Here is a 72,089-nt window from a genome sequence, read left to right on the forward strand (position 1 = left end):
GAGACAAACGCTGGAGTCCAAAGGGTTCAGGTTGAGTAGGACCAAAACGTAATATTTGGGGTGCAAATTCAGTGATGCGTTGGATGAGGCAGATGGGGAAGTGAGACTTGACACACAGATCATTCCTAAGAAAGAAAGTTTTAAGTATCTTGGGGCTGTAATCCAAGGAAGTGGTGACATTGACAATGATGTCACACATCGCATTAGGGCTGCTTGGATGAAATGTAGGCTTGCCTCTGGAGTCTTGTGTGATAAGAAAGCTCCACCTAAACTTAAAGGTAAGTTCTACAGAGTGGTAGTTAGACCGGCCTTGTTGTATGGAGCGGAGTGTTGGCCAGTCAAGAACTCACATGTTCAAAAAAATGCATGTTGCGGAGATGAGGATGTTGAGATGGATGTGTGGGCACACTAGGAGCGATAAGATTAGGAATGAGGTTATCCGGGAGAAGGTGGGAGTGGCCCCTGTGGTGGACAAGCTGAGGGAAGCGAGACTGAGATGGTTTGGGCATGTGAAGAGACGGTGCGCAGATGCCCCAGTGAGGAGGTGCGAGGGGCTGGTTGTAGAGGGTACGCGGAGGGGTAGAGGTAGGCCTAGGAAGTATTGAGGAGAGGTGATTAGACAGGACTTGGCTCAGCTTCACATTACCGAGGACATGACTCTAGATAGAAAGGAGTGGAGGTCGCGTATTAAGGTTGAAGGTTAGTAGGGTTAGCGTGTTGTCTTTCCTTGCGAGGGTATGGGTTGGTAGCGTTTGTAGTAGTCCTAGCCTGACACTTGTAGTTTTTGTCTGTGATCCTATAGCCATATGTTGTTCACTGCGTTTCACCTCTCACAGTATTTTCTTGATGTTATTGTTTCCGTTGTTGATTATGCACTATTTTTCTTATTGGATGTTATGTTTTATATACTGTTTCCTCTTCTTTTACTTGGTTTGGATGTACTTGAGCCGAGGGTCCCTCGGAAACAGCCTCTCTACCTCCTCGAGGTAGTGGTAAGGTCTGCGTACACTTTACCCTCCCCAGACCCCACTTTGTTGGATTTCACTGGGTATGTTGTTGTATAACTATCTCGAGAGAAGCCATCAGCTTGGGATGATGGCGTTGGTTCTTCTCTTCTATTTCCCTCTCGGGAGCTTCCTTTCAGAGTCTACATGCTTCCTTATTCGAGAGAATTTCCTCCCTTCGGTGTTGTCTCTTCACTAAGCACTCTTCTTGTCGTTTCAACCAATTGAATTTAGATGGTTGAAAAGAAACACATACTTATTGAGTAGAAATTCATTGTCAATAGGTTTTATAAATTATAAACATCAACAGAATGCATAAGCTTTGAAGAACAAACCGAACTTACCCTAAGCAGAAGGGCAAAGAAAAACACAAGCTTGAGATATTTACATCCAAGAACTCAAACATGTGCAGCAGAACTATACAACAACAACAACAACATACCCTCAGCTCAAAAAGTGAAGTTATTCATGAAAAAATTGCAGCAAACCAAGAAACGTGAAGCAGAACTGTAATAACAGAAAAGAGATTTCCACATAATACAAACAGAGCTGTAAAGATTTTCAATGGCTCTAGTAATATCAGAGAAAAAAAAAGCATCAACTTCTCAACCTTATCCTGGTCTACCGACTGAATGTCAACTGAAACATGTTGAGCCGCAGGGTAATTTTGGAAACCAGGAGGAGCAGCAGGGTAATTCGGGAAACCAGGAGGAACATCAGGGTAATTCGGGAAACCAGGAAGAGCAGCAGGGTAATTCGGGAAACCAGGAGGAACAGTAGGGTAATTTGGGAAACCAGGAGGAAAATCAGGGTAAGTCGGAAAACCAGGAGTATCATCAGGACTTACCCTGATTTTCCTCCTGGTTTCCCGAATTACCCTACTGTTCCTCCTGGTTTCCCGAATTACCCTGCTGCTCTTCCTGGTTTCCCGAATTACCCTGATGTTCCTCCTGGTTTCCCGAATTACCCTGCTGGTCCTCCTGGTTTCCAAAATTACCCTGCTGCTCCACATGTTTCAGTTGACATTCAATCGGTAGACTAGGAAATTCAATGGTTCTAGCAAAGTCGTGGGCTCTGTTATCAATTTAGATGTTTTTTATAACAACACATTCTTTGAAACTGATTTGCGCAGTTGGAAAATGAGATAAGAGACATTAAAGTGTACAAAGAGATTACCTGGTCAATGCATACTTGCTAAACTGTCATTCACAAAGAATTGATTCAAATATCACTTGAATTTAGATGGTTTGAAAGGCACCACAAACTTACTGAATAGCCATTGACAGACGACAATGCCCTCAGGTGAGATGCGTTATAAGGAGATATGAGGAAGATGCCACGGAGGAGGTACAAAGCTGATATCAAAGATCCCGTCCAGAGGAGAAGTGTCTGGCTCAATACTTTTGATGCATCAGAAAAAGCTGCTAGGGCTTACGATACAGCGGCGAGGAGATATCACAGCCACAAAGCTGTAACTAAATTTCCGCAGGATAGCCTCAGAGATTTTCACGAGAAGTCTAGTTGTTAGAATGCCAGTGATGATAATAATGATAATTCCAATCATATGCTCCCAATTCAGACCAATGCTTTCAGGTCATCTTTCGAACAAAGCTACGGTGGCGCTAACAACGGTTGCAGTATTGTGCCTCTCAATCTTGAGATCACCCTTGCACTGTCAAAGAGCATGTGAAATCATCATCGATATTGAATGTACGACATTTCGTCAGTCCCTTTCCTCTTAATTTCCTTTGAAATTAAAAAAAATATAAAAGGAAAAAAAAACAATAAGAGAGAACCGGCTTCGTTTATTTCAAGAAATCTATGGATCAATTTTGATTCTTTCTTTTTCTCTTGATTCTTTCCAATCTTAATTCTCTTTTGATCGAGATGTATAGATCCTTGATTCTTTTCAGATCAAGATGTATAGACCCTCAATTATTTTCCAATTGAGATGTATAGATCCTTGATTCTTTTCCGATTGAGATGTATACCTTGATAGCGATGTATAGATTCTATTCATAGATCAACACGAAAATGTGAGTTGATGTTTGGTTGCGCTGAATCATCATTTTAATCCTCTGAATATCCATAAGAATGTTGGAGCTCTCTTCTTTTGTTGTTTGTTGTTTGCAAATAAGCTTCTCAAGAAATCTCTGGTGTTTTGGAGGTTATCTCGAGGAATGTGACCACGGTACCTCCTCGCCGCCAATTGTAAGCCCTAGCAACTTCTTTGGGTATATCAAAAGCTCCAAGTGTAACACTTCTCCTTTGGCCAGGATCTCTTATCTCAGTTGTGTACCTCCCCCATGGCATCTTCCTCACATACCCTAAAATGCATCTCACCGATTGGTTCTCCTTAATAGTTTTCCTCCTGCGTCATTTGAAAAAAATAGAAGAAATTTTTTATATGATGAGAAGAACAAGTGAGCTAAAAAAGACGAGGGAGAGCAGTTGATATAGACGTCTCTCAAGGGGATTTTCTTGATGAAATCGCCACCTGTTATTTATCCTCTGCGTTATCTGAAAAACAAAAGTAACTTTTTCTATGAAGAAAAGAATGAGTGAGCAAAAAAAGAAAAGGGAGAGTGGTTTCTATAGACAGCTTTCAAGGGGGGTTTGTGAATGTTACACGATATTTGAGTTGCTTATGAAAATATCTACTAAATTATTTTAAAATTAGAAAAATGACTTCTCTAAGGAAAATAAATTTCATTAATACATTCCAAATTCAATATTTATTGGATTATATATTTTGCTATATTAGAAGAGTGAGTGAGGATCTAGAATCAACATGATTGTTTATTGAAACTAAATTCAATATTGAGGAATTTTGGACTCTCAACAACATTAGGTAAAAGACATGTCATTTAGGCCTCATTTGTTTCATTAAGATTTAATCGTCTGAATCTGAATGCACATTAAAATGATTAAAGATAACATGACTTGAAATCACAAGGAAACAAAGAGAAATAAAGAATTTCAATACCATTATACACCAACTAGGGACATTCATAGCCCTATCTACACGTTTGCACTCACAACAAGCAAGGACACTATAATGGAATCCTACCTGTTGTTCAAGTTGAGCAAACCTTACTATGCTAAGTGCATCGAAGTCCAAAGAAGATATCTTCTTGCAACTCTAATCCCTCTAGTCCAAGTTTCTCAAGACTTAATGAACCTCCAGTCATCCTTGCAATAACACATTGAAGTTGTACAATATTATCCCAATAAGAGGATTGTGCTATGGGAGAATGGTCAAGAGGTTGAATAATTTTAAAAGGCAAATGCAGCATCGATCCAACCCAACAATGCCTTGCATCAGAAATAATTGTTGGGGCACATGCATCATGACTAGGTATTAGGAAAATAATCTTCCATGTTTCAGTGGGAAGGAAACCCTTGCCCATCCAAACTGAAAAATAGAAAAAGCCTTGTGCATCATTCCGACCTCTCCTCAAACACCTCTTTTTAAGATCATAGCTTATTAATCATGTATCAATGAACAAGTTATAATAATTATTAAAGCTTCTCGGCCACATAACAGGATAATTCAATAGAATCATAATGAAGCAAGCTTGGTAGGAGATAAGCAAATACCAAAGGGACAGAAGTGACTCAATGTCCTATAAGTAAACATGATACAAATTGGCTGCAATCGACATATTAGAATTTTTATGATTCTGTCAGCATATATTATTTCTACACATTAATAGAACACAAAACTCTAATCAGCTTGTGTGGTGAAATCTTTACAGGTTTCTGTCCTCACTTAATCAAATTGTCTGTCATGAGACAAGTGCAAAACCATACCGAAACTAGATCAACCAGAGCCAAAGAGTAAATTAACAAGCTTGATATCCAAGTAGAAACAGAAAGTGGTGTTGAAACTACTCATAGACAATTGCAGATTGTGATCACAGAGTTTAAAATCACCAAGATAGAGCTCAAATAAAACTTTAAAAGTTCCGATATTCCATGTTTACAGGGTTGAGTTTGTCAACTTACCAACAAGGAAAAGCTTTACTGTGTACGTCAAGCTGCAGGATTAGAGCAACCACTAATAGTCGAGCTCCAGCTGGTGTACCAGTCATACCAGTTCAACCAGAACTCTTTAGGAGAACCACCAAGTTAAACTCAAGTCTAAAATCCTCAAAAGAGCACCCTAACAGGAAAGTTGTTCACAAGGAAAACTTGGATTAAATTTCAAAAACAACAAATCCACGTAAAATTCCAAGGCCTTATAATTTCCAAATCAAAACACAGAATAATACAGCTACAACTGTAGATAGAAGAACTTTGTAGCATTCCACGAGAAAAAAGTATGTCAATGAGAGAGAAAAAGATGTTTTGCACAATCACTCAGATGTTCAGCTAAAGTAAACTGAATTTCAACTAGATCAAATTGAAGTTTAATCAACAAAAAAACTGAACAAGAACTCTAACTTGCACAATTACATCAACTGACATTAAGGGTAACAGCGATAAATTACCTCGAATAAATCAAAGGAGAGTAGCAAGTAACTGAACAAAAACATAGTGTGAATATCCCAAGCTGCAAGACTAGCGAGAGTTTAAGCAATTATTTGACTGCAATTATATTTATGCATAATGTTGGGAACAAAAAAGGACAAATCAAAAGGTGCAATTTACAATTATTTCTTTATTTCATATGAAATAAACCAATAAATCTGATCTCATATTAAGTTTTAATCAATAAGAAGACAGGCAAGGAAAAACAAAAGCTTGAGATATTTACCTTTAAGAACTCAAACATGTGCAGCAGTACTATACAACAACATACACTAGGAGGTAGAGAACCTATTTCGGATAGACCTTCGGCTCAAAAAATGAGGTTAGCTGAGCCTGTTATAGATACACTTATCAACAAGATCTCTAAGTTGCACAACTCTACATCAACTGGCATTAGGGATAACAAAAATAAATTCCTTGAACGCATCAAAGCAAACAGCAAGTAACTGAACAATAAAGACAGTGTGAATATCCGAGTTGCAAGACTAATGACAATTTAATCAATTATCTGACTGCAATTTCATTAACTAAAAAGACTGAAACAAGAGGTGCAAATTGCAATAATTTCTTCTCATATGAAATACACCAACGAATTAAATCTTAGGTTTCAAACCAATAAACAGACAGACAAAGAAAAAAACAAACTTGAGATATTTACCTCTCAGAAATCATAAATATATTCACCTCTCAGAAATCAGGAATGTGCAGTAAAACTAAAATTTCAGAAAAGTAAGAAACGGAGTTGTAGATAAGCTGGTTCTGTTATCAACTAAACTTGAAAGCTTTCAAGAGCAATGCATACTTCCTGAAATGTTTTCAATCAAAAAGAAATGATCAAATCATCAATTGAATTTAGATGGTTTCAAAAGCAACACAATACTTATACAGTAGTCATTATAAAAATCAACGGAATGTACAAACCAAACTTACTTCTACGCAGACAGGCAATGAAAAACACAAGCTTTGAGATAATTACCTCCTAGAACTCAAATATGTGCAGCAGAACAATATACCTCAGCTCAAAAAGTGAGTTATTCAGGAAAATATTGCACAGCAAAACAAGATGCAAACTGTAATTACAGAAAAGAGATCCCCACACAACAAAATCAAAGAAAGAAAAAGCATAACTTTTTTAAAGGCAACACATACTAAATTTAGATGGTTTGAAAAGCAACACATATTTAAGAACAAACCAAACCTGACAAAATGAGGGCATCCAACAATAAAAGTGTAATATAAATCAAGAAGAGAACAAATGCAATTATTACTCGAAATACAATCTCCTTCCATTAATTGTTTGTGTAACAAGGAATTACAATATCGAGATCATATAAACAAACAAAAAAAGTAACCCAACTTCACTAAAAACCAAATCTACAACCACTAACCAACACCCTAACCTCCAAATCCGTAAAGGGTCCTTCCCTGCCTCTTAAGAGCATAAACAACATCCATAGCCGTCACAGTCTTTCTCCTAGCATGCTCAGTATATGTAACAGCATCACGAATCACATTTTCAAGAAAGATCTTCAGAACTCCACGAGTTTCCTCATAAATCAATCCAGAAATACGCTTCACACCACCTCTACGAGCAAGCCTACGAATAGCTGGCTTGGTAATACCCTGAATGTTATCTCTTAACACCTTCCTGTGCCTCTTAGCTCCTCCTTTGCCTAATCCCTTACCTCCCTTACCACGGCCCGACATTTTTCAGGGTTTTGAAATTGAATTTTGGAAGATTGAAAGAGATTATAAGCTGTGAATTTAATGAAGATGATCAGTTTGCGGTATTTATAGCTGCTGATTTTGTGGATCGGCGTTTGTGTTAAATCGTGATCGTTGGTTTTGGGGGCTTTGGATTGAAGATCGACGGATATGAGTATCGGTCCGCGTGGGAGGACGACATTAAATGTGAATCGTTGATTAGAAAGAGATCAACGGTTGATAATGTTTTATTATGTATTGACGCAGATTGTGCTTTTTAAGTTACTTTTAGCGGAAAATGAAAATGTGATTTGTGAAAGTTCCAAATTATTAGGCGCCTAAAAAATTGGGAATTAGTTATTACTGTACTATATAGCAAGAAATTTTGTGGATTGATTTAAAATACTTAAAATCTCTTTTAATTAATATTTTCTTAAGAGGCATGTTCTAGAGAAATACATAATTTGAGTTGGAAAGAATAATTAGCTATTAGTGCTCCATAAACGTAATTGTCATAAATATGGACTTAGCATGTTGGGTTGGCTCATCCTAACCTGTGATTTTGATACAATTGAGCTAAGATTTTTTTTAGTTCATTGAAGATTAGGGCTTTTTAGCCCCGCCCAGATAAGCTTGATATCTTGTACATTGTGAGCAATTTAGATTAGACCGGTTTGTGGGCCAAATAAAAAAAATTAAAAATATAATTCTAAAAATAAGTAAATAATAAGAGAAATATAAACGCAAAGAATATATATATCAAGTTAATATTTATATTTATTGATAATATTTATATTTAACTAATTGTATTGTTACTCATTAACTGATTAATTTGCTTATTAATATCTTCAGAAAAGTATTGAAAACACTTATGAACTCGGCGTATTCATCCCCAAACTATTGACAATCTTAAAACACACTCTTTTTACTTTACTAATTGAACTTAAAATACACCCTCGATTTGCCACATGACATAGCAAGTGGTCTCAAACTCTTTTAAGATCGTGAAACTCTTAATAAAAAGTTGAGAGAAGTTTGAAGCACCCCTAACATGACGAGAATTTAGAGATGTGTTTCACTCATGTGGTAAGATCAGGGGTGTATTTAAGTTCAGTTAATCAAGTAGAGGATTGTTTTTAAGACTATCAATAGTTTAGAGATGAAATTAATAATTTGCGCAAAATGTAGGGGTGTTTTTTATACTTCTCTCTAATATCTCTTTGGTTTGAGAGGTATCATGCTAAAAATTATTTTTAGTTGAGAAAAGACATAAATTACCCCCTAAACTGGTGCCGAAAAGTCAGTTACATGCTCAAACTATTGTGACTACCTATTACACACCTAATTTTGTTCAAAATGATATTAATACCCCCTTCCGAAGACAAACTCAATTGTGTGTAAAAAAAAGTGTTGTACACGCGTTTTCATACATAAATAATATTTATTTTAAATTTTAAAAACATTTATCTCTTGATATTTTCTTAAACTTTTGCAAAAGAACAAAGATTTGGGCATCTTCCTCCATTTCACCATACATTTCTCTTTTAAAATCTTTCTTGAAAATGCGCCCGTTTGCCCCTCGGGACGAATTGGGTCCATTGCTAAGGTCTTAACGGACGTCCATAAAAAAATTCGGTAATTTTTTTTCAAAAATTATCACAAAAAATTCATGGACTATAGCACACAAAAATTGACAAACTTTGCGTTTACCTGCTTTGGGGCTCGTTTGAACTTGAAAATGCGCTCGTTTTCCCCTCGGTATGAATTGGATCTATTGCTAAGATCCTAACAGACCATGAAAAATTGCGGCCATTGTCTCGGGAATTTCGGATCACAAAAAATTCATAGATTATAGCACACGAAAATTGATAAAATTTGGATTTACCTGCTTAGGGGCTCGTTTGAACTTGAAAATGTGCATGTTTGCCCCTCCGGACGAACTGGGTCCATTGCAAAGGTCTTAACAGACGTCCATGAAAAATTTCGGCCATTTTGTTTTGGAAATTCTGGATCACAAAAATTCATTGACTATAGCACTCGAAAATCGGTAAAATCTGGGTTTACCTACTTTAGGGATCGTTTGAACTTGAAAATGCACCCGTTTGCCCCTTGGGACTAACTGGGTCCATTGCTAAGGTTTTAACGGACGCCCATGAAAAATTTCGGTCATTTTATTTCGGGAATATCACCAAAAAGCCATGGACTATAGCACATAAAAATTGGTAAAATTTGGGTTTACCTGCTTTGGAGCTTTTTTGAACTTGAAAATGCACCAGTATGCCTTTCGGGACAAACTGGATCCATTGTTAAGGTCTTAACAGACGTCGATAAAAATTTTAGGCCATTTTGTTTCGAAATTCTGGATCACAAAAAATTCATGGACTATATAACACGTGAAAATTGATAAAATCTGGGTTTACCTGCTTTGGGGGTCATTTGAACTTGAAAATGCGTTTGTTTACCTCTCAGGACGAACTGGTCCATTGTAAAGGTCTTAACGGACATCCATGAAAAAATTTGGCCATTTTGTTTCTGGAATTTCGAATCACAAAAAATCCATGGACTATAGCATACAAAAATCGATAAATTTTGGGTTTACCTGCTTTGGAGCTCGTTTGAACTTGAAAATGCGCAAGTTTTCCCCTTGGGTTGAACTGGGTCCATTGCTAAGGTCTTAACGGACGTCCAATAAAAATTTCAGTCATTTTGTTTCGGGAATTCCAGATCACAAAAAATCCATGGACAGCATACAAAAATCGGTAAAATTTGGGTTTACCTGCTTTGGGGCTCGTTTGAACTTGAAAATGCCCCCGTTTACCCCTCGGGACGAATTGGATCCATTGCTAAGGTTTTAACGGACATCCATGGAAATTTTTAGCCATTTTATTTCAGAAATTCCGAATCACAAAAAATATATGGACTAGCACACGAAAATTGGCAAAATATGGATTTACCTGCTTTGGGATCGTTTGAACTTGAAATGCGCATGTTTTCCCCTCAGGACAAACTGGTCCATTGCTAAGGTCTTGACGGACATCCATGAAATTTTTTGGCCATTTTGTTTTGGGAATTCCGGTTCACAAAAAATTCATGGTCTATAGCACACGAAAATCGACAAAATCTGGGTTTACCTGCTTTGGGGCTCATTTGAACTTTAAAATGCGCTTATTTGCCCCTCGGGACGAACTAGGTCAATTGCTAAGGTCTTAATTGACATCCATGTAAAATTTTGGCCATTTTGTTTTGGGAATTTCGGATCACAAAAAATCCATAGACTATAACACACGAAAATCGGCAAAATCTGGATTTATCTACTTTGGGGTTCGTTTGCACTTGAAAATTCCTCCGTTTTCCCCTTGGGACGAACTGGTCCATTATTAAGGTCTTAACGGACGTCCATGATAAATTTTGATCTTTTTTTTTTGGGAATTCCGGATCACAAAAATCCATGGACTATAGCATATGAAAATTGGCAATCTGGGTTTACCTGCTTTGGGGCTCATTTGAACTTGAAAAATCGTCCTTTTTCCCCTCGGGATGAACTAGGTCCATTGCTAAGGTCTTAACGGATGTCCATGAAAATTTTCGGTCATTTTATTTTGGGAATTCTAGATCACAAAAAAATCCATGGACTATAACACACGAAAATCGGTAAAATCTGGGTTTGCCTGCTTTGGGGCTCGTTTGAACTTGAAAATACGCTCGTTTACCCCTCGAGACGAACTGGGTCCATTGCTAAGGTCTTAACGGATGTCCATAAAAAAATTCGATCATTTTATTTCGGGAATTCTGGATCACAAAAAATTCATGGACTATAGCACACGAAAATCGGCAATCATTCTCTTTCTTGGATTATTTTTCGATAATCTTCTCCGGTGAATCCTCCGGCGATTTCGAACGGAAAAATCATGAATTTAAGTTGAAAATTATTAACAGTGTTGGATGTGCTTCCATCAAACAATCAATGGTGACAAATGTTGTGATTTCTTAAGAATAAGAACTCAAAATTAAGAAAAATGTAAATGCTTTAAAGAAATTGGGGCCACCAATAAAAAGATTAAAAAAGAAATTTTTTTGAAATAATTAATATATTTATAAAAAAATTATAATACATAATTATTTAATGACCAATAAAATAGTGCCATGTGTTCAAAGTTTCTAACATATGAAGGTGAAGACACTTTCTTTGTCATGCCACATTTTGAGGGGGTATTAATATCACTTTGAACAAGATTAGGTGTGTAATAGATCACCGTAATAATTTAAGTGTGTAACTGACTTTTCGTTACAAGTTTAGGGGGGGATTTATGCCTTTTCTCTTTTTAGTTTCACATTAACTTTATGTCATCCAAGATATTTGTACAGTAATATCATGTAATGTTGTATGTATAACCAATGTACCGATGGATTGAGCTTGATGTTTTTTGGCTCACCGAAATAATGGGTCAACTTAATCTGTCTCGTCAAATTTCAGAACACGTATGGGGAAGCAAGGATGAACTAGCCGAACCATATTGAGGTAGGCCGAATGGACTGGCCAGCCCGTATTGACAGCTCTCACTACTGAAAATTGTGTTGATTTTAGTTGTACGAAAATGGTACTATGACTTTTGATTGTAACAAAAACTTAGTGTGTGTTTAATCGCATTAACTTAAAAATTACTTTTTTCCCCTATTTTTGTGTGTGTTTAGTAAATATTAAAGGTTCTTAAAAGTTAAAAGAGTGGGCATAAATATAGAAAAACTAAAAAATCATACCGAAATAAACTAATTCGATTATTCATTTTTTTTGTTTGATCGCAATGTTTTTTTTAATTAAAAAACCGATTCTTTGATTTGATGTTCGATAGAAGGATCTCGATAATTTGGTACACCAAAGAACCGAACTTTTATAAAATAATTTTTTAAAAAGAACCAATCTTTTGGTTCCCATCCCAACAATTCCTCAACCAAAAACCAAAAGTCAACTAGCAGAATAGCCATCCAGCAACAAATCAAAGCAATAGATTTGCAATTCAGTTAATTAACTTCAAATATTAATACATATTTTTGTCGATGTACATCATGTAAAGGAATCGTCTTCGTCCTTGTTTTTCCTCGAGCAGTAGTTAGAGACACAATGTTCTTAATAAAGATAACTATGGAATTTTCAGCACAATAGGTGTTCCAAGATGAGACATACCACTAGTTATGGTTTTAAATTTTTAAGTGTCTTATTCTTTAATTTGGTCTTCCTTTTATTTTTCCTTCACACCTAAAAAATCGTATTAAAAACATCGAGTCAAATCGAATCAAAGTTGAAAAAATTGAACCGATTTGATGTACACTTTTTCAAAATCGAAGAATCGAGTCGAAATTAATAAAACCGAACAAAAACCAAATGCCCACCCTAGTTAAAAGTATTACATGAATGACCATTTATAGAAGATTAGCAATAATGGACAGACTTGAAAATTGGGGCGTTCAAGTCTATAACATCAACCTTTCTGCAAAATGGTTGAAATTGTAAGTTTTACCAATTTTTATAACCTACTAGTTTCAAGTTGTGATAAATTTATGAAAAAACTTGTACTACCAAAGGCAATAGTGAGTTAATAAGTACTTCTGTATCCTCAATCAATCAGGTTTCTAAATGAATTCCGATCAATCAAACTCAAAGCAGATACCGAACACAAGTGACAAATCCAGAAAGAGAAATTGAACCACCAAATAGCATAAAAAATCCATCAGACAAAACTAATGGTGTAAGACCATATGATTATAAAAAGCAGTAAGCACACTTGACTGTCAACAAAAGAAACAGTTGGAATATAGCAGGAAATATCACATATTTTGGTTAAAAAACATAAAATAGTTTGCCAAAAAATGTATCAATGTTTATAAACTGTATGTATGATGTATTATATCTTCTTAGAGACCCCAAGCCTGAGTCTGAAATCTTCTTCCATTAGTGGAAGGCCATCGCGCAACTTGACTTTTGGTTCCCATCCTAACAATTCTTTCGCTTTTGTGATATCTGGTTTCCTTTGTCTTGGATCATCTGGTGTATTTTCCACCATTTTTATCTCAACTTTCGGACTGATAAGCTGCAAACACACAAAAGAATATATCAACTTATATGTGGATTAAACAGAGTGATTTTCCAGCAGGGGAAATACAAGTCGTGGCAAAATCTAAGTACACAAAGAGCAGCTACTTGAGAATATGTAATTACCTCCTTCACTAGTTCCGCAAGCTCAATCATGGTAAATTCACCTGTACAGGAAGATTGCCAGGAAAGTAGATCAACATAGTATTTCAAAACTGTAATTTAGCTTGAGCATGATATCGGGATTTATTCAATGAGTGCAGCACACATGTGCCAATTGATCTGGACTTTTGATTTGCGAAAAGAATTACAAAATTATCAGACCATTGCCTCCCATTAGAAATTCATAAGCGTGTGCTTGCACTCATTGAATACAAATCTAATTATATCACACTCACCTGGGTTACCAATGTTGATTGGCCCAGTGTTATCCCCTTCCATGAGACGGATAAGTCCATCAACCTTCAAAGTATTTAAGACGAGGGGGGAGAAAGCATTAGGAGCAAACTCATAAAGCAATAATGACCATGATAGCAGTTCATTGACATACCATATCAGAGACATAACAGAAACTGCGAGTCTGTGTCCCGGGAGCTTGAACAGTTAATGGTTCATCCCTTTAAAACGGAGAAAATCAGGAATATTAGTTGAAAAGATTGGTATAATTAGGCGGGATATGGATCAACAGAGAGAAATTGGTGATTGAATATGCAAAATGATAGAACAAAAGCAAAAGAAATTGTTACAGTTGACAAAGCTACTAACAATCATCACAAATGGACTAAGAAACAATGGCCTACCTTGGAAATCACGGTCAACGTATCATTAAGCACATAGCTACATTTGTATATTCAGAGTGATGGCAATCGAGAAAGAACTTACCGAAGTGATTGAGCTATAAAGTTGCTGACTACACGCCCATCGTCAATATTCATACGAGGTCCGTAAGTGTTGAATATTCTAGCAATGCGTATTTCTGTTGCAAAATGCATAGATATCATCAATGCATCAGGAACAATGAAGTTGTGGACAACCTGAACAATATCAAAGGAACTAAAAATTACCAATCCCATGCTGTCGGTGGTAGTCAAACATCAATGTCTCGGCCACACGCTTCCCCTCATCGTAACAGCTCCGAACTCCTAAATACGACAAAAGTGACATTGTTAGGCATATGCTTCACGAGATGCTCAAATGTTGACTTAATAACTCATCAGATCAAAATTGTTGTTTCATTCTAGTTTTCAACTCCTTTCTCCTCTTACTTTAATACTATTCGCTTAAATACTTTATGTAAAAGAATCTTCTTGTGATCAACACGATTGAGTGATCCAAGTAGGCTAAAAGAGAATAGCGAAACTTTAATAGTTGAATCCCCAAATGGAATTCTGTATTGTCGTACAAGTTGGTGCAGATGTAAACAAATGATTAACACTCACAAAACAACATATAATATGGTGCTAGTGGACATTAGTCGAAACAAATATTGGAGTTCATGAAATTCAAAAAGTGAGAGGACGTACCAATTGGGTTAACATTACCCCAATAGCTCTCGGGTTGGGGATGCACAAGAGGATCACCGTAAACCTCTGAGGTTGACGTGAGCAGAATCCTGCATAAAATTGCAGAAAATGAGTAAATTGAAAGCCAAAAAGATGAGGTCAAGAAGCATTTAAAATCTTCTAACCTTGCTCCAACACGCTTTGCTAAGCCCAACATATTCAGCGTACCAATAACATTAGTCTTTATAGTCTGTCAAAAGAAGAAATTAACGGAAATTCTCATATTAGGGGATTTGGGGAAACAACAGAAAATCAGGTAAATCAGAGAGCTTATGCAAATAAGTTATGAATAGAAATCACGATTCACTAAAAGCTAAGATCATACATACCTTAACAGCATTGTACTTGTAGAAAATTGGAGAAGCAGGGCATGCGAGATGATAAATCTTATCAACTTCAACCAACAAGGGCTCTGTCACATCTACAAATGATAAACATATAACAGAAACAGTTACGCTTCTGATAATACAGTTATATGTAACAACATTCGAGTGTTGATTCAACTGTTAGAACTACTAGAGAATTGGGAGGTCAGAGTAGACAACTATGATCAAACACTTGCATATGATGTTAGCTCTTCTACCTTCACCAGATTGCAGCTAAAAGATACCAAACTAAATTCTACTAATCAAGTCCATATTAGAACTCGGTAGCCTTCAATTTTCATTAAACGAAACCATTACTTTACATAAAGATAAGATTTTTCTAGCTTATTGTAGCAGAGTCAAGCCTGTATTCCCCTCGACCACATGTTGAATACTCACAGGAAGTAGTCCATATATTAGCTAACAAGTATGTAAATGAAGAAAAAATGAGAGTATACCGTGGCGCCTAAGCTCAAATCTGGGATGACCAATCCATTTTTTCAGATTATCCTTCGAACCAGTGAAAAAGTTGTCCACAACAATAACCTGCACAATCATAAAGAAAAAGTTTCTCAATTCTTAATAAGGGCATCATTCTATTAACTGGTTTATCTTACTCTATTACGCATTCACTCGGAAGACTCATGAAAACAGCAGAAGTATTTACTTACACATAATAAGCCTATGCTGGGATAAGGAATAAATAACATGATTATAAAATCTTTTTGGCAAGGCAACACAAAAAGCTAGAAGATACTGATAGATGATTTCAAGACCGAACAAGTTACCTCATTCTTCTCATTCTCCATCAATTTGTCGACTAGGTGAGAACCAATGAATCCAGCTCCTCCAGTAACCAAAATTCTCATGTTAGGCTGCAACCAAGAATAAAATGTTTTAGCAAACGGGCATTAAGGATTATAACTTAGTAATAGTTAGAGCAGGCCAAACATAGCATATGTGGTTTAACTATGAAATAACAGTGTTTGAACAATCAGAAGTTTACAGTATTGTGACTATTGGTACTCACTATTGCCGTGAGTACCAACTTGTTAACTGTATTTTCATCAGAAAAGAAGCTGTACTACTAGGATTAGGCCAAATGGACAATTTTTTACTCGTAAATCAGAATCACCAGAGCAATATCAATTTCCTATCTCTAGGTCAAGTACACTGATCTTTCGTTTTCGCAGATAAGCTGATATCAAATCCACACTCGTTCTTTATTGATTCATAGCTAATCAAATCTACACATAAATATCAACTCCTGATTTTAAGACTAAAAATAGTTTGTTTGATTGGTGATGCTGGAGCAACATTGATAAACGACCATATGGTCTATATACTCTATACCACATATCTTCTTCTTGGGGGGGAGGATTGGATTTAAAGGTTTACAATGTGGGAAATCGAACCCTAACCAAGTAGCCAACCACTACAATTTACCTATATCACATATCAAAAACAATTAAACAAATAAAGTTGTTGTCAAGCCTATGACAACTGAACTCAGTATCTTCAACACAAAGAGTAAACATATATATGAGAAAAATTACTAAAATTCCGACAAATATCAATTCAATGGTAAAAACTTAAAAGGTTGAACTCATCAAGTTTAAATTCTGAATCCGCATCTGCACTAGTTTTACCTGAAAGAACTTTGAGAAGCGCAGCGGGGATGGCGCTGGAGGTGGCTTAGTTGTTGTTTGGTGATCTCCATTCGCAGAATTGCTAGCCATTGCTCAAAATTCAAATCCCTCACAAAAAATCCTACAATCAAATAATTGATCAATTGGTATATAAACTTGAACTTGGTCTAGCATTAGATCACAATCAAAACCTTCTTAATCAATTATTCTAAATCAAAAATCAATCAAAACCTTCTAAATCAAATATTCTAACATCAATCTCAATCAAAATCAGTAAAAATCAATCAAATTAAACAAAACACATAAACCTTAATCCAATAAAATCATGTTATATGCCAATTCATAAAACATACCTTATGCAAAAAAACACTTTTTTTTGTTCTGCAAGTTCTGTGACATAGGCATGCAAAATATATATACACACATAAACACAAAAAAATAAAATAAAATAATAATAATAATTTACTTGCCAACAATAAATTGAAATAAGAATGCTTATAATTGACGAAACGTAAAGGTGAAAGAATAAGAGCACCAAACCTTTAGAATATTGTTTTCCACTTGATTTTCAACAAAGTCAAAGCAAAAGTAAAAGAATTTGTTACTTATATTTATTCTTATTATTACCTTGGATGGGATTTTTCTAATCTCCAAGAATTAAGGCTATTAATTATGTGCGATGATAGTGGAAAATAATACTTTTTTATTTTTTAATATTTAATTTAAGTGGAATAAGAAGATTAGGAGAAAGAAGACTAGATAATCGTACATGGGTTTGGTCTTTATTTTTTGTTTGTTTTTATTGACTTCGTGTAGTTCGAGTAGGACTCTGGATCAAGGATAATTTGGACTTTTAACCTTGATTTTTGGACATAAAATATACTATTATTCTTTTTATATGTTATATCTTTAGATTGTTGCATTAAGAAATTAAGTAATTTTATCCTTCTACCCATATTTAATGTTTTCTTAAGTCAACTTTTCAATAGAATATGCTAGATTTCAAAAATTAAAATGTATTTGTATGACTATTTAAATTTTTGAATTTATTTTCAAAATCAGATTTTATAGAATAGTGAATGGAGAGAGTAATTAATCAATGTATGAACTACTCCAATGAATATTAATTACTTATTAGTTTTTCTAAGTTGGTCAAAGTATATATTTTCAAGACTAATTAACTACTCTATCAAGGGTATAATAGAAACAAAATATAGTAATTTATGTATTGATTTTATGAAATGACAAATATTGTGGTCCAACTTATAATAGAAAGGGATGGCATATAAAAAGGAACGGAGGGAATAGTTGTTAGTTGTTACTTCCTCTGTCCAAAATTAATTGTCCGTTACTTTGCAAAGCTCTTAAAAACTATAAATAGAAGAGTAGTTTTACTAGAATGAATACAATGTTTTGAAAAATGTAATCGATAAATGACTATAATTAATGACAAGGGTAAGTGTAAAATTAACCATTGATTTCATAAAGTGGACAAGAATTGTTGGACATCCAAAATAGTATAGTGGACAAATATTGTTGGATAGAGGGAGTATTATTTTAGGTTTCACGTCTCCTAAGAAACTATGTGAATTTACCATTATACCCTTATTTAGTTTCTTTTGAAGTCAAGTTTTCAATAAATGAACATTATTAAAAAAATTGACTAATAAACATGAATAAATAACTTAGCTTTCTTATGCCGGTCAAATTCATACTTTCAAAGCTAATAACTCTAAAGGGTAAAATAGGAAGAATAGTGTCATTTATGCATTGATTTGTGAAATGACAAGTATTAAGAAACATCTATTTTTAGTAAGAACGACATATAAATAAAAAATGGCGGAATATAACTTTGTTAGTAATGCAATTTCTCTTCTAAAAAACATAAAACTTCAATAAAGGAAGGCAAATATAGAAATTAAATATTTCAAACATCCATATTGAACGTTCAACAATAAAATTATTTTGAACAGTAAAATAGCCTCAAATTCACTTAATATGAAATAAAGAAAGTACTAGTTTGAAGTTTCAGTTTACGTGATACAATTTGAACAGAGTCAAAACTACAATTTGACCATAAATTTGTTTTTGTTGACTGGCTCAGGGGTAACTAGGACTTTTATGATTGATTTTTGGACATAAATTATACTTACTCTATCTCAATTTATTTTTGTTTGACCGTAAATTTGAATTTAGAATCTTTGAGTTTTTTAAAATAAAATTTATATATTTACAATAATTGACAATATTTAAAAGATATATGAAAAAATTGAGATAATTTTTTATTATTTGAATCTTGAAATTTAAAAGGTTCCACATAAATTGAAACGTAGAAAATGTAATATTTTTTAAAAAATAATATTTATTTTTTTGAAAAATATATATTAAAAAATGAAATTGTGTTTGGATATATATTTAGTTTATAAGAAAAATAGAAGTTTTATGAGGGGAGACAATAATTTAGATTGGTCCAATTGCTTTTTCAAACATTAAAATATCCTTTAAGAATTTCTTCAAGAAATCAATTCGTATAATCAAACGCCATTTCAACTTTTTTTGTTAGAAAAAAAAAAGATTCATGGACAAACCAACTCCTTTTTTTTTTTTTGGATCATTGCATAAAACAATTTTAAAAAAAAAATTATTATTGTGGTAATGAGGTGACAGTCGAGTGAAAAAAGTTTTTAAAATTAAAATTGAAATATCTTTAGTTAAATTAAATACCTAGAATTTTAATTGATTGTTTTAAGTAATTGATCGTTTCCATCGTTATTGTAAATTATTCAAAATTAGGAATATTTGAAATAAACGTGTAATATGTTCATATAAGGAAATTTTATTCTATTACATTATGAACTCTTTAGTAAACGTCATTGGTGTAGGACAAGTAATCCTGATTATTAGTTTTCTAATTTTCTATTATCCTAGATATTTTATTTTATTTGGTTGTGTTGTGGCTCTAATTTAGGACTCTTATCATAATTGAGAGTATGCTAATTTATCTTAATTAAAATTTAAAATCCTTACATAGTTTAGGATCTCGATTTGATTTTATTTGATTTTAAGTGCTCGATATTTACGGTCAAATATAATTTCGGTAATTTTATGAATTATTTTTTTGTCTAATAATAGTTGTCTACGATTGACTTGACACGGAGATTAATTTTTACCAAGTCACCCTTATTAGATATAAGTCATCTAAAACATTGAAAAATGAATAGTATTTAATAACAAGGATAAAATAGTAAATTATTCATTAGTTTTATAAATTTGACAAGTATTGTTACGCATTTCAAAATAATATTGTGGACAAGTAAAGATGGACTAAACTCCCTTGCGTTACTAAAAATAACTAAAAACTATTTTGAACATGTAGTTAGAAATAGGAATTTCACCTGTGTCGTTGTAAATGTTTTTTAAAATTATTATTTTTATTAGGGAAAAAGGATAAATATACCTCCGAACTATCGTAAATGGTATGCAGATACCCTCCGTCATACTTTTGGGACATTGGTGCTCCTGCCGTCCAAAAACTAGAGCATATATGCCCTTCACTCTAACGGAAGACTAAATAGAGACACACGGCGCAATCTTATCCGTCAATTCGATATTTAATAAATGTCGGGTAGATGGATAAGATTATGACACGTGTATGTCCGTTAGTATAAAGGATATATATGCTCTAGTTTTTGAACGACAGGAGAACCAATGTCTCAAAAGTATGACAAAGGATATCTGCATACCGTTTACGATAGTTCAAGAGTAAATTTATCCTTTTTCCCTTTTTATTATCATGAAAATAATATTATATTTCTCTGGAAGTTTAGTTATCTCATCCTCAAAAGTTTGAAGAAGAGTTATTCAATGCCTTGTAGCTTTATAATCTTTTGAGTATCCATTAAAAGTGGTTGTGATAACTAAAAATGAGTAACAATGACTTACGATGAATTTATATAGTTAATCCCGATTTATTTATGATATAATTATTTGTAACTATTATTATTATTATTATATTTTATTATAGATGACATTCATGAAATAACATAAATTGAACTGACGATTCCACAATTGAACCACTTGTGTGTAGTATTTATGTCGTATTTTATTCTTTAATTTTTACCATTACTAGTTATTTTATTTACAATCACTACAACGAAAGAGAATCTAGTGGTAATATATTTTTTAGCGGTAATTGATCGAGTTAATATCATTATATTCAGAGTTACGAAAGTTATTATTGATATTTATATAAAATTTTGGTTATAAATACTCATATTGTATTTGTCACTAAATATAATTTACTGACAATTATATTATTAGTATAAAATCATTTATTTGTTGTAATAGCTATTTATCTTACTATTTTGTTGTTTTTATTTTTCATTCAATCTTAATGCAATTACACTTCTTTTTAGTCGAGGCTCTATCAGAAACTATCTCTTTATCTCATAAAAATAAAAATAAGATTTACATATATTCTACCCTTTCTGTAGATGAAATCACACTTAATATTTTATTTTTATTTCCATGAGTACATATGACTTATGAGAGGTGTTCAAATGAAGCAATAAATAAATAAATAAAAGGCGTAAATTGCACTCCTAGGATTTATAGTGATAGTTAGGAATAAGAAGCGTGGGTTTTAAGTATATAATGTATAGTTTGAGTTTTTTTTTAAAACAAAAAAACTTAAAGTTTGGTGAAATTAAAATATTTTTTTATTACTTTATGGCAAATATTGACTACTGACTCTATTATTAATTTAATTTAATTTTGTAACTAACACGAGCGAATTCTAAATAATATAAGAAACACAAGTAAATTATAGTTTAATTTAGTCATAGTATAACATGTTTGTTAGATAATCATGGACATATATAACAACAATAGATTAATGAAATAGGACACGCTAAATTAGTTCTTCATAATTAAATTAATTCTGGACTAGGTGGAAAGATTAGTTTAATTAAGATTCCATTGTTGTTATTAATCTTATAATTAGAATATGTGCTAATTTACCTAAACATGGCATTAATATTGAATTAGGTCACATCAACTACTCTACACATGGCATATTAAAAAAATATCGTATAATTACCAGCCTATTTGTTTAATACAAGTTGCTTAATTTGGAATAACTAGCCTATTCTTTAATTTTTTTTCATTGCGTGTTCGATATTTACATTGAAGCCCAATTAGCTAGTCTGGATTTGAGAAGTGTAGGCCCCGTTTTGAGGGAGAAAAGGAAACACTTTTTACTAAGAATTTTTCCATATTCATGCTCGAATCTAAGATCTCTGATTAAGGGAGAAGTCTCATCCATTTCACCACATCCTTCGATGGTGTTCTCTATTAAATGTGGTTGGTTCATTTTTCTTTTAATCTATTTTGCTATTTAGGAATTTCTAAAGATTAAAACAACACAAAAAGATAAATAATGAATTTTTGGATGGAAAAATCAGATAAAGAAGAGCCTTTTTTTTTTTTAAAAAAAAATAACACTTTCCAAGATTCTATTCAACCAAACATCATTAGAGAAAAACTTTCATTTTTTTTGCACATTGTAAAAGTTATTTTTTTTAAATTATACTCCTGAAAGCAAGTCCAATGTGAAAATAATCTTTTCTTGAAAATGTGAATGTTGTTGGCATAAATAATGTGAGTTCCAATATATTATATGTAGTACACCCTCGGTTACGTCACATATTAGTTGTACACCGCTAGTAAATGAACCTAAAAGAAGCCTCTTTCTTTATAAGTTACTCCCTCCGTCCCATTTTATATGTCATCCATTTCTATAAATAACTGAATCACAATACTTGACATTTTATAAAATTTATGCATAAATTACCTTATTTTACTATTATACCCTTGATAGAATAGTTAATTAATCTTATCATTTATTAATAAAGTTGACTTAAGAAAACATTAAATATGAGTAAAAGGGTAAAGTTACATTTTAATGCAAGTGCAAAGCAAAAATGTGACATTTAAAATGGGATGGAGGGAGTAGATAGATAGTTTTACTCATATCATGGAAAGCTCTTTATGGGTTGCTTTTGACTCTATTCTCTCATTTAACTCACCACTCACGCTTTGTTTGGATCATTGTTACCCATTGTATTGTATTGTATCGTTACTATACCTACAATGTTTGTTTTGATTGTTACTTAAAATGTATTGTAATGTATTGTTAAATTTCGTTGTTACATAACAATGAAAACTCCTATTTTATGGAACAACCGATTTAGTGTGTTTCCATTGTTACTTAATTTCTTTTTCCAATTATATCTTTACATAATATTTCAAAATACTATTTTACCCTTTACCTTATATTATTTAATTCTAGTCAAACCTCCTACCCTAGAATAATTAAGGATATTTTAGTAAATTTATAAATTACAATATAGTACGATACAATCAAACCAAATAATTAAAATGTTATTAAACAACAACAAACAATATAGTCTAGCCAAACATTGTATCTACCATACAATACAGTACAATAGAATACAATACAATACAATACATTATGAAATAATGGGTAACAATGATCCAAACAGAGTGTTAGTCAATTTTTCAGTCTCTCATGATCAGTATAACACATGCACCTTTACATCTTTTATATATATGCCAGCTAAGGGTGTACACAGGTCTGTTTGGTTTGGTTTTTTATTTTAAAAAATCTAAATCAATTATGTCGATTTATTAAATCTATCAAATTAAATCACATAAAATCGATTTTTTCGATTTCGGCTTTAGTCGATTCTTTCCGTTTTTTTTTTGGTTTTTCGGTTTTTTACCACTATATGGTATTTGAAAAAGAGATCAAATATATTTTCACTTACCTGTGTGATAAGCTAAACTTAAAAATGTTAAATGAATAGAAATTTTCGAAAAGACGGTAAAATTCACATGAGTACAATTTTTTTTTTTTTGAATACCAACGTTCATTATGTTAAATTAATAAGATTAAAGGCTACAGACAAACTGAATACAAAACAAAATATTTACAAAGTAAATTGTTAACTTCGAATTTGAAAAATAACAATATAATTGTAACTTCGGATCTTAATACAAAATAAAATATTTACAAATTTTACAAGCCCAAATTTGACATAAAATATATAAACATTGAAAACTATAAACTAACTAAAACTATATTAACAAAGTAGATTATAAATAATATTTTTTATCTATAAATAAAATAAAATTATATACATATATACAAAATTTTATAAGCCCAAATTTGAAATAAAATATATAAACATTGAAAACTATAAACTAACTAAAAATATATTAACAATGTAGATTACAAATAATATTTTTATCTATAAATAAAATAATATATATATATATTATGTCGGTTTGGTTTGACTTTTTTTCTTTTAATACCAAACCAAACCAAGAGTGTTTGGTTTTTTTTTTTTCAACCGCCAAACCAACCAAACCAAACCACAAATCATTTTTTTTTCGGTTTGACTTTGCAATTTAGCTTGTACACCCCTAATGCCAGCTATATTTTTTGGACAAATGCTATTTTAAATTATTTTTGAACTGCGATTGAAAGAGGTAGACACAAGTACATCTAAATTTGTCAATGAATATACATAGAGATATTCACCACGTATATTTTATTTGTATATATATGATAAAAATATAGATATACATGTTCCCACCTCTCCCAATCACCATTACAAAAACCCCACACATGTTTTATTTGTCTTTTTACCTAGAATATAATTCGACATTCTCCTGTCCATCTTAGCATAAACTTTTTCTAGCTTTACATTTCTCATTTATAATTTAGCAATACACACAAGCAGAAAAATATCTTTTTTAGGTATGCGTTTGATATACAAAAATATGCCAATAAAAGGCCCCTCTGTTTTTGCTTTGACACAACCAATTTCTATTCTTTGATAAATTATAATGTTCGAAACACTTCAATCAACTAAGTGTATAGATTGTACATGCTTTATATTAATTTACGTACAATATACATATACTATTATACTCCCTTTATTTCATATTAACTTAATTTTTGAGGTTTTTTTTCATTGTTCAAATTAATTGAATTGTTAAAAGTTCAAGATGGATGTTTGAATTTTTTTTCATAGTTGCCCTTTCATTTATTGAAGTTTTATATCTTTTAGCTAGAAAATATATCATTACCCCCTAAAGTAAGACCTATTTTTGAAGAAGACACTTGAATTTTGCGGGGGTCCTATCATGTATAGTTAAACTATATTCAACTTTTTGAGTGTATCATAATGTATAATCAATGTATAACTAATATATAGTAAATTGTATTCTGCTTGTTGAGTGTATCATAATATATAGTTGGTGTATACTTTCTATGATTTTTGGCTATTTCTTATGTAAATAAAACTCTGATTATATTTGTTGCAAACTAATTACTTTATTGTATATTTGAAGCGATTTCTTTAAGAAAACTGCATCTAATTGACATTAACTACTAATTTTCGTTTGTATATTTAGCTGTTTTTTTTTTTTTAAAACAAAATATTCAAATTGGGTTTATACAAGTAATATATTATATACAATTATTTGTAATGTATTGTATACAAACTATTAATATAGATAAACAAGTAATTGTATATAAGTGTTAAAATTATATAATTTATTTGTATAAAGTATCGTGGGTGATAATATACTGGAAAAAAATATACAACCAAACACCAGAAATGGAAGTTTGTATATACACAAATACGTATAGATATATACAGTATAATACATTTTTTATTAATACATATATAAATGTATAAAACTAATATATACAAATAAAATTTATACAAATACTTGAGATTCTTTATAGTAAATTTCATTAAACTGTAGCCATGGTTCATAATTATATGAAACTATAACTGTATTAAATAATACACTAGTAATATTTACAATTCGCGTAAATTTTTTTATTTTATTTTTATAAAAATATTGGTAGAAAAGTAAACTTTCCATACAAAATGAAAAAAATACTTAAAAGAAATTTGAGATATTTGGAGTACTATGTCTCGTGAAAGATAATATAAAACAAGAATAATTATATTATCAATTGAAAAAATATATCAAAATAAATCAATTATATAAAACTTATTAACAATTTAAATTTAGAAAAAATTACAGAAATTTCACCTTTTAGTTTACTTATTACCATTATCCCCTATAAGTTTTACAAATTTCCAAAATCCCTCATTTTCGCGCATCAGATTAGTGTATCTCGCACATCAGATTAGTGTATCTCGCGCATTAGATTAGTGTATCATGTATAAAATGTACATCAGATTAGTGTATCATGTATAAAATGTAATGTAACTTACTTAACGATTAATGTATCTCGCGCATTAGATTAATGTATCAGCGCTTATATTATTGTATCCGTTTGAGGGATTTCTGTAATTATAAACTTTTAAGGGATAAATTTTAATTTTACCTTAAAAGTATGTGATTTCTGTAATTTGCCCTTAAATATAAGACCTTCATTTAATTTTGACTTGGGGCCACTAATCTACTTAGCCGCCCGTCTCAAAATGAATTTAGCTCTGGACATTAGGTGATGCTATTGGCTGTACAAATCATTTACTTATAACAGAACATTTATTCTTCATTAACCATCATCCTTAGGCACTCTATGACCATTATTGTCATTTATTCTGCATACAACCTCACTCTTATAAGTTTTTTTTTTCTTCTTTTTACCTATTTATAGGTAAGTTCTTTCATTTGGTAGAGTAGAAATATAAAAATAATTTCTTTCTTCTTTTCTTAATATTTTTTTTTTGTGTTGAGTTTCCTTCTCTATTTATTTTTTGTTAAATTTTATATTAGAAGAACTTGTTAAATTCTGGAAAATATACCTATTTTTGTTGAAATATCCTTAAGGACAATGTCTTGAACACACCTCAAGCTTTGAAGTATTCCCCACTATTTTCATGACAGTGTTTTTTCTTCCAACAAATTACATATATAAGTTAAATTTATTGTTTATATCTTCTTAAACTTTGGTACTTAATGGAATCAATGTGTATGGTATGTTTAGGATTCAATTCAACATGTTTGCATGCATCTCATTAAGATAAATTCTTGTTTTTTCAAATATATATATATATATATATATTTGCTTCCTGGATATAAACTTAAGCTTAGAAAAATAATAATATAATAATTGACTAGTTCATATACTTTCTTTCTTGTATTTTTTATTTATTATGGAATCTTATGTTAACTGAATCTTGATGTTTCATTCCTATTTCTTAAAAAGCAAAAAAGATAAAATATCTTGTTATCATTTCTAACAATCTTATTGCGAATAATAAAATATAAATTATTTCTTCACATACCATGGATAATCATCTAGCTGGCTTTATTTCTTCCTAATTAGATTAGACTTATCGCATAAGATAATTATTTAACATTATTAAACTTGACCATCTCAACAACAAAGTGGCTGTAGTTTAGTGGTAAGAATTCCACGTTGTGGCCGTGGAGACCTGGGCTCGAATCCCAGCAGCCACAAAAAGTTTGTTTTTATATATCACTCTAACGGAAGACTAAATAGGGACACGTGACGCAATCTTATCCGTCGGTTCGATATTTAATTTTTGGGATATTGGTGCCGTATATGCTATAATTTTTGAACGGCAGAGGCACCAATGTCCCAAAAGTATGACATAGGGTATTTGTATAACATTTACGATAGTTCAGAGTATATTTGTTCTTTTTCCTTATTTTTAATAAGGGTTGTTTGGTTTGTGAATAATATGTAATAGTGAGACTAAAAAATAAAAGGGAAAGGGTCAAAAATACCCTCAAACTATCCGAAATAACTCATATTTACCCTTAAACTATATTTCGGCTCAAAACTACCCTTTCCGTCAAACTATTGGGTCAAAAGTGTCTTTCTTATTAACGGAAGTTGGTAAATGCCATGTGGATGCCACATTGCACGCCAATAGGGTTCCACTGCCACATAGACTAAATCCCTAAATCTTAATTACTCTTTTTTTCCCGTCATTTCATTATTTTCCAAAAACGATTTCACCCCTTCTCCCTCATTTCGCGGCTAGGGTTTCAAAGTTTTCTTCATCGCTAGCTAGGTTTCAAAGTGGATATTTGTGGTTGTAGGTTAGTAAATCTTTTTTCTTATTTTATTATGTTTACAACCACACATATCCACTTTGAAACCCAGCCCTGAAGAAAGCTATGAAATTCTAGCCGCGATATGAGGGGAAAGTTGTGAAATCCCAACTATCATGCTTTGAAAACGTAAACATAATAAAATAAGAAAAAAGATTTACTAACCTACAACCAGGAATATCCACTTTGAAACCCAGCCCCGAAGAAAGCTATGAAACCTTAGCCGCGAAATGAGGGGAAAGTTGTGAAATCCTAACTATCATGCTTTGAAATCGTAAACATAATAAAATAAGAAAAAATATTTAATAACCTACAATCACGAATATCCACTTTCAAACCCAGCCACGAAGAAAACTGTGAAACCCTAGTTGTGAAATGAGGGAGAAGAGGTGAAATCATTTCTTGAAAATACTGAAATGAGGGGAAAAAAAAAGAGTAATTAGGATTTAGTCTAGGTGGCAATGGAACCCTATTGACATGCAATGTGGCATCCACATGGTATTTAACAACTTCCGTTAATAAGAAGGGTACTTTTGACCCATAGTTTGACGGGAAGGGTAATTTTGAGCAGAAATATAGTTTAAGGGTATATATGAGCTATTTCGGATAGTTTAAGGGTATTTTTGACCCTTTTCCGTTTAGTCTATGTGGCAGTGGAACCCTATTGGCGTGCAATGTGGCATCCACATGGCATTTAACAACTTTCGTTAATAAGAAGGGCACTTTTGACCCAATAATTTGACGGAAAGGGTAGTTTTGAGCCGAAATATAGTTTAAGGGTAAATATGATCTATTTTGAATAGTTTAAGCGTATTTTTGACCCTTTTCCGAAAAATAAAAAAAATTATGTAATATATATACTTTTATTACTAGAAATGAATATAGAGTTTAATACAAAATATGATTTTGTTGTACAAAGGATATATAAAATATAGTATCATATCCCATCCGAAAATTATTATCCATTGTTGACACCCGATTTTGACCCGCCTTGGTAGGAATTAATTTTCGAGCTTCTTAGATTTCAAATGATTTAGAATAATTAGTTTATAAAATATTTGTTTAAGTTTTAAAGTGATTTTAGTCATTTTCTTTTTATAATATTCAAACAACACTTAATCCTTACATATTTACTAATGTATCTAATAAATATTTCAAAATCATATAAAAAATATTCTATTTCTTTTCAGCTAAGTATTTTATTAATTTAGTTCAGTTTAAATCATAATTATGATTTTGAATTAATTAGTTCGTATTTGAACTAATCATTTTATAATTAAGTTAATTATTTTATTTCGTTAAGATTAAGAAGCTCGTTAGTTAATTATATTAATTCGTTTTACTTAATTACTAAAAGAATTCAACTTGGCTAGTTTGTTAACTCCAAATGGCTACAATTTAAAACTCATATGATCATTATCTTAATTCCAAGTTTAGCTTTCCCTCACATAATTTTAATCCATTTGCAAAACCAACTTTTGGGCCGTTATTTTACAATTTCCCAGCCTGTTATCCCATTTCCTTTTATTTTCCCATTTCCAGTAGCCCATTAAATTCCCTTATCCAAATTCCCTCCCAGTTGGCCCGCTTCCCTTCAAAAAAAATTAATCCCAGCCCATTCCCTCCAGCCAATCCCAAATTCTAGCAGCCCAAAACATTACAGCAGTCCACACTCCCTGAACCGACCCAGCCCACAAAACATACAATACAAACTATAACTCCCAAGCAAAAAATAAAAATAAAAATACATACGTACAGTAGTAGCAGAATGACCCCACCCCTACGCCTTTCTCTTCTTCTCTGCGTGAACTCTGCAAAACCCAAAAAAGTCAACAACAGTTGTCCTCACCAAACCGTTCCAGCAGCTCCCACAACCTTTCTCTGCAACAGCCGCCCACCTCGATCTTGTCATCCGGGTTTCGTGGGATTTGGTTGAAATATCGCACAAACCAGTCTTTTTCTTGATCGTTGGGAAGTTTTAAATTTTGAAGTTCGTGAGGAATCTCGATTTTACCCTTGTTCTTATTCAAAGTTCCTCCCGTTTTCCCCTTCAAAAGGGACCCAAATTTTTCCCCATAAAGACATTTTTTCTGGTCATTTTTAGGGGGTTTTTTTGGTTGAAAAATTTTAGAGCAAAAGGTAATGAAAAAAAAAAAAAAACAATTAGCTGCAATATATATAGAAATACATTTCCAAGAAAACCAGAGGAGTTACTTATTTTTCTTTAGTGTTTGGGTTGATATTTCCGTCCAAGCATCTTGCTTGTTGTTTGTGTTCGATTCCTGACGTGGTGAAGGTGTTGTTCTGCTCGTGATATCTCCTGTTCACCGCACTTCGAAAGGTAACATTTCTTCATTATGTTCTTTCCAACTTTTCTTCTACTTTAGAGCAGCATTCTGTTTTGTTTATGTGGCTGTTGGTTGTCGGCTGCCGTTAATTTAATGTATGAAGCATATGTCTTCTCTTTCGTTTGTTGCCACAGATTAAGCATAATGTCCATTTAAGGTTCTGCTAAATTTTGTCTCATGTGGTTGTTTCATATTCCTTTGTTCGAGTATATTTTGATGTTCCCATTTCTCGAAAACTGTTACTTGATTTTTATTTTTTGTTATCAACGTTATTTCGTGTATGTCTTGTTAAGCATAGGCATGTTGTGTTCAAAGTTGTCACCTTCTTACGTTAGTATTCATGTAAACTTAAGTTCTCGAATCAACTAATACGGTACATATACATACCTACATATATATATATATATATATACATGGTGTAATCGTGTGCTTCTTAAATTTTATCTATTTCTTAAATGTCTTTGTTGTCTTATTGTTTAATACAACTTGTTTAAATTGAGTTTATATCTTCCTTCTATTCAAATTCTAAGTCGAAAATGCTTATGTTTGCAAGATTGAATTGGTGCAAAATCTGAGTTTCTTGTCTTATGTTTCAAATTTAAAATTTTGTTAGAATTTAGTCATTAAGGTTATTGGGAGCATGATCTTTTGTGGTGTTAGTCTTTCACTGTGACATGAGAATTCTTAAATTCTAATATTAATTCGCCGTGGTTTTGTTGGGTTTTATTGTGTGCATATTCTAAATAGTTTATTTAATATATGTTGAAATGAGAGTAGGCATGAAACTAAGAGTCGGCAAAAACTAAGAATAGATTTGTTCATAATTTGTATGTCATTCATATCTACAGTATCTAGTTTGCATTTTCAGTTTTGATTTCCTTGATTGAATAATGTATTTGATATACTTTTGCTCTTTTAAAAGAGTTAATGGTATTTGTGAATGGGCATTAAAACAACGTCCGCTATTTCCTCTCATTGCAGCTAATAAGGAGCATTTGTTAAAGTCATTTGGATTGATTAGTTAGTTCCATAATCTATTCGATGAGTAATTTGTTGTGTTGATTTATCAATCGTCTTACACTCTTATTTTAATAATAAATAAATAAAGATGTTATACGGTATTTTATTTTATGCTAATGTAATTTTCTTTCTTTTGTATGTAACAATCTGCCCGAGTCCTCATGGACTCTGTTTTATCCCTGCATTTCGAGAGAGTCGTAAAGACTCAAACTCCTTTATCGAGTCAACCGGCCATTTAAAATCGATGTACAGGTCCTGGAGTTGAAAAAATGTGAAAGCAGAGGAAAATTGAAAAGATTGGGCCAAAGGCTCACTCTTTATGCAAAAAATTGTATTTTGTTATTTTGGGCCTAAGCCTTTGTCATTTTATTTATTATTATCTTGTTAGAACTTAAAACAGGTGGAAGATGGGCCAAAGGCCCAAAGAAATAAAAATTCAAATTTAGTCTAGGACAGGCACAAAGGTGGCAAAATCGGGTCAAAAGGTCCAAAACGAAATAGGCCCAAATACTGGCCCAGGCGGACAGGAAAACCAGATTTGGGCCCAAATTCTCTTTCCCTATCTATTTAACTACTATTATGTGCTTATTTGTTAAAAATTAATATTAAGGTCTCGAAACATCAAATCCCCAAAAGACATCTATTTTGAATTAATCGCTTAACTAAATTATTCCTCTTTCACTTGACTTAATAAATAATAAATAATAAATAAATAAGATTATGAAATACTTCACTTAGATAATATTTCATTATTTTTCTATTAAAATGGCCTCAACCATAAAGTAGTTCACTTTTACAATTCAAGATGAGTTAAAATATTTTAGCCAAATAATTAATTGTCGGATAAACGCATATTAGCGGGCATTTTGGGTGCTTTCAAACCCTTCCTAAAATGCTAATAAGAACCCCGAACCCCTTTTTAAGTTTTCATTAGATTTTTTGTTTTAGTCTTTTGAAAACAACAGTTTTCTTGATTTTTCTTAAAAATTAAGGGGCGACTCTAAAATCAGTCTTAAATTCATTTTTTAAATAAAACAGAATGGCGACTTCCGCTGGGGATTTGAATGGTTCTAACCTTAAGATTAAATTTATTTGGCTATGTGTTTTTACTGTCTACTTATTTTATTTATCGCTTATATTGAATTGTGGCATTCATGGCACCCGACTTCGCCAAACGGCAAATAGATTGCATTAGGAAAAAAGGCGGTTACGTGGCTTACCACGGTTGTCCTTCAAAAAAAATAAAAACACAAGTTGAATTCTTTGGAAGTGATAAACGAATAGTTGGCTTGTGGTCATCCAACGTCGTTTATTAGACTTCACCCCGTTGTTTGTCCGACTCGAGTAATCGTCTTTTCTAACCCAATTCTAGTCAACCTAGAGTAGAGCGAAACCAAATCCAAATCTAAGCATTAGCCTATGATGGCTTAATACCCAAGGCGTATTAAGTCCATTAGTAAAACCACAAAAAATCATGTTCAAGGTCCATGACCTAACGACATATCATATTGTTTGACATTCGAAAGATGTATGTGTAGAAACCTGATTGTTGCCTATTTGGGGGAGGGAATCTTAACCGTGCTTTATTTTGTAGGTATGGATCAATTTTCTAAATTTGACATGGTAGTGGAAGCCCCAGTTTTGCTCAAGATGCGGTACAACGACCTCACTGTGGTTCACAAAATGGTCCTCAACAAATATATAGGAGCCCTAACAGAACTCATCAATATGGTTGGGTGGCCCGAACTGATTGAAGTCCTCACGGGTTATTGGGACAACGAGAAAATGGTGTTCCGATTAGGAACCATGAAGATCACCCCAATAATTGAGGAAATTCGGGACGGAATAGACACAGTTGGTACAGGACTTGAAAGAAGAGTGAGAAAGCAGGAAAACATCTTAATCCCTAACAAGCCTACTCTCGAGGATATTATAAATTGGCTCGGACTAAGAAAAGATTGCGCCTTTTAGGCCGAAGGTTCTAGCATCTCTTTTATGGATCTTTATGTTAGATTCGGGAACGCAAGCTTTTATGCGAATTACAACCCAGAGTTCAGGGTCACTTACAGAGAATGGGACGGGATCAGACCTTTGGCATTCACCGTCGCACTATTGGGCACCATGGTTTTTTCACACGGCCCGAGCCTCAGTATCAACACCCGAGTGATAATGCTTGCATACACTCTGTTCCACGGACATCTGAACCAAGGGCAAGTAAAGTATTATCCTATCGCACCTGTCATCCTTTCCGACATGTACCGTGCTTTGGGAAAATGCAAGGAAGGACATCGTTACTTTCAGGGTTGCAACCTTTTCCTCAAATGGTGGATAATGAGTCACTTGGTGAAGAGACACAGAACTCAATAACTCCATACCCTCGATGAGCATAACGCTCTTAAGAATTTGAATGACATGTTGTTCTAGGAAGACTTAGAAAAAAGAAGAACCAGAGAAAAATGGGTTCAAATTTTTTCTGAGTTGAGAGAAGAAAATATCTAGTGGATGTTCGACCGTTTCATCTCCAAAGATGCCATAGTACGGGGCGACAGACAACTCGTGCTTCCTCTACCAGGTATTCGGGGTATCCGCCTGTATGCACCCATCCGGGTCCTGAGGCAGTTTGGGAGAAGACAAACTACGCCCCCAAATGCATACTATCGTATTTATGTGTTCGATATCGGGGACGATAGAGTGCATGAGGCTTCAGAGATGCTGAGAGAATGGAAAAAAGTAGTACGAATGGATGACAAAACCATTGCCTTGGATCGGTTTAATGCCGGGTACGACGAAACCTACAAAGTTTGGTTGAAAAAAGATATACAAGGTATCTCCTTCCCAGTTCCAAACATTTATCGTAGTGTGGACGACAAAGAGTCCAAAGCTTTGATAGAACTAAGAGAGGTAAGAAGAGAGGCCCAGGAAATGCATAAGGAATTTCTCCGAAAGCAAGAGGAGGACAAGTACGCCCTCGAGAGTGTAACTCAAGAATTAGAAAGCTTGAGAAGCAGTTTAGGAGAGCTTAACTTATGGATTGGAGATAAGAAAGGCGAAATGTGTCTCGAAGACTGGGAAGAGAAAGGCCGTCGGAGCGACGGATACTTGCTAATGATTCAATATAGGCTTCAGGACCTCATGGCACAGAACAAGAGGAGCAGGACAGAAGCAGGGGCATCATGGATGTCTTAGTGGATTTCGCCCCTGTGTGGGTTTTTATATGTGTACCTGTTGTTATTTGCCCCTGCGTGGGCTTGCCTTCCTTGTATTTTGGTACTTTTTTCAAATGACCCCTGTGTGGGCCTTTCCTTTTGTATTTTTCGTTTATTCCCTACTTTCCCTGCTTATTTTCACTTTCTTGAACATCATTTTATATGCGAAATTTGCTTTGGGTAACAAAATGGTTCAATCCTACACATACATCTTTCAAATACGCTAGGCCTACCCTTGGCACAAAAGGGCCCCCTACTTGTTTAGGACACGCGATGTATGCTTGTGTGCTTTAAACTATTTATGTGGTATTGTTGCTTTGAATGATGACATTTTTAGCCCACTCCTTTTCAAAAAATTTCTGAAATTTCCCCGATACCAAATACAAGTCACTACCAAATGTCCGACCAAAATTCCATGAGTCTTAAGTTTCTCAGCCAAAAATAAAGTCTAACTACCAAATCCTAAAATATTACTCTATCATCTCAGAAAATGTGACATTGCTGCTAAGATGGAAAAGGGCAAGGGTATTAACATAGAGCTAATCGAAGAGGATTTGAGGATGAAATTACAGCGGCTCAGACAAGAGATCCAAGAAACCAGAAAAAGAAGAATAGAAGTGGAGTTTGCCACCACAATCGCACGAACAACAAATGCGGCACTAGACGCGGAATTGACAGCAAAGATGACAAAATGTGTTGTTATAGATTAAGAGACAGCTGTTGTGCGGAAGAAGCGCGATACCCTCAAAGATATAACCGTGATGCTTCAGAAACCACGTGGAAATCACTCTTTCTTCAGCAAAGAGGCCACCAACAGTGATCCCAAAGGCGCTAGACCTGAAGCTACTGAAGAAGATACTGAGAAAGGAATGAGAAAACCACCCTCGAAGCATATGATTTTACCCCCTGTAATTAATGCGACAATCAGAAAAAGAATGGCTTGGGTAGAGGCATATTTTATCTTTTAGGAGCTTTATTGTCTCTTTTTCACTTTCCTTGTAATCTTCAAGAAATGAATGAATGAAAATGAAACTTCATTTGTATTCGAACTACGTTTGGCCTGAATTCTCCTTGGGAGATACGTAGGCAGCCTTTTAAGGTCCGGCCCCTATCTTTTAAAAAATTTCTTTTCCCCTTCATTCTACAAGGAAACATTGAGTTGAGATCAACAGATGCCAGAAGATGTAGCAAGAAGACCTTAGCTCAACGCAATTTAACCTTTCTGAGTCACCAACCTCAGCATAAAAAAATGAGCAAATTCCTGCTTGTTCAAAAGTCAGTCCCCATTATTCGTGGGTTAGCATGTCCTCAAACAAAACAACTTTTATGTGTTTATCTGCTTTCTATGTGATACTTTGCATTATTTGTGTCGAATCAAAACTAACAGATTTGCCTTTGAGTTGTTTTGCTCAACAGGTAGTTAGAACTGGTCTGTGTCGATAAGCTGGCTGATCATCCTTATTTCACTAGATCTAAAGGTCCTACAGATTCCTTCCCCAATCAAAGTTCACAAAAGGGAAAAACATCAATGAGTGATAAAAACGAAGAAACAAGCCTTACTGATGTCGTGGTGGCTCAACCCGCCCTTGCTGATCAGAATGAACTGATCCTGCAGCTGATGCAACAAATTGCTGAGATGAGGGTCGAGATGCAGAGGAAACACGATTTGCCTCCTCCGATTTTAGCTATCAACGCTCAACCAGATGGAAGACCTCCAGCTCAAATTCCCCCTCCTAACGTGGAACAAGCTCAGAACCCGTCTTTAAGCCTTGCTAATAACCCCTTCATCATTGACCTTACCACCCAAAACCCTATTACGCATCAGCCTCTTATCAAACACCACCCCTTCCTCAAAATACCAACCTCCAAGCACCACTCCCTCCCCTCAATGCAAACCACCAAATTGGCCTACCCTCTCATAGCCAAAACGCTAATAACCCACACACTTCCCTCCTTCACCAAAACCAATATACCAGCCCCCGGACTTTCCCCCAAAACTTTCACGCCCCTTTAAATGGCCAGAGTCCCTCTATTGCTCCATCACTACAACAAAAAGCCACTTTCCAAATACCGGTCCCCAATGAGCATGACGCCCATGGTTCATAGCTCGACCACTATGAGGAGAGGGAGAGAGAGTGGAGGTCAAAGGAAGAGACCGCCAAGATAGATATGAAGGAAGAAATTAGAAAATCCATGAAGGAGTTGAACTGCATTCCTGAAGTCGCCGGGTTGAGTTACGAAGACCTGTGCATTCATCCGAATTTGGACCTTCCGGAAGGGTTCAAGGTGCCAAAATTCGACATCTTCGGAGGAACAGGGAACCCCTTAGCACACATGAGGGCCTACTATGACAAACTCATGGGAGTTGGGAGAGACGAAGCTTTGTTAATGCGGCTTTTTAGCCGAAGTCTAAGCGGAGAGGCTCTAGAATGGTTTACGTCTCATGAAACGAGACAGTGGTCTGGTTGAAACGCTCTAGCTAAGGACTTCATCGAACGATTCGCCTACAATGTGGAGATCGTTCCTGATCGTTACTCATTTGAGAAGATGAAGCAGAAGCCGACCGAAAGTTACAGAGAATTTGCATATAGATGGCGAAAGGAGGCAGCTAGAGTTAGACCTCATATGTCGGAACAGAAAATCGTCGAAGTGTTTGTGCGGGTACAAGAGCCCGAATATTATGACAGGATCATGTTGCTCGTCAGAGCAAAATTTGCCAAGATAGTCAAGGTAGGTGAGACTATCGAAGATGGGTTGAGAACCGGGAAGATTGCCCGTGTTGCTGTCTCGCCCGGATCTTTGGGTTTGTTGAAGAAGAAAAGAGAGGATGTGTCATCTATCTCTTATGAGGGAAAAAAGACCCCAAGGAAATCATCATCATACCAAGCTCGTTCTCGACCTTCAAAGAGTTCGTACCCAGCTTGTTATGCACAGGCTGATTACCAAAATACCCCTCCCACCAGTTACCAAAATACCCCTCTTCCCAGCTACCAAAATACTCCCCCTCCTAGTTACCAAACTTCCCCTACTATTTACCAAACTCCCCCTCTAATTTACAAAACCCCACCTCATCACTACCGAAACGTCGCCCCCAACTGTGCCAATGTTCAGACAAATTACCAAACTTCTCCCCCGACGTACCAAACCCCAACTCCACTTTACCAAAATACCCCCCTGAACTACCAAGCTCCACAACCAAATTACCAAACCAACTCATATCCCAGATATCAATCCCCCCGTCCAAACGCTCCAAATTATCGCCAGATACCTCCTCCGCAACAAGGAAATTACGATCCCCCCATCCTAGATTTGAGAAGAAGACTGCTAGAACTTTCACTCCGCTCATTGAAATTCGAACAAAGTTGTTCGAGCGATTAACTGCGGCAGGATATATTCATCCAGTGGGGCCCAAGCTGGTTGACAGTAGCTCAAAGTTTTACAGACCTGATCAGAGGTGCGCGTATCACTCTAACAATGTTGGTCATGATACTGAGGACTGTATCAACCTGAAACATAAAATCCAAGACCTGATCGATCAGAACGTGGTCTCTCTTCAGATGGTCGCGCCCAATGTCAACAGTAATCCTTTGCCAAATCATGGAGACGTCACTATCAATATGATAGAGACAGATGATGATTGGTGCGTGACAAAGGCAATAGTTCCGGTTGTTCCTGATGAACTAGAAAGAGCTGTAGCCTCGTTGAGCATTAAAGAGAAGAAAAAGTTTGTGATTCTGACACCCGAGAATGCTGTTGCCTTGGTGCCACGAGAAACTCTTGCCCGACCAAAGTTTGTGATTGAAACGGCTGTTACCCAGGGTATGACCACATCCGGCAGGTGCTACACACCAGAAGAGTTAGATCAAGGAGGGCAGAAGAAGGACCAAGAAAAAAGGCCGATCAGTGAAGCCAAAGCTGAGGAGTTCTGGAGAAAAATGCAACAGAAAGATTATTTGATTGTGAAGCAACTAGAGAAGACGCCGACTCATATTTCTGTATGGGCTTTATTGATGAGTTCGCAGTTACATAGACAGTCTTTGATGCGATCTTTGGATGACACTTTTGTGACTGTGGGTACTAATAGCGACAATCTAGCAACCATGATAAACCAGGTGATTCGGGGACATCGAATAAGCTTTTGTGACGAAGAGTTGCCTTTTGAAGGCAAGGTGCACAACAAGGCTCTGCATGTCACCATAAAATGTTGAGATAAAATGTAAATTGTGTATTGGTTGACGATGGGTCCGGTCTCAACATTTGCCCTCTTTCGACTCTGAGGCAGCTGAAATTCGATTTGGGAAAGCTCCACCAGAATCAAGTTAAGGTGAGGGCCTTTGATGGAATGCAAAGAGACACATTGGGTGCGGTAAACTTGGATATTCAGGTGGGTCCTGCAGAATTTAATGTGGAGTTCCAGGTGTTGGATATCAACACCAGCTACAACCTGCTTCTAGGAAGACCGTTTATTCATATGGCCGGAGCTGTGCCGTCTACCCTTCACCAACTGTTGAAATTTGTTTGGAAGGACCAGGAATTGGTCATTTTTGGTGAAGGGAGCCATTCCAATGGGTATGCACCGATCGTTAATGATATCTCTCGAGGTTGTGATTTCTACACGGTGGAGCTGGTAAATGTCACCGGTAATGACTTGGTTCCACACCCCCCTATGGCTGTTGTATACAAAATGGTTGCTACTGTCATGCTCCAGAACGGTTTCTAATCTGGATTCGGGTTGGGAAAACATTGTCAAGGAATTGTCAATCCTATTCAAATCCCCGTTAAAGGAGCAAAGTTTGGTTTGGGGTATGTCCCAACAGAGGTTGATGGAGCAGGGGTGAAGAGCAAAAGTGTTGTTCAAGCATTGGCCAGACCAATTCCTCATCTGTACCAGTCGTTCCCAGTGCGGGAGTATGCCATCGACAACGTTTTGGGGGAAGGAATCTGGGCATTTTTGAGGAGATCGATGTGGTCATCGAAGAAGAGGCTGGGATATCAGGCATCAGGGACGCAGAACCTGATGAGCAATTGCAAAATTGGACTTCCACACCACTTCTGATTTTCCGCTCATCTGGGTAAAAAGGACATATGTTTTGTTTATTTTCAAAATCGGTGGTAGTCCGGAAGAACCCCGAAACCCACCCTTTATCCAGTTTTACTTGTTTGAAGTTTTAAATTCCCTTGTAATGCTTAAAAAGGCGAAATGACCTTTAGTTATGGCCAAAGTTTGTGCTTGTTTTTTTCGATTTAAATGAAAGCCTTTTTTATCGAAATTTGTTTATTTATTTGTTTGTATTTTACTTTCCTAACTTTGTTCGTTTATGATTTCAGTAATATTAATTTAAAACCTGTCAATGTCATGTCATGTCATGAACCGAGTGAACGAAATGAAGCAGGTGATGACGAATGTGAGGAATACGAAGAAGAAAATGAGATACCCAAACATATTGCGGATGAATTTTGAGAATTCGAGAATCAACACAAGCCAAATTTAGAGGAAATCGAGACTGTGAATCTTGAAGATGAGGAATGTGTTAAAGAAGTAAGAATCAGTGTCCATCTGACTGGAACTCAAAGAAGAGACCTGGTACGTTTGCTCAGAGAGTACATTGATGTGTTTGCCTGGTCTTATAGAGATATGCCAGGATTGAGTACGAATATGGTGTCCCACAAGTTGCCGATTAACCCAGATTTCAGTCCAGTAAAACAAAAGACTCGAAAATTCAAGCCTGAGTTGAGTTTGAAGATCAAAGAGGAGATTACGAAGCAGATTGAGTCTCAAGTAGTGGAAGTGACACAATATCCGACTTGGTTAGCCAATGTTGTTTCGGTTGCCAAGAAAGATGGAAAAATCAGAATTTGTGTTGACTATAGAGATCTCAACAAAGCTAGCCCGAAAGATAATTTTTCATTGTCAAACATTCACATCCTCATTGATAACTGTGCTAAGCATGAGATGCAGTCATTTGTGGATTGTTATGCGGGTTATCACCAGATCTTGATGGATGAAGAAGATGTAGAGAAGACAGTTTTCATCACACCCTGGGGTGTATATCATTATCGAGTGATGCCTTTTGGTCTTAAAAATGCTGGTGCTACTTACATGAGAGCTATGACGACCATCTTTCACGATATGATTCACAACGAGATCGAGGTGTATATGGATGATGTCATAATCAAGTCTCCCGACAGTTCGAATCACTTGACTCACTTGAAAAAATTCTTTGATCGCTTGCATCGATACAATTTGAAGTTAAATCTCGCCAAATGTGCTTTTGGAGTGCCAGGTGGCAAGTTGTTGGGATTTATAGTCAGCAGAAGGGGCATTGAGCTTGACCCTTCCAAGATCAAGGCGATCCAAGAACTACTTCCTCCAAAGACCAAGAAAGAGGTGATGAGTTTTTTTGAAAGGTTGAACTACATCAGCCGGTTCATAGCTCAATCCACCATGGTGTGTGAGCCTATCTTTAAGTTATTAAAAAAAGATGTCTCGACCAAGTGGACCGGAGAGTGTCAAACTGCTTTTGATGCCATCAAGAATTAATTGTCCAATCCGCCGGTGTTAGTCCCTTCGCGGGAAAGGAGTCCATTATTGCTATATTTGTCGGTCTCGGATAACGCATTGGGATGCGTGCTTGGTCAATATGATGAGACTGGGAAGAAAGAACGAGTCATTTATTACTTGAGTAAAAAGTTCACACTATATGAGGCTCGTTACACTGTTTTGGAGAGAACATGTTGTGCTTTGACTTGGATATGTGACTTAGAAGGCGATAAAAGCACAGGCCTTAACTGATCATCTTGCAGAGAATTCGGTTGATGAAGAGTATGAACCACTCAAGACTTATTTTCCCGATGAAGAAGTTGCATTCGTGGGTGAAGATATTTCCGAAGCGTACCCAGGTTGGAGAGTGTTCTTTGATGGAGCGGCAAATCACCAAGGAAAAGGTATTGGAGCAGTCTTATTATCAGAATCTGGTCAGCACTATCCTATGGCGGCTAAACTACAATTTAATTGCACGAACAACATGGCCGAGTATGAAGCTTGCATCCTCAGTTTAAAGATGGCCATCGATATGAATGTTCATGAGTTGTTGGTTATTGGAGATTCAGATCTGCTGATTCACCAAGTTCAAAAAGAATGGGCAGTGAAGAACCCAAAAATCACACCGTACGTGCAATATATACAGAAATTGTGCAAGAGATTTCTCAAGATTGAATTCAGGCACACTCCCAGGACGCAGAATGAGTTAGCCGATGCTCTTGCCACCATCGCCTCAATGATTATACATCCAGATACAAGTTTTATCGATCCTTTGGATATAGAGGTAAAAGAGCAACCCGTCCATTGTTCACATGTCGAAGTAGAACCAAATGGCTTGCCTCGGTATTTTGACATCAAGAAGTATTTAGAGACTAGGACTTATCTTGAGAATGCAACGTTCAACCAGAAGAAGTCCATACGCCGTATGGCCCTCAATTTCTTTGCAAGTGGAGAAATCCTTTATAGGAGGAATCCAGATTTAGGTCTTCTCAGATGTGTCGATGCTAGTGAATATGCAAAGCTTCTGTAACAAATACATGTTGGAGTCTGTGGTACTCACATGAATGGACTCACTTTGGCAAGGAAGATCCTCCGAGCCGGATATTTTTGGATGACTATGGAACACGATTGTTGCAAGTTTGTGCAGAAATGTCATAAATGTCAGGTGCATGGTGATTTAATTCGAGTGCCGCCTCATGAACTCAATGCTATAAGTTCACCTTGGCCATTTGTAGCTTGGGGCATGGATGTCATTGGTCCAATAGAGCCAGCTGCCTCTAACAGACACATATTCATTTTGGTTGTCATTGACTACTTCACCAAGTGGGTGGAAGCAGCGTCGTACAAATCGGTAACCAAGAAAGTTGTGGCTGATTTTGTTCGCAATAATTTGATATGTAGGTTTGGAGTACCAGAATCCATCATTACTGACAATTGAGCGAATCTCAACAGTCATTTGATGAGAGAGATATGTGAACAATTCAAGATCACTCACCGGAACTCAACCGCCTATCGTCCCCAAATGAATGGAGCAGTAGAAGCTGTTAACAAGAACATAAAGAAGATTTTGAGGAAAATGATTGATAATCGCAGAGGTTGGCACGAGATGTTGCCATATGCTTTGTTGGGTTACCGAACGACCGTCAAAACATCAGTTGGAGCTACTTCATATTTGCTAGTATACGGAACAGAAGCAGTTATACCTGCAGAAGTTGAAATACCTTCATTGAGAATTATCCAAGAAGAGGAATTGAGTGATGCTGAATGGGTTCGCAAGCGGATTGACCAGCTAACATTGATTGACAATAAGAGAATGGTTGTCGTTTGTCATGGTCAACTGTATCGACAGAGAATGACTCGTGCTTTTCAAAAGAAAGTAAGATCCAAGATATTTGAAGTTGGTCAGTTAGTTCTTAAGCGCATTTTCCCTAATCAGGATTAATATAAAGGGAAATTTGCACCAAATTGGCAATGACCCTACATGATTCGCAAAGTGTTATCCGAAGGTGCCCTAGTCCTGTCGGAGATGGATGGCACTGAATGGCCGAAACCGATCAACTCAGATGCTGTCAAGAGATATTATGTGTGAAGTTTTAGTTTGTATTTTCTGTCATTCCCTTTTAATTGTTTCATTTGCTTGTAATTGCTTTGTTTTGAATATTATCCCTCTTGTAATGAACTACGTCTGACCTGAATTCTCAAGAATGAGATACGTAGGCGGCCTGTGTCGGCCTCGGTCACCCCTTTATTCCCTTTTAATATTTATCTTTGTATTTGAACTACGTTCAACCTGAATTGTCAAGAATGAGATACGTACGCGGCCTATGCCGGCCTCGATCAGTTTCTTTGTAAATTTCTTCTTTTTGTTAATCTTCGAGAGGAAGAACTACGTTTGACCTGATTCCTGCCTCAATGGGATACGTAGGCGCCACAAGGGCTCGATCATATTCCCCGTCAAATTTCTATTTCTCATTACAATAGAAACTAGGACATAATTTTTGAGAGGGACTCAAAAATTCTCGAGAAGAAGATCTTTTCCTACAAAGTCAAGACTGAAGTTGCTTTGAGATTTGCAACTAAGACAGAATTTTTTAGAAGATCTTAAAAATTTCGCGATTGCTCACCAACGGTTAAAGATAAGCCAAGACAGTTAACTGGACATAAATTTTGAGATGGCCTCAAAATTTCAACAGGGTTTATCGGCAGTTTAGAACAACTTTGAATATTTCCCAACAAGTAATCAGATAGACCTCAAGGCATCAACTTCAAAGACGTTCGCTAAAGCTCGACGTGACATGACACTTGGCAGCGACCTTTTCCAAATATTCCTTTTTGAAAATCTATTTTTCTTAAAAACTTTTATTTCGTTCCTAAATTATTTTGCATAAATATGTTTTGTCTTATCTATCAAGAAATGGGAGATCGGAGAAATCAATCGAAGATAGCAAGACAAGGAGCAGATAACCGAAGAGATCGACACAGATCAGTTCATTTTTAAAAAAAACTGACAATTTTTCTGTGGACGCAGGTCTATAGGTTTTCCTCAGAAACAACATATTCTTCCATTCAATGAATATGGAGAAGTCAAAAGGGCGAAGAGCTCTCCAAATTGACAATTTTTCTATGGATGCAGGAAATAGTTTATGTTTATTATACCAAGAATTGGGAATATGAGTAGCATTACTTTATTCAAATGCTCAGCAAGGCAAGGTTCATAACGAACATGCAATTACGTTCGGAGATGGGACAAATGAAAACCTTGAAGAGAGAAATATTATTATTTTCCAGCAACTAAAGATACCTGGAGGATATTTATCTGCATTATATTCTCAGATATGATAATATTCTTACCCTGAAGGTTATTTATATCGTATTGTCGAATGAGACGATACCACTACCCGGAGAGTCATTTATATCATATTGTCAAATGAGATGATACCAATACTCCGAGGGTCATTTTTATTTATATTGTCAACTGAGACAATATCACTACTCGGAGAGTCATTTATATCGTATTGTCAAATGAGATGATATCACTACTCCGAGGGTCATTTTTATTTATATTATCGACTGAGACGATATCACTACCCGAAGAATCATTTATATCGTATTGTCAAATGAGATGCTATCACTACTCCGAGGGTCATTTTTATTTATATTGTCGATTGAGACGATACAGCCGTCCCAGAAGATACCCAGAAGATCACCTATGTTGCTCGATGAAGCATTATCTTCGTTCGATACCAGGGAGGCATCAAGGAAAATATTCGTGCATCGCGAGAAAAAAGATTCATGCATTGCAAGAGGAAAAGATTCATGCATTGCAAGAGGAAAATATTCATGCATCGCGGGAAAACGTTCACTCATCGCAAGAAAAAAATTCATGCATCGCGAAAGAAGAGATTCATACATTGCAAGAGAAGATTCATGCATTGCAAGAGAAGATTCATGCATTGCGAGAAAAAGATTCATGCATCGCGAGAAAAGATTCATGCATTGCAAGAGAAGATCTATGCATCGCGGAAAAAGATTCATGCATTACAAGAGAAGATCCACCCATCGCGGAAAAAAGTCATGTATTGCAAGATAAAGAGGTCATGCATCGCGGAAAAGAGATTTATGCATAGCAAGAAGGTGAAACCATGCATAGCAAGAGAAAACGTCATGCATCACGGGAAAGAGATTCATGCATAGCAAGAGAAGGATTCATGCATCGCGAAAAAGAAGTTATGCATTGCAAGAGAAAGATTTACCCATCACAAGAAGATCAACATCGACTGCATTATTTTTTCTTTACAAAATGACATCAAGAGAATTACCAACAACAACATCAAGAGAACTGTCAACATATTACATCAGCTTATTTTATTAATCAAAGGAAGAGTACATTGAAGATTATATTGCAAATATGAAACACTAGCTTTATTTGCTTTGGTAAGAATCACTATCCCTCCATTTGAATTACATTTTTATGCTAATGAGTTCTATCTCAGTCTTTGTCGAGAGCATTCGAAAGGATGAATTCTCCAAAACAAACCACAGGTGCAGACGACATCAAATGGGATGCAGCACAACATGAAACTTTTTCTTAGCAGCAAACTGGGACATAGTCCAAAGAGGAGTGCCAATCTCTTAGGACACGAGCAAAGGAGCGACTTCCACCACAATCAAACCACACCCCTATCAGAAGGCATGTGGGTTTTTCTTTAGGTTTCCTGGTTTCAGTTTCGCATCCGAAAAATTTTGGTCTCTACCGGAAGCAGCTTTTCAATCTGAATGACAATGCGCCAAGAGCTTTGAAAAGTATGTCCGTGTAAGTTCTTAAGTATGGGTGTGAAGTGCACCACATTCATGGCTAAGAGGTTGCAATCCTCTTTTTCATAACTCACTTACTTTGTCGCTTTTCCAGAACCAAAGGTTATCTCACATAATAGATTTCTTTTTCAACTGATAGAGTCAAACTACAAACAACCTGATTCTCTAAGTTAAGGATATGTAGGCAGAATCAATGGTGAAACTCGGCTGTACTCCAACATTCTCTCTGAAGTCGCATTCCCGAGCATTCTGGTGCCTTCATAATTCGGTATTGGAATGGTTTTAAGTTCTTTCGAAATCGTGCGTTAAATCAAGCTTATCGAACTACAAGTGGCCTGAATTCTCATATAGCCTGAGATATGTAGGAAACCCATTTCCAGGGTTCGGCCATAATTCCTAAAGTCCGCACCAAACCCCTTTTCCAAAAGATAAAGATGTGATCGGTCAAAATTGGATTAGTCAATTTCATTTTCCTCGAATTTCTTGCATCAATCCAAGTAAAATGAGGGACAGATGTTGACACCCGATTTTGACCCGCCTTGGTAGGAATTAATTTTCGAGCTTCTTAGATTTCAAATGATTTAGAATAATTAGTTTATAAAATATTTGTTTAAGTTTTAAAGTGATTTTAGTCATTTTCTTTTTATAATATTCAAACAACACTTAATCCTTACATATTTACTAATGTATCTAATAAATATTTCAAAATCATATAAAAAATATTCTATTTCTTTTCAGCTAAGTATTTTATTAATTTAGTTCAGTTTAAATCATAATTATGATTTTGAATTAATTAGTTCGTATTTGAACTAATCATTTTATAATTAAGTTAATTATTTATTTCGTTAAGATTAAGAAGCTCGTTAGTTAATTATATTAATTTGTTTTACTTAATTACTAAAAGAATTCAACTTGGCTAGTTTGTTAACTCCAAATGGCTACAATTTAAAACTCCTATAATCATTATCTTAATTCCAAGTTTAGCTTTCCCTCACATAATTTTAATCCATTTGCAAAACCAACTTTTGGGCCGTTATTTTACAAATTCCCAGCCCGTTATCCCATTTCCTTTTATTTTCCCATTTCCAGTAGCCCATTAAATTCCCTTATCCAAATTCCCTCCCAGTTGGCCCGCTTCCCTTCAAAAAATAATTAATCCCAGCCCATTCCCTCCAGCCAATCCCAAATTCCAGCAGCCCAAAACATTATAGCAGTCCACACTCCCTGAACCGACCCAGCCCACAAAACATACAATACAAACTATAACTCCCCAGCAAAAAATAAAAATAAAAATACATACGTATACCAGTAGCAGAAAGACCCCACCCCTACGCCTTTCTCTTCTTCTCCGCGTGAACTCTGCAAAACCCAAAAACGTCAACAACAGTTGTCCTCACCAAACCGTTCCAGCAGCTCCCACAACCTTTCTCTGCAACAGCCACCCACCTCGATCTTGTCATCCGGGTTTCGTGGGATTTGGTTGAAATATCGCACAAACCAGTCTTTTTCTTGATCCTTGGGAAGTTTTTAATTTTGAAGTTCGTGAGGAATCTCGATTTTACCCTTGTTCTTATTCAAAGTTCCTCCTGTTTTCCCCTTCAAAAGGGACCCAAATTTTTCCCTATAAAGACATTTTTTCTGGTCATTTTTAGGGGGTTTTTTGGTTGAAATTTTTTAGAGCAAAAGGTATTGAAAAAAAAAAAAACAATTAGCTGCAATATATATAGAAATACATTTCCAAGAAAACCAGAGGAGTTACTTATTTTTCTTTAGTGTTTGGGTTGATATTTCCGTCCAAGCATCTTGCTTGTTGTTTGTGTTCGATTCCTGACGTGGTGAAGGTGTTGTTCTGCTCGTGATATCTCCTGTTCGCCGCACTTCGAAAGGTAACATTTCTTCATTATGTTCTTTCCAACTTTTCTTCTACTTTAGAGCAGCATTCTGTTTTGTTTATGTGGCTGTTGGTTGTCGGCTGTCGTTAATTTAATGTATGAAGCATATGTTTTCTCTTTCGTTTGTTGCCACGGATTAAGCATAATGTCCATTTAAGGTTCTGCTAAATTTTGTCTCGTATGGTTGTTTCATATTCCATTGTTCGAGTATATTTTGATGTTCCCATTTCTCGAAAATTGTTACTTGATTTTTATTTTTTGTTATGAACGTTATTTCGTGTATGTCTTGTTAAGCATAGGCGTGTTGTGTTCAAAGTTGTCGCCTTCTTATGTTAGTATTCATGTAAACTTAAGTTCTCGAATCAACTAATACGGTACATATACATACCTATATATATATATATATACATGGTGTAATCGTGTGCTTGTTCTAATCGCTTAAATTTTATCTATTTCTTAAATGTCTTTGTTGTCTTATTGTTTAATACAACTTGTTTAAATTGAATTTATATCTTCCTTCTATTCTAAGTCGAAAATGCTTATGTTTGCAAGATTGAATTGGTGCAAAATCTGAGTTTCTTGTCTTATGTTTCAGATATTTTGTTAGAATTTAGTCATTAAGGTTATTGGGAGCATGATCTTTTGTGGTGTTAGTCTTTCACTGTGACATGAGAATTCTTAAATTCTAATATTAATTCGCCGTGGTTTTGTTGGATTTTATTGTGTGCATATTCTAAATAGTTTATTTAATATATGTTGAAATGAGAGTAAGCATGAAACTAAGAGTCGGCAGAAACTAAGAATAGATTTGTTCATAATTTGTATGCCATTCATATCTACGGTTTCTAGTTTGCATTTTCAGTTTTGATTTCCTTGATTGAATAATGTATTTGATATAATTTTGCTCTTTTAAAAGAGTTAATGGTATTTGTGAATGGGCATTAAAACAACGTCCGCTATTTCCTCTCATTGCGGCTAATAAGGAGTATTTGTTAAAGTCATTTAGATTGATTAGTTAGTTCCATAATCTATTCGATGAGTAATTTGTTGTGTTGATTTATCAATCATCTTACACTCTTATTTTAATAATAAATAAATAAAGATGTTATACGGTATTTTATTTTATGCTAATGTAATTTTCTTTCTTTTGTATGTAACAATCTGCCCGAGTCCTCATGGACTCTGTTTTATCCCTGCATTTCGAGAGAGTCGTAAAGACTCAAACTCCTTTATCGAGTCAACCGGCCATTTAAAATCGATGTACAGGTCTTGGAGTTGAAAAAATGTGAAAGCAGAGGAAAATTAAAAAGATTGGGCCAAAGGCTCACTCTGTATGCAAAAAAATGTATTTTGTTATTTTGGGTCTAAGCCTTTGTCATTTTATTTATTATTATCTTGTTAGAACTGAAAACAGGTGGAAGATGGGCCAAAGGCCCAAAGAAATAAAATTCAAATTTAGTCTAGGACAGGCACAAAGGTGGCAAAATCGGGTCAAAAGGTCCAAAACGAAATAGGCCCAAATACTGGCCCAGGCGGACAGGAAAACCAGATTTGGGCCCAAATTCTCTTTCCCTATCTATTTAACTGCTATTATGTGCTTATTTGTTAAAAATTAATATTAAGGTCTCGAAACATCAAATCCCCAAAAGACATCCATTTTGAATTAATCGCTTAACTAAATTATTCCTCTTTCACTTGACTTAAAAAATAATAAATAATAAATAAATAAGATTATGAAATACTTCACTTAGATAATATTTCATTATTTTTCTATTAAAATGGCCTCAACCATAAAGTAGTTCACTTTTACAATTCAAGATGAGTTAAAATATTTTAGCCAAATAATTAATTGTCGGATAAACGCATATTAGCGGGCATTTTGGGTGCTTTCAAACCCTTCCCAAAATGCTAATAAGAACCCCGAACCCCTTTTAAGTTTTCATTAGATTTTCTGTTTTAGTCTTTTGAAAACAACAGTTTTCTTGATTTTTCTTAAAAATTAAGTGGCAACTCTAAAACCAGTCTTAAATTCATTTTTTAAATAAAACATCCATTATTTTAATTTTTTAGACAAGTGTTTGTGGCATCCAAATGATGTTCTAAAAAGAACTTTTCCAACAAACTTCTCTGAAAACTTTTCTAAAATGTTAATCCCAAAAAAAGTTGTTCTTTTTTTGGGGCCAAAATGTTGTGGTGTGCAACTTGCAGTAGTATAAATAATTATTCTCACCAACAAATGTGATGTAGTTGGTAGGATTGTTCCTCTCTTAGTCAAAGATATTAGGCTCGAGCTCTTCCTCAATTAATTAGGGTAAAGTGTTTATTCATAACTTCAACAATATCGAGATATTGGTCCATGACCATGTTTACTTCATCTTCAAGAGCAATCCTGGATACTTTCGTACCTCCTTAGTAATTCCAAGAAGATGCTTCAATCCCATTAAGAATTTTGGGAAAATTACACGAATAAACAAACATATACTAGTTAATTAGCTAACATAGTTATAGTTTGAATTAATTACCACTCGCAACCTCTTTTTAGCTATAATTATGTGCGTCTCTCTCCTCTCTTCCTCTCCCTCGTTCTCTCATCTCTTGTACATATGCAAATACAAATTATACATATACAATTATATGACAAATATACAAATACAATTCGTCTCTCTCCTCCCTCTCCCAAATCTCGCTCGCCAGATATACAAATATATATGTATACCAGTTATATATATACAATTCTCTGATAAATATACATATACAATTCGACAGATATACAAATACAATTCACCTCTCTCCACTCTCTGCACTCTCTCGCTCGCATCTTTCCTCCCTCTCCCAATCTCGCTCACCTTTCTCCTCCCTCTAAAACATAGCTCGAATTGTCTTTAGCAAACTATAGTTATGGAGCCTAATTAAGTTATCTTTAGTGGCTATTGAGAAATTTCCCCTTAAGTTTTAGTTGGTCGGTCATCACGGTCCAATAAAAATTTCTAATTTCGATTTAAACTATGAATTTTGTTTTTGATAAAGGACGTTTCCCTTATGCCGTGCAAATTCAGAATAGTCGGACTAAAAAAAATAAAATAATTATTCATTGTGATCACCTTCTTTCAAAATTATTTTGATCAACTTTTAGTGAGCCACAAGCCGCCCTAGCTAAAATGATTCTTCTTTTTAACATGAGCAGTCGCAGTTATATTTCTTTTTATAAAATTACGCGGCGCTTAGCATAAGCTTTTCTTTTGGCTTTATTTTGATAGGTTAGAGTAGTTATGGATTTGATAAAATTTAATAATTTTAGCTCAAAATTTATATTTATATTAAAAGAATTATTAATATGTATAAATAACTTATTCAAAATTCAGTAAAAAGGGGTTATTATGATTCAAAATATATAAACTAAATTTTTTGACTCCGCTTTCAATTGTATTGCATTTATATTTTTGGTAACTTTATGATAAGAAATAAAAGATTTGATTCTCTTGTCGTGGTTAATATTGTAGTTTTTAAATGCTGATTAAGGCACATTCCATAATGCTTGTTGGACAAAATTCAAGTTTTAATTTATACTATTTTTTTGCATTTCAATTTGTTTATATAATTTTAATTAAAAAGATGTCAGGAAAAAAGAAAAATAAATATATTTTTTAAAAATAGATTAAAAAGAAAAGTAACGCAATTTTTTTGACAAGAGCCAAATGCCTTCTATATGTGTAGGTCTTTTGCGAGGGTTGGATTGTTTATGTTAGCCTGCCCTTCCCTCTTTTCGTGAAGGATACATTTTTATCCTTGTGTTATATTCGGAGGTAAGACGAAGTCTTCCTTCTTGTATTTTCCTCATGATATATAACATCCTAGATAGCTTGGGATAATTTTTATTTAAAAAAAAAAAAAACAAGCAGATTGAAATTGTTTTTTCTCAATATATTACATGAATGATGTAAATGAGTTTTACATTATTGACGTATGCTAATATATTATAACATGTCACTTACCTTATTTTTTAAAGGTAATTTATCCTGTCCTTATCAATATCATAAGTAGTTGAATGAAATTATCTCTTGTTTAATATGATAGTAAACTATTTTTCAAATTGCCAGTGAATAAAAGTTACTCTATTTTTCAAGATATCTTTATATTTTGGATATAAAAAAGGAACTTAACTTTAATCAAGAGTTCATTACAGCTGTTTTAATTTAATTAAAAGCAAACTCATGGTAATACATGAATCAGCTTTGACACATTCTGTCACCTTTTGATGTACTTAAATCTCCTATCATGTGTTTGTTTAATTAATTCACTAATTATGATTATGTACTTTATCTGTGTACCACGATCGGTGCTTTTATAGTCTTGATAAGTAGAAGGAAAATGCAATCCACCAAGCAACCTCTAAAAAATAATACTCTACCAAGGCTCGCCCAATGACGGAGCCAGAAATTCATTGAAAAATTATATCATGTAAAAAATTAAATATTTTTATATTTATCAAATATATTGATTTTTCTTGACTTGTTTTCAAAGTGATTAAGCAAAGCGTACTTCTATGAAGCAGTATAACACTTTATAGATAGACGCAGCATGAATGATGTAAACTAAAAGTAAGTTCTCTTATATACAATTTATAATGGAGCACAAAGATCCCTTTGTCAGAGCACACGATGCAGCAAATAAGTAGTACTATATAATATTTTCAGATTATTAAAAAAATTCTATAGGGTATACATAACTTTGTTAGTGCTTAAGAATTTTAATTATATCTATTTTTTATTTATATATCTTATTTGATCTAGTGTCATTATGATTACTAGATTAGTGACTAAAAGATATTGTGTAGATTGTAAATACTAAATAGGAATAGGATTCTTTTTACAGTGTTTTGTCTATCATATAATGTTGTCTTTTTTATGTTATTCCCTTCACTTTTCACTTTATTTATTTTGCTTTTCACAAACCAAATCATAGATTTAATGTTTTTATAATGATGAGACTTTAAGCTAAGCTATGTTTTTGCACCACTAAAAAGAAAAAAAGAATTGAAAAAGGGAGAGCTATCTGGAATATTTGAGATTTGGAAAAATCTTTTTGAATTCTAGCATTACTACTTGAATGTACTTAGAAGTCTTGCATTCTTTTTCTAATTAAGAGCTGACAAAAGGTTCTTTTTTCATGGCTACCTTTTACTTGAGGGATTCAACCATAGCTAGTAATTCCTTCGTTTCAAAATACTTGTTAATTATTGTATTTTATTTCTCGAGAGTTAAGGTTCATGATTTTCGATTAACATTCTCTTTGCCAACAATTTTATGTGATGTTGTTTGACTTGAAAAAAATAGAAAAACTTTTGAAACTTGTGATCTATAACAAGTCATACATGTTTGTGTGATTATAACAACATGCATGAGGGGGTCAGCCGTACTGCAATACTTTCTCTGTTTCAAAATACTTGATAATTGTCTTGTTTTATTTTTTGAGAGTCAAACTTCATGAACTTCAATTACTAACATTCTAACATATTTCCTTCGTCCCAACTTTATGTGACATTGTTTGATTTGACATAAAGTTTAAGAAAGAAAGACTTTTGAAACTTATGGTCTAAAACACATTATATATATTGTGTGACTATAAATCATCCCATTAAAGATAAATTTGACATTTTAAAATTGAATTGTTACTAAATGTAGAAATGTGTCATCCTTTTTGGACTGACTAAAAAGGAAATCATGTCACATAAACTATAAGTTATGGAGTATATATATATTTTTAAATCATACTAATATGAGAAGAATTAAAATTTATAAGTAGTATTTTTCATATTATTTTTAAATATCTAAAATTTAAATTTAAAATATTGAGTAAATCTAGTTCTACAAAAATTAGCCAAATTTATTCTCAAAAGAGAAAAAAGTAATAGCTATTTTGAGTCGAAAAAGTCTAATTTACTAGAGTTAGCTAATTAAATCCAACAATATCTCTCTCTCTCTCTATTTATATATATATATATAAGTGCATATTAATTAATTAATCTCTTCATACCCCACATTTTGTTCCAAAAGAATTCTTTCGAGGTCTGAGACTATGGTGGCCTTTAAAATTTAGAAACGTTAGATATATTCCATGTTACATGGGGACGAATATACTATATACGAATTCAGTAAAATTTAATAATTTTAATTTAAACTTTGGTACATAGATCATCATCATCTGGTGTGCAACTAGTTGAAGACATGCATGCGTGCATGATTTTTTTTTTCATCCGACGTTTGTATTGGAGCTCAATTACGGGAAGTCTCACATTGAGGATAAACTATTTGATATTCGATATTCGTACTGGAACTTAACTATGAGAAGTCTCACATTAAGAATAAAACACTTCCTAATAAAATAAAAAATCATATTCAAAAACACTTGAACATGAAACATCTGATTAAAATAAACTTTATATTTAGCACCCCACTACTACCGCTATTAATTATGTGATGACATCAAACCCGGAAAAGCTGAGAAGAGGTTACATAGGTGAGCAAAGTGCAATTAAGGTATCTAGCTAAGCTAGCCTTCTCGATTTGGAAAGGTTATTCCTACCAAATCAACTCACTCGACTCTTGTCGAATAGACACATTTCTATATTTAGTAAATTTAATCAGTTTCAAAAAGAGAGGTGTTTCTATAATAGACAATTGCTCTAAAGATGTTTTTTAGTCACACAAACATCTATGATATTTTAAATTCGATGCAAGTCAAATAAAATAAATTGGAACAGAAGGAGTACTTGCTTACTATATTAAAATTTTGATTTATTTATTTTTACTTATCATTTTGCGAATTCAAACTATAAGATATTGAAATAAGAAAAATTGCAGCTTAGTGTACTTTTCACAAAGTTTTTGAATATATAAATTTTAATTTTAAAATATTGAGTTGATCTAACTTAATTAATCAACTTTGATAATTAGTCAAGCTATTTACTCTCGAAAAACGAAAAAATGTCATGTAATAAATTGAAACGGAGGGAATGAGAGACAATATTCTTAAAAAGACAAAATCTTGCATACATCCATATAGTATATTTGTTATTGTTTCGTAAAAAATAAATTTCTATGCTTGAGATGGAGGGAGTATTATTTATGTACGTATACATACATATAAGTGAATCATCTTCAATTTTCTTGTACAGTGTAAATTTCTGTTTACGTCACTGATTATCTGTTCTAGTATCGATAAAAAATGAATCACAATCTATGCTTAAGAAATTTATAAGAAAAGTAATTTAACAACCAATTTTTCCAATTTCAATTTGTTTCAGTATTGGCTAAAGCCCTTACTTTACAAGAAATGTCATACAAATTTACAGGACATGATGGATTCTCCCATTGTACAAGTTCTTTAATTGCCTTCTCAATTTCTTTAGTTTCCTTCACAAGACTTTCCATGCAAAAACCCAAAGCACTCAAACTTAAAACCAATTGGCCTTTGAGTTTTTCATCACTATTTTTATTATCACCAACATTGACTATATAATCCACAAGTTCATTTGAATGTTGAAGATAAGAAGTCAAAATTCCATCTTCACTTGATGATGAGGACCTTATATTATATGATGATGATTTTTTTCCCAATTCAAGATCAATTGAATTTTTCTTTTTCTCGAATTCCTTGTCAAGTATCGCGAGTGATTTTACCAAACTAACCTCCTCAAAACATTTAGTGGATGTGCTTATTAAATCCTTAAAAAGCATTAGGTCAGCATCTAAGTTATTCCAGTCGATTGAACTTGTTGAATGTTGTTGGAGGAATCTTAGTGCTTGTGACCCGAAAAGTAAGTACTCCATCATCTTTGACAAGGACCCCAGGACCTTACCATAACAACCACTATTAAAAGGTAAAAACCAAAAATTGGGCTCTGCCTCAGCTTCCGCTATGAATTTTCCCAATTCATTTACATGGAATTTCAGATTCTTTTGAATTTCCTCGGAGTTGTTTTTGTTAGAGGACGAGAAGGTTATTGAGTCGATGCATTCGTGCAAGATTTTGAAGGTGTTGGAGAGCTGGATTTTAGCTAATGTTGAAGCTCTTGTTGGATGGAACAAAATTTCAACCATGATGGAACATGATAATCCAATGAATGTTTCTGTGATTCTTGCTATGGCAAATTCACTTGGAGGACCAAATCCTTTTCTACCTAGAATTAGTACTGCCCCAATAACTGCTGAAATCCCACCTGATCACACAAAGCGAAATAAAGAACATCAGAGACAAATTCAAGATTTAAACTTAGCTGATATGATTGTTATGCTATTTTACTTTCAAGATGTGCAAATAAGTTTTTTACATTATCAGGTTATATAAAAGATATTAACGGATACATCTTGTTAAAATGTGGAGCAATATTATAATCTTGATAACAAGACAAATTATCTGCTAGCTACAACACATAAAAGTGATATAATATAATGTGTACTCTACCCAATTTGGTTTAAAATATTTAGTATTGGACTTCTAACTCTTTATAGAGGACTATTTTTTACTAGAAATGACACTATTTATGTATGTTAACTTACTACTCTCTCCTTTTTAGTATGTCAAAAATAAAAAGACATCTAACAATTCATTTTTAAAATTTAAAAGTTTTTCTTATATTCCGTGCCTAGTAAAACACCTTGAGATAAATTGGGACGATTAAAAAAAAAAGAATTTTCACCTGCTTGGCCATACATCCGGCTACGGCTCAAGAAGCTGCTGACAATGAACCAAGGAAGCAAAGACAAGAACCTTATTTGCACAATTTTTTCAAAGAGAAAACATCCTAAGACACCATAAACTGTTCCCAATACTGTCCCTTGTGCTTTGACATTAGCAACTTTAAATGTTGCTTCTCTTGTTGCTGCAAGGCTTATTGCAACAGGCAACCCTGCCCAAAATCCATTTTCCTTGCTATAAATTGATCCAAAAAAAATAGCAAGGCCTAAAGAAAGTGAACATTTAAAAGATGTCATAAATCTTCTACTATTTATAGTAATTGCCAAATTGTTCCATGTCTTTTTAATAAATCCTTCTTGATGTTCATCAACTTGTTTGTTGGAACCAATGGATTCAATTTCAATGTCAACTCCTTTTTTGGATGATAAAGGGAAAGTTGGTTTGTGTAACAACAATTTTAGGCAAAAAAGGAAAAATAAAGAGGGGAGGTCTTTTTTTGTTGGTTGAATGGTTTGAAGTGTCTGGAGGAACTTTTCTGCATCATGTGCATTTGACTCTGGGACAGTTGCTGGCGACTCATCTAGAGACATGTTCTTGATTTGCTTTGAGATGTGATCTCCTAGTTTTTCTAGACCATCTTTTAGCTCTATGTTGAGAATACTAATTGGGAATATTGAAGGGGAATTTTCCAATGCAATTTCCATCCCTCTTAAAGGTGTTTGGATTTCTTGAAATTTGTCCCCTGGATTCTCTCCATATGGTCTTAGAAACTTGAAAGGCAATCTTTCCCACTTCATGCTTTCCTGTTACCAATTCAAGTAAAAAAAAAAGTTATAACCACTTTCCACTATAATTACGTGACATACTTTAATTCTAAGTCCGTCACAAAAAGTGTAAATGACATTTTATCCTAAATGAAATGATTAATAGTCGATACACATATTTAAAATATAATTTAGACTAGAAGTTTGAAAAGTTTTTTCGTAATCAAATAGTATCACATAAATTGAGACGGTTACCTGCTTGGATTTAATGGCTTGGAGAAGTTTGGGTCCATTGTTAACTAAGGACTTGGCTTGAGAAATTAAAGCAAGTGCTGAAGTGTTGTCTTCAGCTGAAAAAGCCTTCACAAACAAGTTAATCCTCTCGGTAGCATTTTCCACGAAGAGCTTGCTTTTCTCTTTTACCTATAAATGTTAATCAATAACATATTCAGTATAATTTCATAAGTAGGATATGATCAGAAGGATATTGCGTACACAAGATAGAAATATTGTTTCTGATAATAAGTATTATTGAATTTTCGAAGACAAAATATTTAGTGCATCTAATGTTTGAAAATGAAACGAGTGTAATAATGAATTTGATACTAACTTTTTTTTAATGACATTTATATAGTCAAATACTACTAAAAAAATATTAGTGCTACTTATCAATTAATTAATTCTCACCTCACAACAAGCAAGGTTAGGATAAGGAAGCAACAATGCTAAAACACATGCCACGACTCCAACCGCGGTGCTAGCCGCAACCCGAACCGGGTGCATAACCGGTTCGGTTTTCGCACCGTTAATATAAGCTATGACATACACAATCACAAGTTGCCCTAGCGCTATACGTTTTGCTATCAAATGAGTTTTTTCGGGCAGGACCACCACGAACGCGCTCAGTGCCACGGCCGTAGCCATGGTGCTAGTCGTGAGTCGGCCCGGCCCGATCAACCATAGGCTTAGTATAGCGGGACAAACACCTTGAATCGTTGCGTATAGTGCGAGCCAACAACTACGTAAAGTGTCACCTAAGGTGGCATTAGTTACGATTAGAATAACGGTAACGTATGAAAAAGCAGGGAATGCGACTTGAGTCTTGAAACTTTCGGGGCCGAAAAGGGTGGCTACACCAACTATCGAACAAGCCAAGGCAGTTCGAAAGGCGGAGGCTAGGCAAGTCCGCCACACAACTCTAGCTCTAATGGATTCAAAGCTAGAAGTTGTTGCCATTTTTATTATTTTTGGAGAGAAGATGAATGACGTTTATTTATAACCTTGTCTATTTTATTTTTGTGTCACGTACTACGAATAAGTGGAAAAATTGAGTTTTTATAGAGATGATTTTGTGGGACAGCACGTGAAGATTAGTGGGATCCTTGTGGGGCTAGGGCACTAAGGTGTGGATGCCTACGCAAGCCAAAAACTTCTTATTAGAAAAATTAAAATAAAGGGTTAGTTTATTAAATTAGTATATATGGATGAGTATGAGAAGATTTTATATAATTGTTATTATATATCCTTTAGTCTTGTGCTTTATGTGATATGATTCGAGATATGAGGGACAAATTATTTAGTTTTTTTTTTAATGTGAATTTAGATATAAATTTTTAGTTTTTGATGTTACGTTATTGTTTGTTTAAAGAGTATCGATCCCATATGTCCTTTGCAGATTTACAAGACGATATTTAATTTTTTTCGTATAGTGTTCTCCATAGAAATATAATGGCCTTATGATTGATAGTTCTTTCTTGTATTTCAGAAGGTGCAATTATCTTCAATCTTTCAAGGGTGCTAATTTTTATTGAAGTATCAAACTTTGATACTAATTATCGCCATGATTTAATTGGCTGAAGGCCTATGTATTTGGTTCTTTGAAGAGCTATGCAAGAAAGTAAATTTTAGAATATATATCAAACACAAGAATTTTACGTATAAAGTAATTCCATTTAAAATTTTATGTTAACTTTCGTACCATGGTTCCTTGTAGAATTGAATTCTCCCATTTTGCAATTGATCTCTAAAAAATCTTAGTGCATATTAATACGCTCAAGATACTCCTCACTTTTAATATAATGCAATCGGATACATTCGTATGCAATAATAATCCTACCAGTATATATAAACATAACATCCAGGTTAATATGTCTAGCAATTTTTATTTTTTGAATTGAATCGATTTTTTTTACTCTCTTAAATTTTGAACCTTATTCCTCATGTATGATTAATTTTATTTTTATTTACCGTTTGTTCACATTTTTGCTGGGAATAAAAACAAAATAGTCCTATTTCCATGCCTAAACGTTTTTATTTATCGTACATCCATGTGGTACTTTCATGTGATTGAAATTAACTATAGCTTATATCGTGCCTAAAGGATTACAAGAATATCCACTAAAAATAGTTGCAAGCACTAGCTAGTGCTGATTGGTATGCTAAATTAAAATCATGATATATTATATATAAAAGCTTTTGCTATATTATATTATAGTTTTGCCTTCCAAATTATTTCTTTGTTGATTTTTTTTCTTTTTGGTTTCCATTTAGTGTTCAATACTCATATTGGTAGCAGAACGAATTTGGATTCGTGCCACGTAGGCCCCATTCGGGGGAAAGTACTTTCTACCAAGGATTTTTTCATATCTATGAGTCGAACACTAGACCTCTGATTAAGGGAGCAGCAACCCATCTGTTCCACCACATTTTTGGGTGGTTTTCTTTATTGAATTTAGTTAATCTGTTCATAAAATGAATGGCCTAGTCAATTTTTGTTGCATATTTTACTTGTTTATGAAATCAAATATTTAATATTATACGATTTGATTCTAATCGAGTGAAATTATTTTCGTGCATAACTATTACAGTTGGGGGTGTCAAAGCAATTCTAAAAGTATTTGAATTAATTTATATGCCTACAATATAATGTTGTATGATAAATATAAAATAGAAACATTAAAAATTTAAAATTGAATTTTAGGGTGAATTCTGACGGAAACAACTATAAAATACCAAATCTTCCATAGTTATCGAACTACAGGTGTAACTTTTTTTTATTAAAAGAATAGTATCACTGATATAATTTTGCAAAAAAGAGTAAATTACCAAATAATAATTGACAATAAAATGCTCAAATTATAAAGCTTTACTTTGAGTTTAATTAATGGAATGCTCATATAAAATTTGCACACTTTTTAGAGTTATACTCTTTAATTTCACGTATATTTTAGCTGGTCCGATATTTGTTATTTTTATGTCAGATAAATTGTCATGCATTTTCTTTAGTGGTTGACTTCAAGGGTGTTTTGGATTGAATTTTTAAAAATAATTTACAAGTTAAAAACGAAAATTCATAAGTTGAAAGATTTTATCTTCAGTTTATTTTTATACTTTTTAGCTTAAAAATAAGCACGTAAAATCACTTTTATCTTTTTAAAAAATCATAAAAAGGAAAAAAGAAAACTGAAAAACTAAAATCACTTAAAATAAATCAATCCAGACACCTCTCCATCAATTCTTCCTAAGTTTCTCATTATATCACAAGCATTTTATTTTAGAACCATATCCCAAGTGTTCATGACGATTGGTTAGTTTTTTGCATTATATTAAAGTGTGTTCTTATTTTATTTTTAAAAAAAATATAAAACATCAAATATTCTAATAATAGTGTGACTCTTAGATGACTTTCTAAAAGATAACTGAAAGATTATCGAACCATATTAATATTAAAGAGTAATTGAGATAATAACCCAGACGGTTTTAATAATGTTTAAAGTTGAATAATTATGCACATGGAATTATCGAACAAATTGATATATATATATATATATATATATATATATATATATATATATATAAGTTTACCTAAATATTTAAAGAACATTAAAACAATCATCTTTAATTCTTTCTTCATCAATAGCCATTTTAATCTAATTTTAAAAGACAAAATAGTTTACCTAATTATTTAAAGAACGTTAAAACAGTCATCTTTAATTCTTTCTTCATCAATATCTATTTTTATTTAATTTTAAGATATAAAAAAGTATACCTAAATATTTAAAGAACATTAAAAGAATCTATACCCAAATAATTACAGAACATTAAGACAATCATCTTTAATTCTTCCTTCATCAATAGCCGGAAAAAGATTCAATCAAGTGATATTCCCTCAAGTAATATTTGATCTCTTAGATTAATGCCGCGTGGATCATAAAAATAATTTATGGTTGAGATTCTTTTCAAATTTTACACTTAACAGAAGAGTCAAAAATGATAAAAGTAAAACTAATGATATCCATTAAAATTATTTAGATTTTTTTCTTCCTTTTAAGTGCAGAAGCAAAATGCACTAGATGCTTATCAAAAACACTACTCAGCTTTATTTTTCTAATTCGACTCTCCAAATATGATATAATTTGTCAATTAAAGTGAATGAACATGAAAATAACAATTTATCTATCGTGCACAAGATTAAAAAATATAGACATGCTCGAAAGTATATTGTTAACGTGACAGAATTAGATCATATTTCTTATACGTATATGAAGTTTGTAGAATTAGATAGATAAATTCCTTATGATTAGGTTTATCTCAATTAGATGATTTTTTTTAAAAAAATAATTATTTAATTGTTAAATTCAAATTTATTTACATTTTGCCTACAAAACTTTTCAAGAGTCAAAGATTATAAATATTTTAATGGATATCGTTAGCTTCAATTTTATCATTTTTTTTGTTAAAGTATAAAATTTGAAATGAATTTCAATCCTAAATTATTTTATGATTCATATGACATTAATCTAAGAGGTCATTGAACATTACTTGAGGGAATAGTACTTGATCGATCTTTATATTTGAATTATTTTATCTTTAATGCTATTATTTTCTTTTCCTATAATATTTCTCAATTTCTTCTTTTACTTCTTCTCTAAATCTCTTCGTTAATTATATTTATATCATTTCCTCAAATCACTTATTTTCCTTTCTTTGTTCTTTTTACTGCAAATGCATTATTTTCTTGAAATACAATCAATGTAATGTCAATAAAAAATAATATTTTTGTATTTTAATAAAATATAATAAAATTGAAATTTGCATTCTATATTTCATCTTAATTTATAAAAATATTATAAAGTGAGTTGATTTTTTTAAGACCAAAGCACAAACAAAATTACTATTTTTTAAAATAATCGATCAAAATTTACAATTGACCTGATACCCCTAGTTACAGTAAATCAACTTGAGATTATTTTCAAGTCATTTTGATAGAAAAATATTAGAATGGTGATATTTATACTAAAGAAAAAATAATCAATTTCTAGAACATTCTACTATTCTACCTTGGTCTCATTTATGCTGACTGTCCGCTAATTAATAAAGGTTGTTAACATTAATCATTAATTAATTATTTTACTAACCACATAATCTAGTATGAAATAAACAAATATTAACAGATCTTACCAAGTTCGATGTGCAATCTTATAATAAGATACTCCCTCTGTTCCTAATTACTTGTCCACCATACCTTTTATAGTTGTTCCTAATTACTTGTCCATTTTAACAAATCAAGAAATGACAAATTCTTTTTACCTATTATACCCTCAATTAAATGACTAATTATTTTGAAAAATATAGAACTTTTCATTCACTTCATAATTAATAGGGGTAAAATGGTAAACTCACTATGTCATTAATTATTTTCTTAATAGGTGTGCCAATTCAAAAGTGGACAAGTAATTAGAGACAGAGGGAGTATCACGTAGATTCCTTAACAGTGTCTTAATCTGCACTTAGTTACAGCTTAATTTAATGATTATCCTTTTGGCAAAATGCCAAACATGAAATAGTTTGGCCATTACAATATTGCTCTAATTTTTGGGAGGAAATAATTCAACATAATTAATATATATTTAAAGTTTTGAGCATCAGAAGAAAATGATTCCACAAATATTTCATGATGTGCTTTATTTTCATATCTCCTACTATGCAAAAATACATATTTCTCAAAAAATTTAAATACTTTTTAGTAATGAACCACAAAACCAATGACCTCTTGATATGGGATTAAGTGTTGAGAATATAATTATATAATAAAAGTGTGCTTTCGTTAACAGTTTAAGCTTTGAGATGAGATGGTCACACTCACACACTTCAATATGGTATCATAGCAGATAGAGGTTCTGAAATCGAGTCTCACTGTCATCCTTATCAAAAAAGAATTTCAACATACTTGACCCGTGAAAAAAAATTCAATTCAACACGTGAGAGTACATGTTGAGGATATAATTACATAATACAAGTGTGCGCTCTCTAACAACCGCACACCTTAGTCCTTACTCTACCTTTGAGATAAAAAGACTATTTCTAATAGACTTTTAACTCAAAAAATTATACTACATAGATACATATATTATAACTTTTTTAATAAAGAAAATTCGAATGAACCCTTACGGTGCCCAAATTAATGAGGTAATCACCCAAAATGCTAAGTAAAAGAAACGCAACCTTGTCGTACGGGTTGAGGACAAAAAACAATTTAGGTGAAGCAAAAATCTAGATATTGAAGTTGATCAATCAAATATTTAATAATAAAAAACATGGTGTAGAAAAATAGTGGCAAAAAATAGGATTTCCACTAAGAATAAATTAGGTTTTGGTTGCATTACATCACCTCATTGATCTTTGAAGAGGGAAAGGGTCAATTGGGATGTGGAAAAAAGCCTCTCTTTATCCTTTTTAAAATATCACACACCAATTAGTTAGTTAAAAGCCAAAGATTAACATCCTCTTCCTATTATAATTATAATATATACTTATTATTTATTAAGTATTTTTATGTGAATATAATATTTTTAGCACCAAAATCCTTAACATGCTAAAAAGGAAGTAGCATTTTCTCTACTTGTATCCATGATAACATCCATATCGAGTAGGAGTGACAATCGAAAGAGTCAGAATGATCAACATAGATAGATTGTAAATAAATTAAACAAAAAAAAAATACAATTTTAATCCATCTATATTCAAAATGAAAAAAATAAGTTAATCAACGGATATGTGCAAATGAAATTAAAACACAAGTTAAAAATAAAATAAACTTAACTTTTATAAAATATAAACTTATAAAAAATAACAAGCAGACAAATGAGTATCGAATATTGATCATATAAATATTCATATTATCCATTTTTGAATTCTCTTCCCAGTTGCCATATGTTCCGCTAAGAAGCAAGTTCCAACAACCTATGATGAAATAGCATAAAACAAAAAAAAAAAAGACTACGAAGGATTGATTGCTTCATAGCCATAAAAATGATTCCGAGAATCTTTGCTTGTCAGGTGCACATTCAAAAGGAAGTGTAATATAAGTGAGATAAAGGAGTAAGCGGTTCACAAAGAACAAAGAAGTCGAATTCTAATCACATCTAATCAAGCAGCTTTCAAGCCTTCACCGAAAGAAAAGGTGATAGAGAGTCATTTCACTCTACCTAAATAATAAAGTAGAACTCCTCAGGATCGATTAAAAGAAAAGTCGCCCGGAGAATATTCATTTTTAATGAATAGTAAGGATAATATCCATATTTATATTTTAAAACTATTTTACCAATTCTAACCCCGAGCGATTGGTTTATGAGCGAAGGATGAATTAAGTGGGTGAGATAATGAGTTCTAATCAATTTAGAGCAATTATTTTGTCTGTCCACATAAAGTAAAACGTAATATTACCAATTAAAAAAAATAATTTTTAAAATTATCAAACTTATACTCAATTAGTATATATGGTACACACATACGTATACTTTGTTTTCTACACACGAAATTAGTACACCATGAAATGTATATTTCCTCACAAGAAGGTAAGGTTTATCCCTCCTTAAACAAATATAATAATAAAAAATGTTAATATATTCTTTTATCCCTTTTAAGTGCATTACATGTTGAATAAAATTATAATTAAATTTTGCAAAACCTTTCATAATTTTTTTTTATTCATTGTTTGACATTTTTTATCAATGAAAAACTTGTTTGTGTCCTTCTATGGTAACTTAGGAATGACTATTTTTAAAAAATATATATATTTAAAAATCCATTATTCTTTACATAGACGACGTAATAATTTCCAACTTTATAATTTATTGCTTTTTGAATACAGATTTTATAGAGAGTGAGTCTCCAATATCTATCGTTAAAAAATAATAAATTACTATTTTTATTAATTAATAACATTTAACCAAACCAAAGGAGAGGGTTACTACATCAAAAATGATCTTTAGGACAATTCATTAATAATAATAGCTTAGTTATTGTTAAATATGTAATTTTAGTGGTAATTAACATTACATTGACATTGAATCAAATGACAATTAACTAATATTGATATAGTTTAACACATACTCTTTACTAATATATATATATATATATATATATATATATATTGCTACTAAAAATTGATTTTGTTGTAGCGGGGAGGAAAATGTGGATAGTGCATTTGCTTATGTAAGCTTATTTTAGTGTTTTTTCTTCCTTTGATTATGGGGAATAATTTAAAGCCTTATTTAGTTGGTGGAGCATTACGTTAGTGCACGTAGAAACACAAACATATCACCATCTATCAACTTTCTACTAACAAATTAAGCTGACATCAATAATAAAATAAAATGTATAATAGAAAGGTTTTTTTTTAAAATCAATTCATAATTTTACATGGTGGGTTCCAATAAATCTGTATATATTTTAATAATTAATTAAATTTGCAGAATTTTGTCTGGATTCAACCAAGCTTTTCTTCCAAATCTTTATAAGGAAAATTAAATCTCAACAATATGCTGACTGTGTAGCATAACATGTGGAAGTGGAACTAACTAACTAACTAACTATATATATATATATATGAATCTTTTTTATCAATTACCTAAAATGATCCATTTTGGAGTGGTGATTAGATATAGCATTATGCAAATTTCAGCTTATATAGGACATGACTTTAGATAGGAGTATATGAAGGTCGTGGATAAGAATAAGAGATTAGTAGATAGTTGAGAGTTGTCGTATTACTAGCTTATTTATGTATTTGTCTTGGTGATAGTATAGAGCACTGTATCAGTTGTAGACTTGTAGTCGGTGTATTTTGGTATCTGATAACATCTGTGGTATACTGTGTTTAGGTGACCGTACCTTATTGTTGTAGTGGTTTCTTGCATATATACTCCTTACTACTGTTTTGCTATTAGTTGTCATGTTTCTCTCCATTACCTTTTTTTTTTTAATTACTGCTAATTTGATTTGCTTGAGCCAAGGGCCTTTCGAAAATAATCTCTCAACCTCGAAGAAGTAATAGTAAGGCCTACACACACTGCGACACTCTACTTTTTTCGGACCTCACTTTGTGAGAGGTCACTAAATATTTTTTTTAGACCTCACTTTGTAAGAGTTCACTGAATATATTGTTGTTGTACTTAAATAATCCATTTCCAAAAGAATTTCATAACTAGTATTGAGGTATTGCATATTAATGTATTTGATATTATTTTATTCAAGAAAATTCAATAAACAAAAACTAACGCATGACATTGTAAACAGAATATACAACTTTTCTTCCAAATCTTTACTAGGGGAAACTAAATTTGAACAATATATAGTAATAATTAATCATAATAATTTGGAAAAGTGAATGCAATTTTATGCACTAGAAGACATGAATACGAAAAAGAAAGAACAAAAGAATACTATATACACCACTTTTTCTTTTGGAGAGCATATACTTCATTGTAATATAGATGCTACATATAGTAGTGCACAAAGAAACACTTCTTTTTTTAATTGTTAAACACATACGAAATACTTTTTAAAAGAAGAAGAAGAAAGAAAGATATTAATTCGTTGTAAACTAAAATGGTTATTCAAATGTATCTAGTGACGAGTCATAATATTCACTAACGAGACATTCGAAGAAAATAAAGGTGTACTATTTATTATATATGCATTATATATTTTTCTATCAAAAAATTCAAATAAACCCTTTGATATTGCCTGACTCCGCCTTAAACGTACCCAAATCTTTTTTTTTTCCATGAAAGATATTGACATATGCAGTTAGCTTTTCTAGTGAACTATTGATGTGGATGCAACTAAAGAAGAACAATAAACTATATTAAACGTATTCTTGTCCACATACCCATTACAAAGGAAACATATAATAATGAAATGAAGAAACTTATATATAATATAATGAAAATGAAAAGTTAGCTTTCGGATTAAGGATTAAGGATGAAGGAATTAATTATATTAATTATAATTAACCTGTCAAATTTTTCGACTAGTTTATATATACGTCATCTGTTTATCTATTCAAAATTTGAAAGGTCACAAAATTTATTTGTATTTGACTTTAAGAGTTTGTATGGTAGGAAGGAAAAAAAAATGGAGAGCGTATGGTGACCTTATTATTTATTATATTGTTTTTGAAAGATTCTCGATTCAACTTTCAAGTACTGCACATCAAAGTAATTTGTAAAAGAATATACAAAAGTAAAAAAAAAAAAAAAAACCCAAATAATAGAGAAAGCATTATATAATATTTAAGAAAAAGGATAACAACAATAAAATTATAATGTAATAAACGAAATACAGAAACAACATATAGTAACATAAATCAGAGAACAAGAACTTATAATTTTATTGATACTATTGTTATTAAAGGAGAAACATATATGATGCACCAAACTACCATCATACGACCATACTTATTCCATAGAAAACCGTAACAATATTCAATTATCTATTATTTTTTTATCTTAAAAATATTCATCTATAATTAAGATAAATATTATTAAAAAAATATATGAGCGAAATGATAAGGGTGATGTGTAGTGGGGATGAGACTTGAGAGCTACGAATTAGGGTAAAATTAAAATGTGTTTAAAGTAAAAAATTTAATTAATCGAACATGAAAAATATAAAAATATTTTTCCACAAGTGAAATTGTGTGTATGCGATATTTGAATATTCTTTGACATAGTCACCTTACTTTTTCACTTACCCACCCACCCACCCCTTCTCAAGCAGAGGAACATTCTTGGATATTTCAAATTAATCCAAAATAGCCTTATTTTTAAGGTTTAAATTTTTAACTTACATTTATTAACCAAGTAAAAAAAGAATGAAACTAGTGATCTTTTAAGTGTTCTTTGACATTTTTTTCTTTTTGCACATGGTATCAATGTAATTAAACTTTCTTGTTTTTAATTAACGCCATCTTTGATGTATTTGAAAAATAAAATAATTTAAACTTTAAACAAAGTAAAATTAGGAATGGAGATGAAATAAAAATTATATTCAAGTCTACTAAATCTACAATTTGTTCTTTAACGAATTAAATTCTATACTAGTATTTGAGGTATATAATCTACATATTTTCTTTTAGGATAAAATGGATAAAACATACTAGTGTAACGTTACTTCAAACCTGATCAATACACACGAACTCAAAATACAACCAAATTACACTTAGAACTTACTTAGCAGGCACAAAAAGTAGTTCAAAAAGAAGAAGTAGAACTTTCATAGTAAAAGTGAGCATATACTATTATGTCTTTTTTGAAAAAATCACAACCTATTTAATATAAAAAAGATGCTATTCAAATTACACCTTATATTCTACTAATAATTTGATTTCGAGAAACACCTATTTATTTTTCATTCAGACCTCTTAAAAAATCCAAACATTTAATAAATTAGAAAGTCCACTAGAAGTCTTCGTTGTCAAAATGTATGCAAATGGAAGCGCCGCCTTGACTACAAATTAATAGCATGTGTAATAAGAAATTTGGAGGAATTAAGATTCAGAAAATCTTCAAATCTTGGACTAATAATCCAAATTAAACTTGGTCAATCAAGATGATTTTAATTAAAGTGCAACTTGTGTTAAAAAGTGGAAACAAAAAGATGTGCGCCTAAAGTAAATCCAAAAGAATGAAAGAAGAAATTGGATGCAAATACTATCTAGAAGAAAGAAACGTTAAGAATAACATATTTAGTATATTTTTATGAGTAGAATTTAAAAAGAGTAGCATATATACAACTCATATTATTTTTCACTTATATAAGGTAGAAAGATTATTTTCGATACACTTTTGACTCAAGAAAATAGTTTTTCAAAATAGATTTGAGAGAAATACATATCAGAGTAGATGTAGATGGGTGCCCCTCACGTGCGGACCTGATTCTTTTTCGAGGGTCAAGCATGTGAAAATTCTTTTTAGATTGGGTGACAGTGAGATTCGATCGATCCAAGGATCTCTGTCTACTCTGAAACCAAGTTGATGTGTTTGATCATCTCATTTAAAAACTTAAACTGCTAGAGAGAATACACTTTTATGAGTAGTTAATTGTATTCTCAATACAAATAATCAAAGTAAATTAAAGAAATAACAATCGCAATAAAAATTAAAATTTAAGATAATGCTAACGCGGTTCTAATAATACATGGTATGAGAACAAATGGGTGCTTCAAATTATAACCCTACTCTATCACTGAGAATAGAGAAAACGCTTGAGTACCTACTAACCGTCTTCCTTAATCCTCGACCTCCATAATCTCTCGAAGAAAGAAGGAGAATTTAATTTACTATACTATGAAATTCAACTAGTTTCAAAGGTTTCTCTAGGAATATCTATTTTGAAATTTAACTAATTCAAATTCACACTGAAAGGCCTCACGATAAAAATAAGATAAACTTATTAAATACTATTCATTTACAAAGCTCGAATACAAATCATCTAATTAACAAAAATACTAATCACTTTATCTCAAATTTTAATAGTCCCCCTTTACTTTATTTTTGAATAGATATAAGTAAAATATATAGTCATGATCTTTAATTTATCTTTCCGCCTTCATTTGTCATCCTAAAATGACAAATAAAAAAGCAATCAATTCAAAGTTCTAAAAAATGGAAGTTATAGTTCAAAAAATGAACTCAAACACGAATGTTTGTTACGGAATTCAATATTATACTAGCAATTCTTTCTTTTTTAAAAAAAAAAAATGCTTTTGAAAAGAATTCTTTAGGAAAATTATTTTTTTTCTCGATTAATGCGATTACTTTTACTTTTTAAAAAATAAATTTAATTAATTTTTAAAGTTGAATTGAATTAGATTAACTCAATATTTTAAAATTAAAATTTAGATGTTAAAAAACTATATAATAAGTATTATAAGTTGCAATTTTTCTCATGTCTATATGATTAAGAAAATACATTTTAAAATGTTGATCAAAGTTCATATAGCTTGAATCTTGAAATGAGAAATGTGTCACATAACTGAAACAAAGTAACAATATGTGTTTGGAAAAAAAGCTTTTAAATAAAAAATAAAAAGTCAAACTCAAACGACTTGTAAGTCAAAAAATGAAAAGTAGAGGGAGACCTACTTTTGGTTTTTTAACTTATTTAAAATTATTTTTAAACTTGTGAAACACTTCCTAATTTATTTTAAGTTATTTTTATATATTGTCAAATACTTCCAGAAATCAAAAACTTACCTAAAAATAGGTTTGACCAACTTTTAAATCCATTCAAATATCAAATAAAAACACTAACTTTAATTTGGTTTATATAAATTGATATCGGTAATGTAAATACTCATAAAAATATATTTCTATTCTAAAGGGTATAAAATTTAAATCCTAAACTAATTAGGTGATGCACTGAAAGAAAAAAATAATGATAGGTGTCGCTGGCTAAGTCATCACGATGAAAGAGTCGTAGATAGTCGCTTTGAAGCACAATCTCAATCAAGCGACAAATAAAATCCTTTGCAGACGATCTAAATATGTAATAGTCTTTAATTGTATGGCAAATTACAGAAATCACATACTTTTAAGGTAAAATTACAATCTATCCCTTAAAAGTTTATAATTACCGAAATCTCTCAAACGGATACAATAATATAAGCGCTGATACATTAATCTAATGCGCGAGATACAATAATCGTTAAGTAAGATACATTACATTTTATACATGATACACTAATTTGATGTACATTTTATACATGATACACTAATCTGATGCGCGAGATACAATAATATAAGCGTTGATACATTAATCTGATGCATGAGATACACTAATTTGATGCGCGAAAATGAGGAATTTTGGAAATTTGTAAAACTTATAGGGGATAATGGTAATAAGTAAACTAAGTGGGATTTCTGTAATTTTTCCTTAATTGTAATATTCGTGCAGGGGCGGAGCTAGCCACTCCAGGGAGTTTAACTAGACACCATTTATCGAAAAATTACGTTGTGTATATATGTCAAATTTTGGAGACTGCAAGGATATATATTTAAAGTTAGACACTCTTGACAAAAGCTATGACTTTGACACAATGGTAATGTATATCCATTCGAATGAAGAAGTGTTTCGGGTTCGAACCCCAAATAGCATAATACACCATTTTTAAATATCCTTGATAAAATTCTGACTCCGCCACACGCCACAAAAAAAACCTAGGTGATGTCATATAGGAATAGATGGGTAGTTAGGAAATTGTCTTGTCCACCTAGTTTTGTGGCAATTAACATCTCTAAACAAGGGGAAGAAATAATGTGTATTCCTTTCGCCGCATCTTCAAAGAAAAAAACGTTTGCTAGCATTGTCTCATACCACATACAAGCAAAATTACATTTAGTGCCTTTGGTCATCATTTTGTCCATTTTCAGGTAGTGGATAGTGGGAATTACAATAAT

General features: G+C 33.0%; 3 protein-coding genes and 1 non-coding gene across 4 annotated transcripts; 1 reads left to right on the plus strand and 3 right to left on the minus strand.

Annotated features, from left to right (window-relative positions):
• Window positions 1-6,807: 6,807 nt before the first annotated feature.
• On the minus strand, window positions 6,808-7,284 carry LOC125818229 (histone H4). The gene has a single exon (XM_049497775.1). The coding sequence runs from the start codon at window positions 7,242-7,244 to the stop codon at window positions 6,933-6,935; it is 312 nt and encodes a 103-aa protein (XP_049353732.1). The 5' UTR covers window positions 7,245-7,284; the 3' UTR covers window positions 6,808-6,932.
• Window positions 7,285-12,924: 5,640 nt separating this feature from the next.
• Window positions 12,925-17,028, minus strand: LOC125818208 (UDP-glucuronic acid decarboxylase 6). The gene is made up of 12 exons (XM_049497754.1): window positions 16,906-17,028; window positions 16,045-16,131; window positions 15,715-15,802; window positions 15,221-15,312; window positions 15,017-15,081; window positions 14,853-14,941; window positions 14,394-14,471; window positions 14,212-14,305; window positions 13,880-13,946; window positions 13,728-13,791; window positions 13,456-13,496; window positions 12,925-13,327 (listed from the first exon to the last, which is right to left on the minus strand). Exons 1-12 carry the CDS (start codon window positions 16,993-16,995, stop codon window positions 13,142-13,144), a joined length of 1,041 nt encoding a protein of 346 aa, XP_049353711.1. The 5' UTR covers window positions 16,996-17,028; the 3' UTR covers window positions 12,925-13,141.
• A 10,341-nt stretch (window positions 17,029-27,369) lies between these two features.
• On the plus strand, window positions 27,370-27,441 carry TRNAH-GUG (transfer RNA histidin (anticodon GUG)). The gene has a single exon. It is a non-coding gene; the product is annotated as a tRNA-His (tRNA).
• Window positions 27,442-55,147: 27,706 nt separating this feature from the next.
• LOC125818184 (uncharacterized) lies at window positions 55,148-58,643 on the minus strand. The gene is made up of 4 exons (XM_049497725.1): window positions 58,033-58,643; window positions 57,601-57,768; window positions 56,583-57,384; window positions 55,148-56,102 (listed from the first exon to the last, which is right to left on the minus strand). The coding sequence occupies exons 1-4, from the start codon at window positions 58,579-58,581 to the stop codon at window positions 55,174-55,176; spliced, it is 2,448 nt and encodes an 815-aa protein (XP_049353682.1). The 5' UTR covers window positions 58,582-58,643; the 3' UTR covers window positions 55,148-55,173.
• Window positions 58,644-72,089: the final 13,446 nt, after the last annotated feature.

Source organism: Solanum verrucosum, unplaced genomic scaffold (genome assembly GCF_900185275.1).
Source record: "Solanum verrucosum unplaced genomic scaffold, falcon-dt-bn FXZP01000253.1, whole genome shotgun sequence".
Lineage (NCBI taxonomy): Eukaryota > Viridiplantae > Streptophyta > Magnoliopsida > Solanales > Solanaceae > Solanum > Solanum verrucosum.

Bases quoted from the DNA above. Each gene is read 5' to 3' on its own strand.
- LOC125818184 (XM_049497725.1), bottom strand. From the start codon at position 58,581: ATGGCAACAACTTCTAGCTTTGAATCCATTAGAGCTAGAGTTGTGTGG. The intron at 57,769-58,032 runs GTGAGAATTAAT...TAACATTTATAG, and splicing joins CTAACCTTGCTTGTTGTGAG to GTAAAAGAGAAAAGCAAGCT. The intron at 56,103-56,582 runs GTGAAAATTCTT...TTGTGTGATCAG, and splicing joins CCGGATGTATGGCCAAGCAG to GTGGGATTTCAGCAGTTATT.
- LOC125818208 (XM_049497754.1), bottom strand. From the start codon at position 16,995: ATGGCTAGCAATTCTGCGAATGGAGATCACCAAACAACAACTAAGCCA. The intron at 16,132-16,905 runs GTAAAACTAGTG...TCTTGGTTGCAG, and splicing joins GCTTCTCAAAGTTCTTTCAG to CCTAACATGAGAATTTTGGT. The intron at 13,947-14,211 runs GTAAGTTCTTTC...TCCGTTTTAAAG, and splicing joins TTTATAGCTCAATCACTTCG to GGATGAACCATTAACTGTTC.
- LOC125818229 (XM_049497775.1), bottom strand. From the start codon at position 7,244: ATGTCGGGCCGTGGTAAGGGAGGTAAGGGATTAGGCAAAGGAGGAGCT.